Source organism: Lepus europaeus, chromosome 7 (genome assembly GCF_033115175.1).
Source record: "Lepus europaeus isolate LE1 chromosome 7, mLepTim1.pri, whole genome shotgun sequence".
Taxonomy (NCBI): Eukaryota; Metazoa; Chordata; class Mammalia; order Lagomorpha; family Leporidae; genus Lepus; species Lepus europaeus.
Genome location: NC_084833.1, coordinates 126,073,860 through 126,145,948, shown reverse-complemented (window position 1 = coordinate 126,145,948; position 72,089 = coordinate 126,073,860). Strand labels below are relative to the sequence as shown.

The 72,089-nt window shown below is 37.5% G+C and overlaps 1 pseudogene; it reads left to right on the top strand.

The window, feature by feature from the left end:
- Positions 1 to 25,881: 25,881 nt before the first annotated feature.
- On the top strand, positions 25,882 to 31,149 carry LOC133763997 (zinc finger protein 883-like; annotated as a pseudogene).
- The last annotated feature ends 40,940 nt before the right edge of the window (positions 31,150 to 72,089 follow it).

The following is a 72,089-nucleotide window of genomic DNA, read 5'->3' as shown; positions in this document are numbered from 1 at the left end:
TTTTTTTTTTTGCTTTGGCTGCTTTTATCTGTGGACTATGTCTGTGTTCATTACTGGAGTGTCTGCTTTCAGGAAATACCTATAGGTATGTGGTGGTTGTAACCAGGGAGTTCTGTTCATTGCTTCACAGTGAAGGGTGTGTCTGAGGTGACACACCCAATTTTGGCATCTTAAATCTCTTTTTCTTTTTTTATCAGAGGTTAGGTTTCTTCTTGTATGTTGGTATAGATTCATCTGAGCTCCTCTCCTCAAAAGAGACCAGTGCCTTGGTGCTAGCCCCAGTGGGTATGTTATTTGTTGGCACTGCCACAAGGACCACACAAAAGATCTATGCAGTTCTCAGTATAAGCTCTGATTCCCCAGCAATGACCCTCACCTGGTAACCAGGGAACCCTGATTGTGTGGAGCTTCCCACAATGACTGCCCAAATCCCCAGTGACACCCTGAGTCCTCCCACACAGCCTCAGTCTTTACAGAGCCCTGGCACACAAGCCTCACACAGTCTCAAGCACCACGCTCCCCTTCCTGATCTCCCCACCAGATTCAGGATTCTCTGCTTGGCTGCTTTCAAGATGCTGACACAAGTTAGCACATCAGTGATATGTGTCAAAATGGCATCTGTTCTATATCAATTTCTTACCTGATGCAGTTGCAGGGTGATATGGACAAAGAAAATGTGCCCCCTCTTTGTTTTTTCTCGTCTAGTTTGGCAGGTATACTATTCCCCAATTGGCTCCAAGTCAGATTCTCTCTATGCTCTTCCTGTAGCTTTTTCACCCATGGATTTGGCTTCTGCAGTCTGGTCTCACCACGCTCTCCTCTCTTATGTGGAGACTCTTGGCTTCTAGGGTCCTAAGTTGTGAATCCCCCCACATAGGTCCACTTTGTCCCTCCAATTTGTGTAGAGCTTCCTCTATTCTTTTCCCCAAAACTCTTGACTGAATCTGCTCTCTTTCCACTTTTTTTATTTTTCTTTTTTTTCTTTTTTTTCTTTTTTTCTTTTGAAAGGCAGAGTGGATAGTGAGAAAGAGAGACAGAGAGAAAGGTTTTCCTTTTTGCCATTGGTTCACCCTCCAATGGCTGCTGCAGCCGGCACATTGCGCTGATCCAAAGCCAGGAGCCAGGTGCTTCTCTTGGTCTCCCATGTGGGTGCAGGGCCCAGGGACTTGGACCATCCTCCATCTCTTTCCACTTTTTAAAAACTATCTTCTCCAAGAATAGAGCATCAAGCTCCCTCCTTACTCTGCAATCTTGCCCTGATCCCTATTGTTTTCTAATGGAGGAGAGCTTACACATATCTGTTGGCTTGTTCAACATCAAATGTTAATATACCTGATGAGTAGAGAATAATTGAATTCCATGCCAAGTTAAATCAGACGTTAATATGTATTTTCAGGTATAGGACTTCATCCTTTATTACTGTGTGAGTGGTAGGAACCCAAGTGCTCATGCACCACCCATTGCCTCACTCACACCTAAGCAGGATGCTTCCTTGAATATGTGGAATACAAATCGTGCAACTGGGCATGTTGGTATTAGATATGGTATGTCCCAAGCAGCAGACTAACCTGCATCACAACGTTTAACATTCCCAAGTCTGATGGTTTGCTATGAAATTTTGCCTGTGTCCTGTATCTCCAACAGGAAGTTCTCAGGCTTCTTCATAATATAACTTTTCAAAACATATTGGTGTTATATTCACTGAATGCCAAGGAGCATTTTAGAAAAGAACTATGTGAATATTTGGAAACTGGGAGGTGTATTTTGCAATAATTACTATAAAATACAGTATAATTAATGTGTATTCATTTTCTACACAGCTATGGAAAAATATGCTGGTTGCAAGAATATATTCTATAGAATTTTCAGTGTATAACATCAAAATATGTTCTAGTGAAACTAATAATATGAAGTGCAATGCAGTATATTTGTAGTAATAGAACAATAGTTAACATCACCAAGTGTTTTTCTATAGGGTAGATTTTAGGGACAGCATTTCTTTCTTTCTGTGGTATTTTGCAACTTGATTCAACAAGCATTCTTAAAATTAAATTACTTCTTTACAGTACATTTTAAAGAAAATAAGTAGCAAGTACATGTTTATTTTAACATAAGGATTACTTGTGCCTAATCACTGCCAATCAGTATGATTGTTGGTGTTCTTTCCAGGAGGTCTTCCTTGGCCCTTGTCATGTATAAGGCACTATTACTACTGAGGGAAGCTGACTGGTTTTGTTTCTACAGCTAATGAATTTGGTATTTTCTATTCACTTCTATCATGACATTGCTGTGAGTCTAGGAGCAAATCACACCAGTTCTCTCAGATTTCCATTTTTCTTCTCAATCAGGTACAGTCCTAACGCCCACTATACGTTTACAAGGCCAAAGAAAATGAACATACCACCAGTAAGTTATTTATTTATGTTTGTATTATATTGTGATATAGCAGCTTTATGACTATTTTATAAAAATGGTGAAATAAATATTTGATAACATAAAATTGTCATGATTATAAAGCATTAGAGATATCAAACCTGATATCAAATTTGTTTTCAGTATATGATGATGCTGTAACAGTGACGTGTTTATCACATTATTCAAATTGGAACATAGAATATCCTAAATTGTTGTAGAATATGAAGCCTTAATTTGTATTTATTGGTCTTAACAATGATATAGTAGAGATGGTTTAGTACTAACACAGAAATAATCACTGAACTAGGAAAAAATTGGGGCTAGTGCTGTGGTGCAGTGGGTTAAGGCCCTGGCCTGGAGCACCTGTAGCCCATGGGTGCCAGTTTGAGACCCAGCTGCTCCACTTCTGATCCAGCTCTCTCCTTTGGCCTGGGAAAGCAGTAGAGGATGGCCCAAGCTCATGGTCCCCGCCACCCACATGGAAGATCTGGAAGAAGCTCCTGGCTACTGGCTTCCGATCGGCACAGCTCCGGCCATTGCGACCAATTGGGGAGTGAACCAGAAGATGGCAGATCCTTCTCTCTCTCTCTCTCTCTCTCTGTGCCTCTCCTCTCTCTGTGTAACTCTGACTTTCAAATAAATAAATCTTTAAAAAAAATTTTTGGCTGGTGCTGCGGCTCAATAGGCTAATCCTCCGCCTTGTGGTGCCAGCATGCCGGGTTCTAGTCCCGGTCGGAGCGCCAGATTCTGTCCCGGTTGCCCCTCTTCCAGGACAGCTCTCTGCTGTGGCCAGGGAGTGCAGTGGAGGATGGCCCAAGTCCTTGGGCCCTGCACCCCATGGGAGACCAGGATAAGCACCTGGCTCCTGCCATCGGATCAGCGCAGTGCGCCGGCTGCAGCGCACCGGCCATGGCGGCCATTGGAGGGTGAACCAACAGCAAAAGGAAGATCTTTCTCTCTGTCTCTGTCTCTCTCTCTGACTGTCCACTCTGCCTGTCAAAAATTTTTTTAAAAACTAGGAAAATTTACCTAATGTTCAGAAAACAAATTACTGAATATGATGCTTTTTGTGGTTGAGTTGCTTGAATAGTGGGATTCATAATAGTCTCTTAGAGGCTGAATGGGATTCATAGACAAGAACAGGAATGCATAGGGAACAGAATCTGTAAAAGTTTCTGTTTTGTTAAGGGTTTATTTCTTTATTTTCAAGGCAGAGTTACAAAAATAAAAGAAGGGGAGAGAGAATGAATCTCAGAATATTCCATCTGCTGGTTCACTCCCCAAGAGTCATAATGGCCATGGTTGAGCAAGGTGAAAGCCAGGAGGCAAGATATTCATTTGGGTCTCCCACCCAAAGCCATGGCCCATCTCCCAATGTTTTCCCTGGCACATTATCAGAGCTTGGCTTCGAAGTGGAGTTGCTAGGAGTGGAAAGCACCATATGAGAGGCCAGCCTTGCAGGTAGTAGTGTAACCTGTAATTTCTCATTGCCAGCTCCCATAGCATGTCCTAAAAGAGCTCTCCAAACATTTCTCCTGGCCTGTCTACAGATTCATGTTGTGTTGCAGTCTTTCCAAAGTAATATCTTAAGGCAACTTATTCCATACTTAAATTATTACTTTATGCTACTGAAGGTACTCATCAATATTATAAAGTGTAGTCAAAGCCAAAGATTATTTTACAATTTTTCTGTAGTTGAAATTTTGTTTTGTTTTGTTTTGCTTTTATTTATTTGACAGATAGAGTTAGACTGTGAGAGAGACAGAGAAAGGTCTTCCTTCCGTTGGTTCACTCCCAATATGGCCACCATGGCCAGCACTGTGCCAATCCAAAGCCAGGATCCAGGTGCTTCCTCCTGTTTCTCAGGTGGGTGCAGGGGCCCAAGTACTTAGGCCATCCTCCACTGCCCTCCTGGACCACAGCAGAGAGCTGGAGTTGAAGAGGAACAACCAAGACTAGAACCTGGTGCCCATACGGGATGCTGGCACCGCAGGTGGAGGATTAACCAAGTGAGCCATGGCACCAGCCCCTGTACTTGAATTTTTTAGGCAATAAAGTAAATTATGTATTTGGCAGGTAGAAAGACACACAGAGAGTGAAGTAAGCTAAGAAAGACAATAGTGGGGACAGCACTGCCTATAATGTGGATACTCCATATTTAGGCTGGTTCAAGTTCTTTATGCTTCAATCCAATCCAGTTCCCTGCTAATGCACCTTGGGAAGTAGAAAAAGGTGACAAAATGTTTGGGACCCTGCCACCTACTTGGGAAGCCTGGATGAAGCTCCTGACTCCAGACTTCAGTCTGGCCCAGCCCTGAACTTTGCAACCATTTTAGGTTGATTCAGTAGATAGAAAATCTCTCTCTCTCTCTCTCTCTCTCTCTCTCTCTCTACCTCAACACTGTCTTACAAATAAATAAAATAAAATAAATCCCCCCCCCAAAAAAAACTGATTCACTCCTCATAAATACCCAAAATACTCAAGTGGGAACTAGGCAGAAGCCAAGACAGAAATATAGACTTGAATTCCAAAATGGGTGCAAAAGCAAAATTACTTGAGTCACCACTAATGCCTCACATCTGTATTAACAAGAACTTGGAATCAGAAATGAATGCTGAGAGTCAAACTAAGTAATCTGAAGTAGAATTAGAGGATTTAAACTTTTATCATAAACCTAAATGCCTGCCTTCCACTTTTTTCTCAACTACTGTATATGAACTTCACCTGAATATTATTTTCTATTTCTATCATGACACCATGGATGGTTTATTGTCATTTTCTTGTATAACTCTACTTTCTTCTCAGTATTACCCATCCAAATATTCCATACACTCTCCCATTCACAACATCCTGTAGTAGTTCTTTACAGATATGACCCTCTCACTTATGACATTCCTGCTTCCTTCCCAGACTAGCCTCTGCCACAGGTTTCAGAACATAGTTTCTATTCCTTGTTGAGTATTTATTTGTAGCTATCCAATTTGAATTTATGCTGAACACATCTAAAATGAAAGCCACATTATTTATTTCACCATTTACTAGTATAAGATATTACTATGAGCTAGCCTTGGTCAAATCATCAAAATGAGATTTTTTTTCTAAACTCCTCCCACGTTCTCATTTTCAAAGTCATCTGGTTTCAAATCCTGGTACTTTTGCTTTTTTGTTTTAAAACATTTTATATCTGAATATACTCTGTAAAAATGGAAGTAAACATATATATCGTTGTATTCTTAGAATTGTCTGTGAACTATATTAAATCTACTCTCTTGATATTTGTAAAATAGAATATAAATAATAACTATTGCTTTCAGTTTAAAAATTGAGAATTAATAATTTTGGCAAACATCTTGAAGAATGTATGAGCTCAGTGCTGAGCTTTTATCTCTCCTCAGATGGGGTGACAGGCTTAGGATTCAGTAGGGGAAAGCAGTCAATAGTTAGGACATGTGAGTGAACCAGACTCAAAATCAAGTACATAAATAAAGGAGACATAGATCATGAACATTTCCCTGGTTACTAAGATGGTGAGTCTTTGTCATTATCTTAAGTTGCCATTCCGAATACCCACACTTAGAGTCTCACTACTCTCCTTTTTTTCCATTTCCTGTGAAGTGTGTCCTGAGAGGCAGTAGATGCCTAAAATATTTGAATCCCTACCTCCCAAGTGGTTGTCCAAATTAAATTGTGGTACCCTGGTATATTGTTGGATGAAGTGATTTTGGGGGGAATGAATTGGAAAATGAAATACTCCCTCTCCCTCTTCTTTCTCTCTCCATTTGAATCAAAATGAAAACAAATCAATAAAATTTTAGCAAACATAACTCTGTCATCCCCTGAATTCCATGTAGAGTGTGTGTATGTTTATGTCATGAATCTGCTTCTAATTCCAGCTTCCTGCTAATACAGATGCTAGGAGACTGCAGGTGATAATTCAATGCTTGAGTCTCTGTCATCAACGTAAGATACCCAGCCTGGCACAGCTTTGGTTGTTTGTAGGCATTTGGGGAGTAAAGAAGATGATGGGATTTCTATGCCTTTGTGTCTATTTCTCTGTGTGTGTGTGTGTGTGTGTGTGTTTCAAATAAAAGTAAATCAATAAGGATACTTTTAGATATACCTCGTATATTTTGCATACACACATATGTATATATATATATGATTCTGTAGTTTGAAATAATATAAAATTGCATATTTCTACCCTCTCCCAATAAAATGGCTTGTCATGATTTCAAGCACTTTTAAATGTTGTATCATCATATTTCATTGGTTACAACAAAATTTACATCTATATTAGCATTAAAATAGATGTATGCATCCATAATTGCAAGATTATGGATGAGGACTCTGGTTAATAGTTTTTTTAAAATCAAGTATTATATGATAAAAGTATAACTACCATTTGACATTTTAAAGTGTGAATGTCTATGTCAGTAAGACTATACACATTCTTCTGCAATAATTAACACCACCATCTAATTTTTTTAATCTCCCCAGGAAAAACTTTGTGTGCCTCAAGAACTAAATCCCCATCTCTCTCCACCACAGACCATGACAGTCAATTCTCTACTTTATATATCTATCAATAGTCTCCTCTTATAACCTCATAGAAGTTGAATCACAAAGTAATTATCATTTTGTAATGGCTTATTTCATGTACCAGTATGCCTTTATGGTCAGTCCATATTGTACTATATTGTACCATATTATACTTCACTGTATGCTGAAATGGTTTGAATATCATTTATTGTGAATAAATGCAACTTGACACATGAAGTTGGCAATTTAATCTTACAATAGTGTTCAACGTTAGAACCTTTGCTAGATGAGTAAAGATTAAATGGGGCAATCCTGTTATGTCCTCAGAATTGCTTGGATATGAACAGTTTTAAAAGAAGATGGAGGCCATCGGAACATGTCCACATTCTATATCTCCTTTCTGATATTCTGCCCTGCCTCTGAACTTTCTGAGTGAGAAAGTGAACACCATCAGCAGGTCTTCAGTACTGTGGGCCATGTTATCTGCATCATTTTACATTTACACCAGAAATGCATGAGGATTTCATTTCTCTAATATTGTGGGCATTGTTTTATAATGGACATTGGATATAAGGTGGTATTTCACTATGATTGCTACTTGCATTTGCCTAATGATAAGTAATGTTGACAATCTTGTGTAGTAATTAGCCATTTGTAAATTTTCTTTGTAAGAATGTCTTTATTTCTCCATTTTGGAATATGGTTTATTTGTAGGATTTTCTTATATATCATATATTGCCAATAATACTCTCTATGCAATATAAATCTTTTTCATCATGTTGATTTCCTTTTTTTCTGTTTTTGTGAGTCTTTTGATATCCAAAATGTTTTAATTTCGTAGTTATTCTTAACACTATCTTCTGTTATGCATGCTATCTTAAATTCACAATCTATCTTTATAACACAAAATATAAATTGTTATTTAGAAACTGATACAGAAATTAAACTTAGGATGTCTGGTAACTGAGTATCCTTTGAGTATAATGACATTTTAATATTCCTAAAAGTGTTAAATGTTCATGGATAAGTTCCTAGGAACATACTATACTGAACTTGCCTTTAGACTCTACCTCAAAGGTGGGAACAGGAGAGAAGTTTGGATGACCACAACTCTATCTAAAATGCCATTGTTATGGTAAATTTTATCAAATATATTTTTAATTCCTCTTGATCTTTTTTCTCTCAAAGATTGTTTAGGAGAATAGTTATATCATTTTTAAATATTGAAAGCTCTTTTTAAAATTTTTATTTATTTATTTATTTATTGACAGGCAGGGTGGATAGTGAGAGAGAGAGACAGAGAGAAAGATCTTCCTTTTCTGTTGGTTCACCCCCCAGTGGCCACTGCAACCAGCGTGCTGTGGCCAGTGCACCTCACTGATCCAGGTACTTCTTCTGGTCTCCCATGTGGGTGCAGGGCCCAAGGGCTTGGGCCATCCTCCACTGCTCTCCCAGGCCACAGCAGAGAGCTGGTCTGGAAGAGGAGCAACTGGAACAGAATACGGTGCTCTGACCGTGACTAGAACTCAGGGTGCCAGGGCCGCAAGCAGAGGATTAGCCTAGTTAGCCATGGTGCCAGCTGAAAGGTCTTTTTTTAATTTAAAAAAATCTGTACTTAATTCCATGTGGTCATAGACTACGTTACAATTTTAATCTCTTTTAAAAATATTGTAGTTTTTATGCTATCTCTTGAAACATTATTCTTTTTCTATAGATTTATTTATTTTTTGAAAGAGTTTAGTAAAGGGAGGGATAGAGAGAGAGAATTATTCTAACCACCAATTTACTTCCCAGATGGCTTTAATGGCCAGGGTTTTGCCAAACGGAAGCCAGGAGCCAGAAGGTTTTTTTTTTTTCCGTTTGTCCAGGTCTCAAGCCCTTGGTCCATCTTGTTTTGTGTTTCTCAGGCCATTACCAGGGAGATAGATCAGTGTGGAACACCCAAAGCATATACCATTGTCTATAGGGAATGCTGGTGATGCAGGCAATTGATTTACCTGCTAAGCAAAATTTCCAGTCCCCTGATTTTAGTCTTGGATTATGGCTCAACAGGTGTTCTATCTTGGTTCTATAGCAATGTACACATATTACTTAGATTATTATGCTGTAATTTATGCTAACAATTGATTTTTATCAATTTGTTTCATCAGTTACTATAACATGAATATAAATAGTCTAATACTATTTGTAATTTCTTTTTTTTTCATGCACATTTTTAAAAACTTTTATTCAATAAATATAAATTTCAAAATTACAACTTTTGGATTATAGCAATTTTTCCCTATAACAGCCCTCCCACCCACAAACAATCCCATCTCCCGCTCCCTCTCCCATACCATTCACATCAAGATTCATTTTTAATTAGCTTTATATACAGAAGATCAACTTAGTATATACTAAGTAAAGATTTCAACAGACTGCACTCACACAGACACACAAAGTGTAAAGTACTGCTTGAATACTCATTTTACCATTAATTTGCATAGTACAACACATTAAGGACAGAGATCCTACATGGGGAGCAAGTGCACAGTGACTCCTGTTGTTGATTTAACAATTGACACTCTTATGTATGATGTCAGTAATCACTGGAGGCTCTTGTCATGAGCTGCCAAGGCTATGGAAGACTCTTGAGTTCACAAACTCCAATCTTATTTAGACAAGGCCATAACCAAAGTGGAAGTTCTCTCCTCTCTTCAGAGAAAGGTACCTCCTTCTTTGATGGCCCCTTCTTTCCACTGGGATTTCACTCACAGAGATCTTTCATTTAGGTCATTTTTTTCATAGTGTCTTGGCTTTCCATGCCTGAGAAACTCTCATGGGCTTTTTAGCCAGATTCAAATACCTTAAGGGCTGATTCTGAGGCCAGAGTGCTGTTTAGGGCATTTGCCATTCTATGAGTCTACTGTGTATCCTGCTTCCCATGTTGGATCATTCTCTCCTTTTTTTTAACTTTTATTTAATGAATATAAATTTCCAGTGTACAGCTTATGGATTACAATGGCTTCCCCCTCCCATAACTTCCCTCCCACCCGCAACCCTCCCCTCTCCCACTCCCTCTCCCCTTCCATTTGCATCAAGATTCATTTTCAATTCTCTTTATATACAGAAGATCAATTTAGTATAAAGATTTCAACTGTTTGCACCCACATAGAAACACAAAGTGAAACATACTGTTTGAGTACTAGTTATAGCATTAAATCACAATGTACAGCACATTAAGGACAGAGATCCCACATGAGGAGCAAGTGCACAGTGGCTCCTGTTGTTGACCCAACAAATTGACACTCTAGTTTATGGTGCCAGTAACCACCCTAGGCTGTCGTCATGAGTTGCCAAGGCTATGGAAGCCTTCCAAGTTTGCCGACTCTGATCATATTTACACAAGGTCATAAAAGACAGAGTGAGGATAGTAACCAATGATCCTAAGAGTGGCATTTACCAGGTTTGAACAATTATACAGCATTAAGTGGGGAAGAGGACCATCAGTACACACAGGTTGGGAGTAGAGCCATTGGTGGTAGAGTAGAGGTTATGATTACAAAGGAATGAGGCCCAAGTGCACTAGACAGGGCCTAGAACAAAGGACAGAGTCATTATTAGAGGAGCTACGAAAGGTGCTGTCTAAGCTACAATTAAGTTTTCTGATTGAGAGGCAAATAGAACCTGATAGAAGGGGCTTGATAATTATCTGGTGAGCTTTAGGCCTTGTAAATTCAGAGGCCCAGACCTATCTATCTCTTCACATGGGGTATATCCTAAGGGAGGTGTGAACCTCCTAGGGGAAGGCACTCTGTTGACTTTCATTACTTGGCTGGCCTGGGAGGAGAGCTGGCCAGGTAAAGGCAGGTGGCATCTCTAAAAAGAAATTTACAGTTCTGCCTGCAATGTTGCTGACCCTACTTGACCATCCCTTCAGCTGCAGTGGTCATTTTGGAAGCTGGGCTGAGTGAAGGGCTTTTCAGCTTAGAGCCAATAAGATCTGTGGCTCTGACCTGGGCATCCTTCGATTCCAGGGCAGGTCCATTTCCAGTGATCCAACTCTTGGCAGAGCTGCCAGGGCTCTTCACAAGCTGACTTCTGCTGAAGCCCAGGCTTACCTCATGGAAAGCCACTGCAGTGGACTGGCCTGTTGGGTCTCCTTGAGGGCAGATCACTGTACAGATCAGCCATTAATAGGCCTGCCACCCATTGCTTCTGATGCTTAGCTTTCTTTTCCTCCTGGTTTGTGTTAAAGCAGACCAGAGGATGCAAGTCAAGGGAGTGCCCGTGTCCCATCTCTAATCTTCGGTGGCCTGAACTACAAGTCTATAGTCACAGGCATGTTCTGTAGTAGTTTTTCTAAGGTAGACAATGCCCATGAGGAAAATTATATTCTCACTTTAAAACTTTCTTTCCCTTTGGTCTGAAAGGGAGGTTTTTTCTACTTACTGTATACTTCGCTGATGGCGAAGTGAATCTAGCTATGAGATTATTATCGGCGCCATGGCTCAACAGGCTAATCCTCCGCCTTGTGGCGCAGGCACACCGGGTTCTAGTCCCGGTCAGGGTGCCGGATTCTGTCCCGGTTGCCCCTCTTCCAGGCCAGCTCTCTTCTGTGGCCAGGGAGTGCAGTGGAGGATGGCCCAAATGCTTGGGTCCTGCACCCCATGGGAGACCAGGAGAAGCCCCTGGCTCCTGCCATCGGATCAGCGCAGTGCGCCGGCTGCAGCGCGCCGGGCGCGGCGGCCATTGGAGGGTGAACCAACGGCAAAAGAAGACCTTTCTCTCTGTCTCTCTCTCTCACTGTCCACTCTGCCTCTCAAAAAAAAAAAAAAAAAAAGAAAGAAATGTAATTTCTTTTTAAGCGCCTTGTTTAGTTCTGTGCACTTTGCTTATTGTCTTTTGAGACTGTTTTTTAGGTACATTAACACTGATTATACCATTCTGATGTATAATTTAAGCTGTACACCCAACTCTTTGTAGGTATTTTTATATCCTTTCACTTTAAGGCTGTTTTTTGTCTTAGTTTTTAAATATGGCGCTTTCAGATATCACACTGAAATCTCTTGTTTTGTGATCAAGTTTTAGATCTGCAGTCTTTATTTTTAGTTAGTTTACTTAGAAACAAACTATTGATATAGTTGAAATTATTTATGCCACTTGGTGACTTATTTTCTGTTTGTTTCATCAGATTTGTTCCTCTGTTTCTCATTTATTACTTTAGTTTTCACTCATGCAATATTATTGGTGATCATTAAGCTATTGTTTTATTTGTTCATTGGGATACAGGTAAAATGAACCTCCAACAATTGCAAACATTTCCAAATGTTTGTAAACATTTCCAAATGTTTTCAATGGCTGGGTGTAACCTGGGCCTGACTGGAGCTAAGAACTGGGAGCTCAATTCAAGCCTTTCTCATAGTTTTTTGAGTTTCTCATTGTTTCTTGAGTCATCATCACTGCCTACCAGGGTCCATCCATACAGAAAGTTTGTGTCAGGATTCAGACATGGGCATCAAATTTAGGTACAAAAATGTAGTACACAGGTATCTTAACTGATACCTTAAGTACTATGGTAAATGTGTATACTCATAAAATATTTTAAGTATTGCATAGTGGTTCTTCTATTGCCTGCTTAAATCAAAGTCATAGACTAAATGTGTAACAGCTTTATCCAATGAACTAAAATGCCTACCCTATTCATGTAATACTTTACACAATATCACATTATTTTCTGTCTTAGTATATTTTCTTTTTTGTTAAAATGGCACACAACAGGCTTTTTGGAAAGAAAGCATTTTTCAAAATTTAGCTATTTATATAGTTTTTATGATAGGAGAAGGAGAGAGAGGGAGAGGTAGAGGGAGAGGGAGAGGGAGAGAGAGATTTTACCTATTGTTTTTCTCACCACTTTGCTGTAAAATGCAGGACTGGGACTGGGCAAGGATAGTATCAAGAGACAGGGACTCTAGATCATGAATCTGGGTGACAGGAACTCTCTTTTTTTTTTAAAAAAAAGTTATGTTTCTATTTGACAAGCAGCATTAAAGACAGAGGGAGAGGCAGAGAGAGAGGTCTTCCATCTGCTGATTCAATCCCCAAATGGCTGCAATCGGTGGTGCTGACCCAATCTGATGCCAGGAGCCAGGAACTTCTTCTGGGTCTCCCACATGCAGGGACCCAAGCATTTAGGCCACTGTCTACTACTTTCCCAGGCCAGAAGTAGATTCCTGGATCACATGAACCTGACATGAACCTGCAACGCTATGGGTTTCTGGCAATGCAGGTGGAGACTGTCTACTACATCACACCACAGTTCCTTGACAGGAACTTAAGTACCTGTTCAATCATACAATGCCTTTCTGGTAGCATTAGCAGAAATATGAATTTCACAGTGAGCAGCCATGGCTCAAATCAGCACTCTGATGTAGGATGTAGCATTGCACTAGTGGAACACAAGGCTGCACCACAAGACCAAACTCAAGAAAATAAATTTATTTCTTATTATCTGGAGGCTAATAAATCAGAAGTCAAAGGAACTCATTGGGAAAGTGCTATCTTCTGATTCATAATGTGACAGGTCAAATCACTACAAACCATGTGTTAAAGAAATTGTGAATACTGTTATAATCATCAGAGTGATTTAGTTCACGGATGTTAATTGATGGGATTTAATTTCCTGAATCTGCATTGTTTGTAGTGATAAGTAACTGGCTGTTTATTGTAGATTCCACTGGTACTTTTTCTATTATTTGTTATGAGGTTTCATGCATACATGTGTTTTGTAGTAGTCTGCCAATAATTTTGGTGAATTTTCTACTGCAACTCAAATACCTAAGTTATTTGGCTTTCTCTCTGGCAGTACTGACTTTCCTTATTTCCTATTTTCTGTTAATCTGTATCCTGAAGTCTCCTCTATAACATTCCAGTTGATTAAATTTACAGATTTTACATCTGTGATCAGATTTATTGTAAAATATGCCCAGTGGCTGAGGTTATCCGCCATAAGCTATTTCAATCCACTTTCTACCTCTTAATTTGATTGCTCTACCATCCCCAAATATTAATGCTATAGCTTACTGTTCAAATTTCAGAATTTTCTTTTCTTTTAGGAGTTCAAATTTTCAAATGCCTTGCCATTGCCATGATTTTTTTGTAGGAAGTTTCTTTTTTTTCATTTATTAAACTTTTATTTAATGAATATAAATTTCCAAAGTACAGCTTATGGGTTACAATGGCTTCCCCCCTCCCATAACTTCCCACCCACAGACAACCTTCCCCTTTCCCGCTCCCTCTCCCCTTCCATTCACATCAAGATTCATTTTCAATTCTCTTTATATACAGAAGATCAGTTTAGTATATATTAGGTAAAGATTTCAACAGTTTGCCCCATATAGCAACAAAAAGTGAAAAAATTACCATTGAAGTACTAGTTATATCATTAAATAACAGTGTACAGCACATTAAAGACAGAGATCCTACATGATATATTTTTAAAATTAATGTTCTATGCCATTTCCAATTTAACACCAGGTTGTTTTTTTTTTCATTTCCAATCCTCTTTATATACAGAAGATTGATTCAGTATATATTTACTACACACCTCATCAGTTTGTATCCACACAAACACAAAGTGTAAAAATACTGTTTCAGTACTAGTTATAATATCACTTCACAATAGGCAACACATTAAGGACAGATCCCACATGGGGTGTAAGTACACAGTGACTCCTGTTGCTGACTTAACAATTTGACACTCCTGTTCATGGCGTCAGTAATCTCCCTAGGCTCTAGTCATGAGTTGTCAGGGCTATGGAAGCCTTTAGAGTTCGCTGACTTTGATCTTATTCCAATAGGGTCATAGTCCAAGTGGAAGTTTTCTCTTCCCTTCAGAGAAAGGTACCTCCTTCTTTGATGGCCCCGTTCTTTGCACTGGGATCTCACTCACAGAGATCTCTCATTTAGGTCTTTTTTTTCCATGGTATCTTGGCTTTCCATGCCTACAATACTCTCATGGGCTCTTCAGCCAGATCCGAATGCCTTAAGGGCTGATTCTGAGGCCAGAGTGTTGTTTAGGACCTCTGCCATGCTATGAGTCTGCTGTGTCTCCCACTTCCCATGTTGGATCCTTCTCTCCCTTTTTGATTCTATCAGTTAGTATTAGCAGACACTTGTCTTGTTTGTGTGATCCCTTTGACTCTTAGACCTATCAGAGCCATCAATTGTGAGCTGAAATTCATCACTTGGACTAGTGAGATGGCATTGGTACATGCCACCTTGATGGGAATGTGTTGGAATCCCCTGGCACATTTCTAACCCCACCATTTGCGGCAAGTCCGATTGAGCATGTCCCAAATTGTACATCTCCTCCCTCTCTTTTTCCACTCTTAAATTTAACAGGGATCACTTTTCAGTTAAAATTTAAACACCTAAGAATAATTGTGTGTTAATTACTGAGTTCAACCACTAGTAATAGAACAACAACAACAACAACAAATACTAAAAAGGATAAAGTATTACATTGTTCACCTAGAGTCAGGACAAGAGCTGATCAGGTCAATGTTTCTTATAGTGTCCATTTCACTTAACAGGTTTCCCCTTTGGTGCTCAGTTGTCACCGATCAGGGAAAACAAATGATATTTGTCTCTTTGGGACTGGCTTAATTCACTCAGCATGATGTTTTCCAGATTGCTCCATCTTGTTGCAAATGACCGGGTTTCGTTGTTTCTTACTGCTGTATAGTATTATATGGAGTACATGTCCCATAATTTCTTTATCCAGTCTACTGTTGATGGGCATTTGGGTTGGTTCCAGGTCTTAGCTATTGTGAATTGAGCTGCAATAAACATTAATGTGCACATGGCTTTTTTATTAGCCAAATTAATTTCCTTTGGGTAAATTCCAAGGAGTGGGATGGCTGGGTTGTATGGTAGGGTTAGGTTCAGGTTTCTGAGGAATCTCCAGACTGACTTCCATAGTGGCTTAACCAGTTTGCATTCCCACCAACAGTGGGTTAGTGTCCCTTTTTCCCCACATCCTCTCCAGCATCTCCTGTTGGTAGATTTCTGAATGTGAGCCATTCTCACCGGGGTGAGGTGAAACCTCATTGTGGTTTTGATTTGCATTTCTCTGATTGCTAGTGATTTTGAACATTTTTTCATGTGTCTGTTGGCCATTTGGATTTCCTCTTTCGAAAAATGTCTATTGAGGTCCTTGGCCCATCTCTTAAGTGGGTTATTTGTTCTGTTGTTGTGGATTTTCTTGATTTCTTTGTAGATTCTGGTTATCAACCCTTTATCTGTAGTATAGTTTGCAAATATTTTTCTCATTCTGTTGGTTGCCTCTTCACTTTCCTGACTGTTTCTTTTGAAGTACAGAAACTTCTCAATTTGGTCAATCCCAAATGTCAATTTTGGTTTTGACTGCCTATGCTGCTGGAGTATTTTCCAAGAAGTCTTTGCCTGTGCCTATATCTTGCAGGTTTTCTCCAAGGCTCTCTACCAATTTGATGGTTTCGGGTCATAGATTTAAGTCTTGAATCCATGTTGAGTGAATTTTTGTGTAAGGTGAAAGATATGGGTCTTGCTTCAAGCTTCTGCACGTAAATCCAATATTCCCAGCACCATTTATTGAATAGACTGTCCTTATTCCAGGGATTAGATTTGGATCTTTGATCGAATATGAGTTGGCTGTAGATGTTTGGATTGATTTCTGGTGTTTCTATTCTGTTCCATTGGTCTATCCATCTGTTTCTGTACCAGTACCATGCTGTTTTGATAACAACTGCCCTGTAGTATGTCCTGAAATCTGGTATTGTGATGCCTCCGGCTTTGTTTTTGTTGTACTAGATTGCTTTGGCTATTTGAGGTATTCTGTGTCTCCATATGAATTTCAGCATCATTTTTTCCAGATCTGAGAAGAATGCTTTTGGTATTTTGATTGGTATTGCATTGAATGTATAAATTGCGTTTGAGAGAATGGACATTTTGATGATATTGATCCTTCCAATCCATGAGCATGGAAGATTTCTCCATTTTTTGGTATCCTCTTCTATTTCTTTCTGTAAGGTTTTGTAGTTTTCATCGTAGAGATCTTTAATGTCATTGGTTAAGTTTATTCCAAGGTATTTGATTGTTTTTGTAGCTATTGTGAATGGGATTGAACTTAGAAGTTCTTCCTCAGCTGTGGCATTGCCTGTGTATACAAAGGCTGTTGATTTGTGTGCATTGATTTTATATCCTGCTACTTTGCCAAACTCTTCGATGAGTTCCAGTAGTCTCTTAGTAGAGTTCTTTGGGTCCCCTAAATAAAGAATCATATCATCAGCAAAGAGGGATAGTTTGAGTTCTTCCTTCCTGATTTATATCCCTTTAATTTCTTTTTCTTGCCTAATACTTCTGGCCAAAACTTCCAGAATTATATTGAATAGCAGTGGTGAGAGTGGGCATCCCTGTCTGGTACCAGATCTCAGCGGAAGTGCTTCCAACTTTTCCCCATTCAATTGGATTTGGCTGTGGGTTTTTCATAAATTGCTTTGATTGTATTGAGGAATGTTCCTTCCATACCCAGTTTGCTTAGAGTTTTCATCATGAAAGGGTGTTGTATTTTATCAAATGCTTTCTCTGCGTCTATTGAGAGAATCATATGGTTTTTTTTCTGCAGTCTGTTAATGTAGTGTATTACGTTGATTGTTTTGCGGACGTTGAACCATCCCTGCATACCAGGGATAAATCCCACTTGGTCTGGGTGGATGATCTTTCTAATGTGATGTTGCATTCTATTGGCCAGAATTTTATTGAGTATTTTTGCATCTATGTTCATCAGGGATATTGGTCTGTAATTCTCTTTCAATGTTGCATCTCTTTCTGGCTTAGGAATTAAGGTGATGCTGGCTTCATAGAAAGAATTTGGGAGGATTCCCTCTTTTTTGATTGTTTTGAATAGTTAGAGAAGAATTAGAGTTAGTTCTTCTCTAAATGTCTGGTAGAACTCAGCAGTGAATCCATCTGGCCCTGGGCTTTTCTTTGTTGGGAGGGCCTTTATTACTGTTTCAATTTCTGTGTCAGTTATGGGTATGTTGAGGTTTTCTATGTCTTCCTGGCTCAATTTAGGTAGGTTGTATGTGTCCAAGAATCTCTCCATTTCTGATAGATTTCCCTGTTTGCTGGCATACAAGTCCTTGTAGTAATTTCTGATGATTCTTTTTATTTCTGTGGTGTCTGTTGTTACGTTTCCCTTTTCATCTCTGATCCTATTGATTTGGGTCTTTTCTCTTCTTTTTTTAGTGAGTTGGGTCAATGGGGTGTCAATTTTGTTTATTTTTTCAAAAAACCAGCTCCTCGTTTGGCTGATTTTTTGTAATTTTTTTTGTTTCAATCCTGTTGATTTCTTCTCTGATTTTAATTATTTCTCTTCTCCTACTGTTTTGATTTGGTTTGCTGCAGATTTTCTGGATCCTTAGATGACTTGAAAGCTCATCTATTTGGTGCCTTTCCAATTTCTTGATGTAGGCACCAATTGATATAAACTTTCCTCTTAACACTGCTTTTGTTGTATCCCATAGGTTTTGGTATGTTGTGCTGTTATCCTCATTTACTTCCAGAAAATTTTTTATTTCTCTTTTAATTTCTTCTATGACCCATTGTTCATCGAGGAGCATGTTGTTCAATCTCCATGTGTTTGCACGTGCTCTAGGGATTCCCGAGTTGCTAATTTCCAATTTCATTCCACTGTGGTGCTAGAAGCTGCATGGTATGATTCTAATTCTTTTGAATTTGCTAAGACTCGCTTTATGGCCTAGTATGTGGTCAATCCTAGAGAGGGTTCCATGTACTGCTGAGAAGAATGTAAAGTCCTTAGATGTAGGATGAAATGTTCTGTAGATATCTGTTAGATCCATTTGGGCTATAGTGTCATTTAAATCTACTGTCTCCTTGTTGATCTTCTGTCCTGGTGATCTGTCTATCTCTGAGAGTGGAGTATTGAAGTCCCCCAGTACTATTGTATTGGTGTCTAAGTCTCCCTTTAAGTCCCTTAACAAGTCTTTTAAATAAGCTGGTGCCCTGTAATTAGGTGCATATACATTGATAATCATTATATCTTCCTGTTGAATGGATCCCTTAATCATTAAATAGTGCCCCTCTTTGTCTCTCCTAACAGTTTTTGTGGTAAAGTTTATGTTGTCCGATATTAAGATGGCTACGCCCACTCTTTTTTCATTTCTGTGGGCATGGTATATCTTTTTCCAGCCTTTCACTTTCAGCCTGTATGGATCATTGTTGGAAAGATGGGTTTCTTGTAAGCAGCAAATAGATGGGTTTTGTTCCTTAACCCAATCAGCCAATCGGTGTCTTTTAACTGGACAGTTCAGGCCATTAACATTCAATGTGACTATTGAGAAGGAGTAACTTTGCCCTGTCATTTGCCAAAGATATTTTCTAATATCTGGTTTGAGACTCCTGTGATCTTTTGCTGTGAGGTTTCCTTCCTTTACCTTCTTTCATATTGGTGACTGTGTTTCTGTGTTTCTGTAGTTAACACATCTTTAATCATCTTTTGCAGGGCTGGAGGAGTGGCGACAAATTCTTTCAATTTCTGTTTGCTGTGAAAGGTCTTTATTTCACCTTCATTCACAAATGAGAGCTTTGAAGGATATAATATTCTGGGCTGGCAGTTTTTCTCTCTTAGTACCTGGGCTACATCTCGCCATTCTCTCCTAGCTTGTAGGGTTTCTGATGAGAAGTCAGATGTGAGTCTAATTGGAGATCCTCTGAGAGTAATCTGGCATTTCTCTCTTGCACATTTTAGGATCTTTTCTTTATGTTTCACTGTGGTGAGTTTGATTACAACATGTCGTGGTGAGGATCTCTTTTGATCATGTTTATTAGGGGTTCTATGAGCTTTCTGTACTAGGATGTCTCTGTCCTTGTCCAAACCTGGGAAATTTTCTGCTAGTATCTCACTAAAAAGGCCTTCTAATCCTTTCTCCCTCTCCATGCCTTCAGCAACTCCTAGAACCCGAATGTTGGGTTTTTTAATAGTATCCTGTAGATTCCTGACAGTATTTTTTAGATTTCTGATTTCTTCTTCTTTTCTTTGATTTGACTGTTTCCTTTCCTGTTCTCTGTCTTCTAATTCTGATATTCTCTCTTCTGCTTCGCCCATTCTGTTTTTAAGGCTCTCTAATGTGTTTGTCATTTGATCTATTGAATTCTTCATTTCATTATGATTTCTGGTCACTATCTCAGTTTCTTGTTCTACTAGTTGTTTCATTTCATTTTGATTCCTCCTTAATATTTCATTTTCACGAGAGAGATTTTCTATCTTGTGCATTAAGGATTTCTGTAGTTCAAGAATTTGTTTTTGAGAACTTCTTAATGTTCTTATCAGTTTTTTGAGATCTGCTTCTTGCATTTCCTTTATCTCTTCATCTTCATAATCTTGGATTGGGATGTGTTGTTCATTTGGGGGCATCATAGTGTCTTCCTTGCTCTTGTTAGCTCGGTTTCTACATTTGTTGTTTGGCATGTTGGAGATAATTTATGGGTTTTTTTTTTTGGTTGTGGTGTTTTTTTTTCTCGTTATACTATGCCTCTAAGTGGGCTGTCTGCTTTGATGGATCCTTAGAGGCTGTAATGGGTGTGGCCAGAGAGCTCTGCTTGATTCTTCTGGTTTAAGGCTGTGCAAAATGTGACTCACCTTGCTCCTTGTTGGATCTCTCGATCTCTCTCTCTCTCTCTCTCTCTCTCTCTCTCTCTCTCTCTCTTTTTGACTAAGTTCGGAAGTAATTCCGAATGGCTGAGTAGAATTGAGGGTAGTTGAAATCTGGCCTCTGTGAGTGTTCATTTCATCTATCCCTGGGACCACACACAGTGTTTATGCAGCCCTCAATGTGTTCTCAAGTTTCACCATAGACCCAAAGTTACTGAGTTTGTGTACTCATTGCCGCTTTACATATGTAAAATGGTGCCTGCTCTTTGTTTTGCTCAAGTGGAGGGAGGGGCCTCTGCCTTTCCCCACTAATATCTCGCTTTTCTGAGGCTTTTGTCTTACCTCCTGTTCGTTCCCGCGCTGGGGAGATTCTGCGGCTCAGCTCCTGCAGTTGGGTTTCCACGCGGTGGGCTCCTTGTAGGTCCTCTGTGTCACATCCACTAGATCCAGAAGCGTTTCCTCTGCAGTTTTTTTCTTGAATCTTTTCCTGAGGCTACAGTAATTCCACTTTTATGAAACTTTATTTTCCAGACTATCGGCACACGTCCTCACTATCCGCCATCCTGGCTCCGCCCCCCATTGCCATGATTTTTTTTAAAAAAAGATAATAATTTATTTTTATCAAATCAAATTGAGATAAGGTATAGAAAACAATCTTCTTTGTGTAAGAGATATTACTTCTCACTGTTTTTTTCAACTTTTATTTAATAAATATAAATTTCCAAAGTGCAACCTTTGAATTTTAGCAGCTTTCCCCGCCATAACCTCCCTCCCACCCACAACCATCCTATCTCTTACTCCCTCTGCCATGCCATTCTTCATCAAGATTCATTTTCAATTATCTTCATATACAAAAGATTAACTTAGTGTATACTAAGATTTCAACAGGCTGCACCCACACAGACACATATAGAGTACTGTTTTGAGTAGCATTTTTACCATTAATTTGCATAGGACAACACATTAAGGACAGAGATCCTACATGGGGAGTAGATGCACAGTGACTCCCATTGTTGATTGAACAATTGACACTCTTATTTATGACGTCAGTAATCACCCAAGATGCTTGTTATGAGCTGCAAAGGCTATGAAAGCCTCTTGAGTTAGTCTTTTATAGGAAAACTATATCTTCTGCAGTTAATCTCTCTTTTCTACATTTATAGTTTGATATAGTTGTCAGTCTTTTTTACTATGCAAGTCAGGTCTTTCCTGCATAGGAATTCTGCCTATGCAATTTAGCTCAGTCCCTATTTTAGAATGTTTTGTAGGCTCTTTTGTTGGCAAATTGTAATATTATAACAATTGTTTATGCTTCTCTGGCGTCACCTTTGATTTCTGGCCTACCTTTGAAAATTATTATATCTCTTCATCAGGGGGTAAAGATATAGTACTATAATTATAGTTATTTTTTCAATTTCTCTAATATTCTGGTAATATGTTTTATTCTTATCCTCAACTCATTTTAGTACTTTCTTCAAATTGTAAATGACTTTAAAGTCTGAAAATATGAGAGAAAAATATTTGTAATCTATTTGCCATTCACAGTGTATGTATTTACCAAGATTGTTATGTGTTTTTGATTGAAATTTTTTGAAAGGCTTTCTTATTTTCTTTTGCTGTGTTATTTGGGTATCCACAAAGCTTTGATTATTCAGTACATGCTCAAATTCTTGACATAAATTTCAATTACAATGATATTACAAACATATTAAATAATTCAGAAAAGACGTCAAACTCATGTTACAATTCCCAAAATGAATCTTCTGAAATGAGTCAAATAATGCATTCCATAGGGCAGAGACTGATCCATCCAGCTTGAAATTTTAGTTGTTTGCCCTTAGTGAACATTTCCTTTTGTTATCTAGTTCTCCCAATCACAATTTATAGCAATACATATAGGATATTGATAGTCAGTGACCTCATTTAAATCTGTGTTTAGCATCTTTTTTGACATTTTGCCACTTAGACACAGGTAAGCATCCATAAATTTCTGCCTTTATTTTCCAGTTTACTCAGAGATTGAGCAGATACCACATGACAGAGGACTTGTCACCATAAATCACATTGTCAGAGTATACTCTCAGTGTTGCCTAAAGTTCTGAAGTAAATGGAAAGATTCATTTCCAATGAGACAGTCTATGTTTGGTGAGAACCATCTTGGGACAGTGCTGTGGCACGATGGGTTAAGGTGCTGCTTGTGTTGTTGGCATTCCATATCAGAATGCCAATTTGAAACCTGAAAGCTCTACTTCTAATCCAGTTTCCTCTAGATGCACTGAAGAAAGCAGTGGGAGTTATCTCAAATGATTGGACTCCTGCCATCTATGTGGTTGACCAACATGGATTTCCCAGCTCCTGGATTCAGCCTACCAGTCTTGCCTCTTCTGAACATTTGGGGATTGGAACAGCTGTTGGAAGAATTTTTCTCCCTCTGTCTTTCTCTCTCTATCTCTCTGGCTTTCAAATAAATAAATCTTAAATAAGGAGACAGAAAATTCTGGAGATTTGGAAAAAGGGTAACATTTCTTGAGAAAATATTAACTTTTCACTTTGCAGCTTGTGATTTGTAGCATTGCATTCTTAGAATAATTGGATTGCTATTTTTACTGGGTTTGGAAGACATTCAGTTTTAACATCCTTAAATATTGCATTGACCCCATTCCCAGTGTGGTTGCAATTATAGTTGTGTCATATCATTTGCTACCACCCCACAAATCTCCAATGCTTTCATTAGAGTGACTCATACTAATGGAATCCTATCCCCTAGTGTATCATTTCATACTAAACAAGATGAGAATGAAGTCTAATTCTACTTTTAACACATTTGACATTGGATTTAACTTTATATTATTCACATAAAATGGTCAAATGTTGTGACACAAAAAGGTCTCTGTGTTGTTCAATTTGCCAGTTTTGTCATCTCATCTTTATGTGACCTATACAACATAAAAATCACCAATTCAGTTTTGAACATGATAGACAATTCTCAAAAGGAGAAATAGAGAAGACCAGAAAATATGTGGAAAAATACTCATCACTAGCCATGAGGGAAATTAAAATCAAAATGACAATGAGATAGCAATTCAGCCATGTCAGAATGGATATCATGGAATAGACAAAGAGTAACAAATGTTGGAAAAGGGGAATACTTATACCTTGTTGAAGGGATTTTAAATTAGTTCAATCACTGTGGAAAATAGTATGTATACATGTTAATATAGACTTGCTATATGATCCAGGAATCCAACTACTAGGTATATGTCCAAAAGACATGACCACATTGTATCTAAGAGTTATCTTCACTACCAATCTTATACCAGTACTGTTTGCAATACCCAGGATATATAATGAAATGTGCCCGACATCAAATGAATCAATAAAATCTATGTAGTATATACATAAGTGGAATACTACTCTGCTCTGTAAAGAATGAAATTCTATAATTTATATAAAATGATGCAGCTGGAGGGCAAGTTGTTGAGTGAAATATGATGGACACAAAGAAAAATACTACATGTTCTCTCTTATATATGACATCTTAAAAAAATAATCAAAACAAAAATAAAAAAGGAAAAAAATCATAAGCTTATCAGTATTGCCACAAGTGGTGTTTTTTCACTTTGCTTTATATCTTCAAATGAGTGATGAAGTTGAATAATAATAGTTTGAATGATCTGTGATTGTTCTAAAGGTGCATGAGTGAAATTGATATATTTTCATTTGATTATTTTTTAGTATCTTTTTTTCATAGGCAGAGTGGACAGTCAGAGAGAGAAAGACAGAGAGAAAGGTCTTCCTTTTTGCCATTGGTTCACCCTCCAATGGCCACCGCGGCCAGCACACTGTGGCCGGCACATCATGCTGATCCAAAGCCAGGAGCCAGGTGCTTCTCCTGGTCTCCCATGCAGGTGCAGGCCCCAAGCACTTGGGCCATCCTCCAGTGCATTCCCGGGCCATAGCAGAGAGCTGGTCTGGAAGAGGGGCAACCAGGATAGAATCCGGTGCCCTGACCGGGACTAGAACCCGGTGTGCCGGTGCCACAAGGTGGAGGATTAACCTATTGAGTCACGGCGCCAGCTCTCATTTGATTATTAAATGTAGCTCTTGCCTATATTCCTGAAGAACTATGTTCCTTTTTCTTTGTTGATGAACTCTATTAAATAGAGAACTAAGCTCTTGACTGAAATGTAAATTGAAAACATGCTATCTCAAAAATTTCATAAAAAGTAAAAGGGAATAAAATGAGCAGACATAATAGAAATATCATTATATTCTTAAAATTGTGTGTATCCTCTATATTAAATATGATCTTTATATTATAATAAAGACCCAGAAAATATGAAATACAAGATAATTGTGTGTAGTAAAAAAATGCTAAAGAAAGACAAAATGCACTGTAGCATCCTGATTTGTCACAGCTTGGCATTTGTCTCATATAGATATTTTCTGCTCAGTTGGCTGCCTGTGACTGGCTGAGAATCAGATGCTTGTTATGTGAACATATTTTTACATGAGACTGTAGTTTGTTTCCCTACAAGGTAAGTTTGTAGTACTTAAAATTTTAGTAATTTAATGATTACTCCATGAAAAGTAAGGTAAAAGAAAACAGAAAATGTTAATGGACACATCCACAGAAAATAAAAGAACCATTTATTAGATATATACTTAATTCCAATACAAGCTATAGGGAATATCTAGTCATTAATGCAAATTCAGTTTTAACAATATTTATAAGTATTTTATTTTTCAAGGTGGAATAAGAAAATTGAATTTTACTAATATTACTTCATAAGATCTCAGAATGATCCAGTAATTAACTTTGTAAATGATTCAAAAGTTTTCTTATTACACAGGTCAATATTGAGTATTTCTCTCTTATCTACCATGTCCTTTCATTCATATGTTTATATTTATGTCTAGAGCTTTTACTATGAACTAATTTCAGAATCATTAGAAAAACAAAGATCAGTTATAGATCAATAAGGAAAATTCTGTTGATTTTTTTGAATTGTGAATTTAACTTAGGGAAAGATATTTTCATTTTGATTTTCCCTTCTGTTGCTATATAGATTACAAAGGAAGCTGAATCCATCTAGATGTGAATAGAACATACGCAGAAGAAAATAGTCTCAGCCTATTTAGTGACTAAGAGCTGAGGAGAAATGTTCTGTCATAGGTGTTTGTATCATTTGAAGATCTGGTTGTGGAATTTACCCAGGAGGAATGGCAGGTCATGGACAATGCACAGAAAACCCTGTACAGGGATGTGATGCTTGAGACCTACAGCAACCTGCTGTCTATGGGTAAGTGAATCTCTTTTAAGCCCAAGTGGAATACTTTTTTCATTCTGTTCATTTGAGAAATGAAGACCACTTTATAATGTTTATATTTGGCAGGTCTAGGACTTGAGGCGATAAGGAATGTTAGTATCTACCCTCCAGGAAACAATTCAAATTATCCCATTTGTGATACATCTCATGGGGCAATGTGTTTTTCCTTAAAAACTTCAAGTTAATGATTTGTCAAAGTCCCACATTATTTCCCACAAATAGGTGACTGCACTTCCAAGCCTAATGTGATTGTCAAGTTGGAACAAGGAACAGAACCATGGACTTTGGGAAAACAGCTAAGGCAATGTTTTTCGGGTAAGTCATCAAATACTTGGCAGTGAGGCTGGCAGAGAGCTCGATATATGTTGTCTGGGTTCTTAGCACATTTTTTTCAAATCTCTGCCCTGAGGAGAGCTAAAGTAATGCATCAGATATAACCATTCTAGTTTCCAAGAAATAATGTCATACTCATGTTCTCCTTGTTTTCCATTCTTAGAGATCATTTAAAAATAATTATTTATTTGAAAGGATAACAAGAGGGAGTGAGGGAGGGAAAGAGAGAGGGAGAGAGAGAGAAGAGACTTTTGATCTGCTGGTTCACTCTGCAGTTTGCTTCAATGAGTGACTTTAGGCAAAGCCAAACCAGTTTCCAGTATCTTCATCTGGAACTCCAACTTGGGTACAAGGATCCAAGAACCTAGGAGGTCCTCTGCTGCATTTCCAGGGCAACTGATTGGGACATGGATTAAAAGTGAAACAGCTGGGTTTTGAATCAGCACACATATGGAATTCTAGTGCTGCAGACAGTAGTTTTAACTCTCCTGGTGTGCCACAACACTAACCCCAATATTTTCTTAGATTTAAAAAAATGTGAACACTCTCAGTTTCCAATAAATTCATTTCTTAGGTTATATAAATCCCACACATACTAATTTATCCTTCTCTCTACGTTCATATCCTGGGTTCCTTCAGAAATGTATCAATTATTTTATTAAGTCTTTCATTGCTTACTAATTGGCTGGAACATAAGCACTGCTTTCTTTGGCTTGCTGAGTTCAATTCCTCACTCCTTTATTTGATTTGGCACCATCCATGCTATTGTATAAATATGAGGGCTAAACCAGTGAATAGGAGCTCTCTTGCTTCTCTCTCTCTCTCTTTCTTCATTGCCTCTTTAATTATCTTCTCTAAAATGACAAAGAAAATGTATAAGATGATAGTATTTGCAATTTTTAAAAAATAATCCAGTGAATGTGTTCTATTTGTCTCTGATTTTGTATCTCTGAAACAATGAAATAAATAAGAAAATTATAAAAGATGGTTCAAAGCAAGCCTGTTTGTGACATCAGAAATCATGGTGCTAAGCAGAAACTGTAATAGTAATATGGAAATATGTGGTCATCTGCTACATAAGTGATTCAGTTGATTTTGGTTTCTAAGCCCAAACAAACCCATGGAATAATGTTAAATTCCTTACATTTGTTGAGAGGGAGTTTGTACTTAGACATATATTTTTCTATATCTTTTTAAAAGATTTTAAGAATGACAGAGACAAGGAGAGACAGAAGGAAAAAACTCTTCCGTTTCCTGGTTTACTTCAACAAATGTCCACAATGCTCAGGATCATGCCAGGTGAAGCCAACAGCCTTGAACTCCATCTAGATTCCCACAGAAGTGGAAGGGACCCAAATAATGGGGCCATCTTCCACTGTTTTCTATTTTATGAGCCAGGAGCTGGAAGAACAGTTTTATTTTTAACTTTTATTTAATGAATATAAATTTCCAAAGTACAGCTTATGGATTACAATGGGGAAGAACAGTTTTAAACCAGTACTTCATTATGGGATGCCAGTGTTAAAGGCTATCAGTTTATATTATTTTGCCATGTAATCATCCACTATCTCTTTAAATATAATTAAAAAACATGAAAGAGATTATATATATATTATATATATTATATATAAAGAGATTATATATATATTATATAATATATATATATTTAAGACTTAGACATCTGTGAAAATAGAAGCCCACTAACCTTTCAATACAGAAATCAACAGCCTTCACTTTATATTTTCAACATTTGTATGCATACACCAAGAAGTGATAGGATAATATAAGGTCTGTTAATCTCAGAATGAGGTAGAAAACAATTTTCAAAAAGTGGTACACAACTTGAGTTGCAGAAGCATTTTCCCTAAACTTGGATGGAGCGCATCCCCCTGATGGTGCATTGGAATATTTCTCTCTTTTATGATACTGAAAATATCAAGATATTAGGTTTCCTTAGAAAGATGGAGAAAGCGGTAATAATAGAGGACAGGTAAAAGGATTTCTTTCACATGAATAATTCCACTGATGCCTATGAGCATTCTCCTGCGAAAACTGAACATGAAACAATAATAGAGATCATGCTTTTAACTAATGGATCTGATTGAGGGATAGTCATATTCTGCACTTGCAAATAAATGATCCAGAAAGTCATTTCCATCTTCAAAGCTGAAAGATCATCAGAGAAGCACAACACATGGCATTTTAATCAGAAAAAAAAGAAAACTGTGGAAAAAGAATAGGGAAAACAAATTACTGTTGAGAGCACTCAGTTTACTGCTGCCACCAGAAAGAGAACATTTTTGCTCATTGTCTTACTGCTTATTAAAATACTTGCATGTTATAATTTAATTGAAAGGCAGAGTGGCAGTAAGAGATAGAGAAATGACAGAGTTATATCTTTTGTACACAAATTAACTTCTCAAATGTCTTCAACAGTTAGATTTGGCCACCCTGAACAAAAAAAATCTGGAACTGTATACTAATCTTTCATGTTTGGATGATTGCCACATACCTCCATGAACCTGAACCATAATCTGGTGTCTCCTAGAATATAACAGCAGTTTGCTATATTGAAAGCAGAGTAGCGAGGAGGCAAACTGGCACTGTTACAGGATGCAGGCATGCTAAACAGTGGCTTGCCCAACTGTAACACATCCTCAGCTGCTCCATCCACTTAAATAAAAAATTCATGAAGTTAAAATGTTATTTAGCATTGCAAGAACTGTTTGTATAGTTGATTATATTAAGGGGAAATCATCTAATGGTCATAAATGTGTACATTTTACTGTTATATTAAAATTTTATTCATATAGGGTAGAACCAAACTTAACTGTCTTCTATGAGCATTCCCAAAAAACACTTACATGTGGTTCAGGAGTATGGTTGCTTTTTTTTTTCTCATTTCAGTTGTCCACAGAAAATATACACAGTTTGGAGCCACAAAGAAAAATCAAGAGATAAGCTTCAGGCAAGCTATAAACAGAAAAAGTAGTATATCAAATAATAAAAGAGCTGAATTTACAAAAAATTTAATCCATGGCCATATGTAAAACTGATTAAAAAAAGGTAAGTATTCCAGTAAAGAAACCTGAAAAATATAATTTATTTCAGAATGTACTTCTCCTTAGGAAGCCTCATGAAATATCAGCTGGGGAGAAACACACCGACCCTGAGGCACATGTGGACTCACTCCAATGCTGGGAAGATTTTAGTCAGCATAACAAGATTCACACAGTGCAGCATGTTGAATACAGGGGGAAAGAGAAATCTTTTCACAGGAAGAGGATATTATTTCAGTGTGAGAATCTTTGTATCAGAGATGCTTGCAACAAGTTAACTGTCATTGTTGGAAAAACAACTCAGGCTGAAAAAAAAACTTTGCTTAAAAATACATATTTCAGTAAGCATCAACCAACATACTCAGGAGAGAAGTTCCATAAATATTTGAACTATGAGGAATCTCTCAATAACAAATCAGATCTTACAGGAAATCAATTACTGCACAAAGCAATAAGTTATTATGGATGTATCCACTGTGGTAAATCTTTCAGTTGTAAATCTAGCCTTACCATCCATCACAGAATTCACATAGGAGAAAATCTCTATGGGTGCAATGAATGTAGAGAAATAATTGCCAAGGAGCTAGATCTCACTAGAATTCAGAGAATTCACACAGGACAGAAAATTTATGATTGCAGTGCATATGGAAGAACATATTGCTGGAAGTCCCACCTCAAAGTGCATCAGAGAATCAACACACAGAATAAATCTTATGAATGCAATGAGTATGGAAAAGCTTTTGACCCCAAGTCACACCTGATAATGCATCAGAGAATTCACACAGGGAAGAAGCCTTATGAATGTAATGAGTGTGGAAAAACTTTTGGCTATAAGTCACACCTCATAAAGCATCAGAGAATTCACACAGGGGAGAAGCCTTATGAATGTAATGAGTGTGGAAAAGCCTTTTGCTCAAAATCCAACCTCATAATGCATCAGAGAATTCACACAGGGGAGAAGCCTTATGAATGTAATGAGTGTGGAAAAGTTTATGGCCGTAAGTCACAACTCATAGTGCATCAGAGAATTCACACAGGGGAGAAGCCTTTTGAATGCAATGAGTGTAGAAAAGCCTTTGGATATAAATCATACCTCATAGTGCATCAGAGAATTCACACAGGGGAGAAACCTCATGAATGTAATGAGTGTGGAAAAACTTTTGGCCGGAAGTCACACCTTATAAAGCATCAGAGAATTCACACAGGGGAGAAGCCTTATCAATGTAATGAGTGTAGAAAAGCATTTTGCTCAAAATCCAACCTCTTAAAACATCAGAGAATTCACACAGGGGAGAAGCCTTTCAAATGTAATGAGTGTGGAAAAGCCTTTGGAGATAAATCACAACTCATAGTGCATCAGAGAATTCACACAGGGGAGAAACCTCATGAATGTAATGAGTGTGGAAAAGCATTTTGCTCAAAATCCAACCTCATAAAGCATCAGAGAATTCACACAGGGGAGAAACCTTATGAATGTAATGAGTGTGGAAAAGCTTATGGCCGTAAGTCACAACTCATAGTGCACCAGATAATTCACACAGAGGAGAAGCTTTATGAATGTAATGATTGTGGAAAAGCCTTTTGCATGAACTCTGATCTCACAAATCATCAGAATTCACACAGGGGAGAAGCCTTATGAATGCAATGAGTGTGGGAAAGCTTATGGCTATAAGTCATAACTCAGTGCAACAGATAATTCACACAAGATCGAAACCTCATGAATGTAGTGAGTGTGGAAAAGCCTTTACCCAAAGGTCAGCTCTCATGACACACCAGTAATTTACCCAAGGCAGAAACCTCATGTATGTTGTGAGTGTGGAAAAGCGTTTTTGTGGAGGTCAGCTCTCATTGCACATCAGCGAGTTCACATGGGGAAGAAACCTTAGGAATGCAGTGTGTGGAAAAGCTTTCAGTTCAAAGTCCAATCCCTTAAGCATCATAGAACTCACACAAGTGAGAAACCTTATGAGTATAATAAATGTGGAAAAACCTTTTTGCAAAGGTCAGCATTCATTACACAACAGAGAGTTAGCACTAATTAGACATCAGAAAATTCATACAGTGGAGAAACCATATGAATCTAGTGAGTGTGAAAGTGTATTTTCACATAACTCAAGCCTCATGAAGTATCAAAAATTAACACATGAAATAAATTTTTGAATGCAATATTTTGCCAAGTGTTATACTGTAATGGACGTCAAATCCACAGAAATGAAAAGAAAATATTCAATGCAATGACCGAAAAATTCTTCCTCAGCAATTGCTTTTCAGTGTATTTTAAGGAACTCAGAGATGCAAAAGCATATAAATAGAGAAAAATTCATTATCATAGACCAGATATCACCATATACCAGAGAACTGATAAGGAGGGAAAACCCTATGAAAGCATTAGCAAGACACATAGAAAATAATGTAAAAGTGTAATGAATGTGGGGAAACTCTTTATTGAATGTCACACCTCAGCAAGTACTAAGAAATTCACATTAGAGAGTAACATTGTATATCAGAATCATACTATTTTCTTAGAACCTAACTTCTCTTTGACATGCACACTGTACCTGGTCTCCCATTGTTGAGTGGAAAAATGTAAATGAGCTCTGATTTCACATTTTAATTTTGATAACAAATAAACATGCATTCTTTAACACTCTTGTGTTTGAAATACCATCTTTATCATTTACAATGTTATTAACTGATGTTGCCATTTTTCTGTCTAAGATTCTTCCCAAACACTATTCTACTACAGACTAGTAATGTAACCACAGGCATTTCTATTAGCTCATTTGATGACTACAAAACAAAACACTCACTTTGAGTGATGGATCTTTTGTCCAGATGGAGCAGTGACACTTGTGACATCTGTAGTCTTGACAAACACTTATTTTGACCTTCTAATTTTTCTCAGATTACTATATCTGTGTATCAGTTGCAGAGAAGACACTATCAGTGTTCGGGTGACATATGGTCCACAAAAGTCTCCCTGAGATTAGCCTGTGTTTATTTTTTTGAAAATTTTACAGCTAGCAATGTGTCATACATGGTTAAATCTGTTACCTGTGCTATGAGCATCCCATGTAAGCTCCTGTTCAATTCCTCACTGTTCTACTTCTGATCCAGATCCCTGATAATGCATTTGGGGAACCAAGAGCTGGTCCTATCACACACACTAGAGTCAAGGGTGGGGTACCAAACACTTGCCTTTGGCCTATCCCAATTCTATCCATTGTGATTATTTTGGGAGTGAACCAGAAAATAGAATCATTTTCTACTTTGTCTCTGTCTCTGCCTGCCTCTCTCTCTCTCTCTCTCTCTCTCTCTCTCTCTCTGTGCATGTGTGTGGGTGTGTAGGTCTATATATTTTTCAAAGAATCAAATATTTTTTTTAAAAATTTGTCTCTAAAGGCAAAGTGAGAGTGGAAAATAAATACTCATAGATATCATCCCTCCAGTATTTCACTCCCCAGATGGCTGCAAAAGCCAGATCTCCACCAGACCAAATCCAGGATCCCTGATTTCCATCTGTGTCTCTGACACAATTGTTATTAGAACAGTTATGTGATATCTTTCCCAGGTACATTTGTAGTGATTAGGCTCATGAAGCCCATTAGCACTCTGATATGGGATTCCAGTATGCATTCCATTAGGAGCTTTTTTTTCTGGTTATAATTCCTGCCACATCAGTATTTACTTTCACTTTTGTTCCTTGGACAATTTTCTTTCCACCTTATTGTAGTGATTTACTCTTTTTTGTAAGTAAATCCTGACTCGATTGGATTCATTTGGCATGCTGCTGACCTGTTTTATTTCGATGAATTCCTTGGAAATGATATACACAGTTGGTTAGTAGCACCATGAACAGAGGACTTCCATGATCGCTTGCATTGCAGCTCCACATTGCTCAAACTCCAGCCCTTCAATGCATCTCCCAGGATTTGCCAGCAAGAACTATCTAACACTGCTATAGAGTCATCTCATCCATCAGAAATCTAAGCCTTCCCCTCATAACCAAATTCCATAACAATTTGCAGAATTCATCATGTGTGTAATAGCCACAGATACACAAGATGCCATGATAGTACTGAGAATTTGAAAAAAAAAAGAGAGGGAACTGAAAAAGCATCCATACATTGATTGAGGATTCTTTTTATTACCATTGCCTTTCTTACAGCTAGACATTTCTATTTCTTCTAATTTCTACCTCCAATTTTTATTCTAATGGCCCATTGATCCATAATCCAGTGACATTATTCAGATTACTGGGAGAAGTCAAAACAATCTGAAATCTGCTGTGGACATTGGTGATGTCTTAAGTAAAATGTCAGACTTATTTTGTTTCTGCCATAATTATTAGTTGAATCCTAAACTCTGGCAGAGGGGAGGCAACATATGGAACTACTGCTAGGAGTAAATCACATGTAGATATGATGTGTTCCAGATGAAGGGAAGGAAAACACACCACGGAAAAATCATTAAGACCTTTTTACTCCTGCCACAAGGGTTCTTTTCATCTACCACCTCTGGTACCAGGCCTCATAGTTCCAACCATTGATTGTGCTGTGTTGTAGTAAGGCATTGTTTCGTGCATCCCATATGTGTGTGAGTTATTGCCCGTGCTTGAATCCCCAAACATGTAAGCATGGTGAGGATCACAAGCTCCTGAATCCATCACTTCCTCAAACATACTAGCACAACAGAGGGAGCCTGAAACCTGTCTCCTGCTCCTGAATATGCAGACACTCTAGGCTATTTGGATTCTGACCTCTTGCCTCATGGAACATGCTGGCATCTGGACTCCTATCACCATAACCATTCATGGGGGGAGGGCTCTGTATAGTGGCCCTGGATCAACAATGTCAGGGCACTGTTCCCCAGACATGTCTCAGTTTGTGTTTCATTATTTCTTTTGCCACTTAATTACTATAGCCCCTGCCCTGTTCCTACCACACCTCTTGTCTCAGCCCTATGCTGTTGCTCTGAGGCACAAGGCTTGAGGGATGTGCACATGAAAGTACCTTTGTGGACAATTGCTTACCAACATTTGAACAAACATGGGTAGTGACTAGTCACTGTCTCTCACCTTGGGTATTGTATGAGGTACATCCTTTCAAGAGAGTTGTTTAACAGCACACCCCTGGGGCATGTTAATGGCTACAGGAAGTTGGGAAGCAGCTGTAATGACTGCTAAGATTCCCACTGAGTTCATGCATAATTAACACCTGGAGCATTCCATTATTTCCCACCACTGGGATAAGTCAGCCCTGGAAACCTTTGGATACCAGTTTGTGCCTCAACCCTGCAACTCCCAATCACAAAAATAGATAATTTTGTATATGAAAATTGTCAGATTATTGGTGGGGGTTAATGTCTTCAAATTGGTCTCCAACACAATGCTAGAACCAAGACTCTGCAAATTCATTTGAGAGAGTTATAGGATCATCTACCCTGCATGACTATTCCTGGTCCCATAATGGAAATTCCTTTCAGCAGAGGAATCATTTCCCATTGAATCTTTCTCAGCAAAAGTTCCAAATATCAAAGAGAATCAACAAATGACAGAGGAGGGTAGTGTGCATTTGGGCATAGCTGTCCTTGCTCACAAGAGAGTGATGCCACTACATAACTTTTAGTTGCATCTCAGTTTATGAGGATGAAAACTTCATAAATAAGAGAACAGGGTGTATTTTGGAGTATTGGATGATATGACACACTCTTCATGGTGTTGAAATAATGCATCAGGCTTCACACATCTTATCCTATGTTTCTTGTATGAATTTTGATGCAGAAACTGTATTCCTTGGCAGCCCAGCTAGAGCAGGAAGCACCAATGGAGATGGGTATTTAAGTCTACAAGGATGTGCATGAGAGAAACACCACATTGCATTCCAATGACCTCCAGTTAGATGCATAGATAATGTGCATCAATCCCTATTAGATCAACATCTTTTTATAATGTAATTTCATTTTTAATCATACCCTAATGTTTCCCTATTCTCTTGTGATTTTTGCATAATCCATTTAACATTTAAGAACATGATGCAGTCAAACAAGAGTGTCAAATTGTTAAATCAACAATAGGAGTCACGGTGTACTTATGTGTACTTATGTCTCATGTGGGATCTGTCCTTAATGTGTTGTCCAATGTGAAGTAATGCTATAACTAGTACTGAAACAGTATTTTTACGCTTTGTGTTTCTGTGTGGGTGCAAACTTGGCATATACTGAATTGATCTTCTGTATATAAAGATAATTGAAAATGAAAAAAACTTGGTTTTAAATTGGAAATTGCATAGAAAATTAATTTTTAAAAAATATGTAGGATCTCTATCCTTAATGTGCTGTACATTGTGATTTAATGCTATAACTAGTACTCCAACAGTATTTTTCACTTTGTGTTACTATGTGGGGCAAACATTTTCCCAGGACATTATCCAACCTAACCAGATATCATCTGAATGTTAGAGATCCAGTAACCTTGATATTTATGCTCTTGCAAAGCAGTAACTTTATGCGAAGGTCTATAATCGAAACTCCAATTGAAAATGAATGACCATTTACATTTTTAGTCTTAACTAGAGTTGAAAAAACTTAACTACAAGACCAACCAAAACACAATGCAAATATACATTAACTAGTATATTAGTAACAGATGATGCTGATGTGGATATCTTGTGTATTATTCTATAAATGTTATAAATAATATGTCAGTTAGTGTTGCCTTAACAGCTAGAGTGTTATTTGATAGAATGAGTACTTAGGCAATGTATAATGCACAGAACATTTTGCTACTATGAAAACAAGTACAGTATAGGTAGAAGAAAACCAATCAGACTCTACATTACAAAAAACCTATGTGAAGACCCATCATCATTTGTGAATATAAAACATTAATATAAAATGTTAACAGAATATATTAAAGTTATTAGTGCACATAACATGTTTTATATTTTACTTAACAAAACAATAAATTACACAATCATTAAGAGCTGTAGCTTCATTACTAAAAAACTACATATTCTGTCATAAAGTTTTATCATCAGACTTACCAGCCCCAACTGTTAAACAATTGAACAAACCCATAAGCAGTTTTATTAAAAAAGGATACTGTACATACTTATCAATTCTAGTAAGTTAATAGTCACCAAACATGTCAATAACATACAGAAATAAGCATCATGAAGAGCAGGAAATATCATATATCCCTTATTCATATGAATAATTTTTCACTCTTGAGCAATACTGCTAATATCACAATGTGATACCAAAATACCAAAGATATTCTTCTCAGATCTGGAAAAAATGATGCTGAAATTCATATAGAGACACAAAAGACCTCAAATAGCTAAAGCAATATTGTACAACACAAAGTGAGATGCATCGCAATACCAGATTTTAGGACATACACAGGGCAGTTGTAATCAAAACAGCATGGTACTGGTACAGAAACAGAAGAATACACCAATGGGACAGAATAGAAACACCAGAAATCAACCCAAACATCTACAGCCAACTTATATTTGATCAAGGATCTAAAACCAATTCCTGGAGCAAGGATAAAACTTTTCAACAAATGGTGATGAGAAAACTGGATTTACACATGCAAAAAAAAATGAAGCAAGACCCCTACATTATGCCTTACAGAAAAATCCACTCAACATGGATTAAAGATCTAAATCTATGACCTGAAACCATCAAATTATTATAGAAAATTGGAGAAACCCTGCAAGATATAGGTACAGGCAAAGACTTCTTGGAAAAGACCCCAGGAGCACAGACAGTCAATACAAAATTAACATTTGGGATTGCATCAAATCGAGAAGTTTCTGTACTTCAAAAGAAACAGTCAGGAAAGTGAAGAGGCAACCAACAGAATGGGAAAAAAATATTTGCAAACTATACTACAGATAAAGGGTTGATAACCAGAATCTACAAAGAAATCAAGAAACTCCACAACAACAGAACAAACAACCCACTTAAGAGATGGACCAAGGACCTCAATAGACTTTTTTCGAAAGAGGAAATCCAAATGGCCAACAGACACATGAAAAAATGTTCAAGATCACTAGCAATCAGAGAAATGCAAATCAAAACCACAATGAGGTTCCATCTCACCCCAGTGAGAATGGCTCACATTCAGAAATCTACCAACAGGAGATGCTGGAGAGGATGTGGGGGAAAAGGGACACTAACCCACTGTTGGTGGGAATGCAAACTGGTTAAGCCACTATGGAAGTCAGTCTGGAGAGTCCTCAGAAACCTGAACATAACCCTACCATACAACCCAGCCATCCCACTCCTTGGAATTTACCCAAAGGAAATTAATTTGGCTAATAAAAAAGCCATATGCACATTAATGTTTATTGCAGCTCAATTCACAATAGCTAAGACCTGGAACCAACCCAAATGCCCATCAACAGTAGACTGGATAAAGAAATTATGGGATATGTACTCCATAGAATACTATACAGCAGTAAGGAACAATGAAACCCAGTCATTTGCAACAAGATGGAGGAATCTGGAAAACATCATGCTGAGTGAATTAAGCCAGTCCCAAATAGACAAATACCATTTGGTTTCCCTGATTGGCGACAACTGAGCACCAAAGGGGAAACCTGTTGAAGTGAAATGGACACTATAAGAAACAATGACCTGGTCAGCTCTTGTCCTGACTCTACATGTACAATGTAATACTTTATCCTTTTTTAGTTTTTGTTGTTGTTGTTGTTGTTGTTCTAGTACTAGTGGTTGAACTCTGTAATAAACACACAATTATTCTTAGGTGTTTAAATTTTAACTGAAAAGTGATCCCTGTTAAATTTAAGAGTGGAAAAAGAGAGGGGGGAGATGTACAATTTGGGAGATGCACAATCGGACTTGCCCCAAATGATGGAGTTAGAAATGTGCCAGGGGATTCCAATGCAATCCCATCAAGGTGGCATGTACCAATGCCATCTCACTAGTCCAAGTGATCAATTTCTGTTCACAATTGATGGCTCTGATAGGTCTAAGAATCAAAGGGATCACACAAACAAGACAAGTGTCTGCTAATACTAACTGATAGAATCAAAAAGGGAGAGAAGGATCCAACGTGGGAAGTGGGAGACACAGCAGACTCCTAGAATGGCAGATGTCCGAAACAGCACTCTGGCCTCAGAATCAGCCGTTAAGGCATTCGGATCTGGCTGAAGAGCCCATGAGAGTATTGTAGGCATGGAAAGCCAAGATTCCATGGAAAAGAAAAAAAAAAAGAAGAAGACCTAAATGAAAGATCTCTGTGAGTGAGATCCCAGTGGAAAGAATGGGGCCATCGAAGAAGGAGGTACCTTTCTCTGAAGGGAGGAGAGAATTTCCACTTTGACTATGACCCTATTGGGATAAGATCAAAGTCAGCGAACTCTAAAGGCTTCCATAGCCCTGACAACTCATGACTAGAGCCTAGGGAGATTACTGACGCCATGAACAGGAGTGTCAAATTGTTAAGTCAGCAACAGGAGTCACTGTGTACTTACATCCCACGTGGGATCTGTCCTTAATGTGTTGTCTAATGTGCAGTGATGGTATAACTAGTACTGAAACAGTATTTTTAGACTTTGTGTTTCTGCGTGGGTACAAATTAATGAGATCTTTACTAATTATATACTGAATCGATCTTCTGTATATAAAGATAATTGGAAATGAAAAAAGAAAAAACCTGGTGTTAAATGGGAAATGGCATAGAAAATTAATTAATTTTTAAAGATAATATTATGTAGGATCTCCATCTTTAATATGCTGTACACTCTTATTTAATGCTATAACTAGTACTCCAACAGTATTTCTTTTCACTTTGTATTACCATTTTGGGAGAACTGTTGAAATCGTTACCTAATATATACTAAACTGATCTTCTGTATATAAAGAGAATTGAAAATGAATCATGATGTGATTGGAAGGGGAGAGGGAGCAGGAAAGTTGAGGGTTGTGGGTGGGAGGGAAGTTTTGGGAGGGGGAAGCCATTGTAACCCATAAGCTGTACTTTGGAAATTTCTATTCATTAAATAAATGTTTAATAAAAAAAGATACAAGCACTGGTAAAGACTTCTTGGAAAGACCCCAGAGGTACAGGCAATCAAAACAAAATTAACTATTGGGATTGTATCAAGTTGAGAAATTTCTGTACTGCTAAAGAAATGGTCAGGATAAAGAGGAAACCGACAGAATGGGAAAAAATATTTTCTAACTATGCTACAGATAAAGGATTTATAACCAGAATCTATAAAGAGATCAAGAAATTCCACAACAACAAAACCAACAACCCACTCAAGAGATGGGCAAGGCCTTCAAAAGACATTTTTCAAAAGAGAAAATCTAAATGGCCAAGAGACACATGAAAAAATGTTCAAGATTACTACCAATCGGGGAAATACAAATCAAAACCACAATGAGGTTTTACCTCACCCCAGTTAGAATGGCTCACATTCAGAAATCTACCAACAACAGATGCTGGTGAGAATGTGGGGAAAAAGGGACACTAACCCACTGTTGGTGGGAATGCAAACTAGTTAAGCCACTATGGAAGTCTGTCTGGAGATTCCTCAGAATCCTGAATACAACCCTACCATACAACCCAGCCATTCCACTCCTTGGAATTTACCCAAAGGAAATCAAATTGGAAAATAAAAAAGCCGTCTGCACATTAATGTTTATTGCAGCTCAATTCACAATAGCTAAGACCTGGAATCAACCCAAATGCCCATCAACAGTAGACTGGATAAAGAAATTATGGGATATATACTCTATAAGATACTATACAGCAGTCAAAAAAAATGAAATCCTGTCATTTGCAACAAGATGGAGGAATCTGGAAAACATCATGCTGAGTGAAATAAGCCAGTCCCAAAGTGACAAATATCATATGTTCTCCCTGATTGGTGACAACTGACCGAGCACCAAAAAGGAAACCTGTGGAAGTGAAATGGAGACTATGAGAAACAGTGACTTGATCAGCCCTTGCCCTGACTGTTGATGAACAACTTAATACTTTAGCCCTTTTAATATTTTTTTGGTTGTTCTACTTAATACTATTGGTTGAATTCTGTAATTAATACACAGTTATTCTTAAGTGTTGAAACCTAACTGAAAAGTGATCCTTGTTAAATATAAAATTGCAAATAAGAGAAGGAGGAGATGTACAATTTGGGACATACTCAATCAGACTTGCACCAAATGGTGGAGTTAGAAACGTGCCAGGGGATTCCAATACAATCCCATCAAGGTGACATGTACCAATGCCATCTCACTAGTCCAAGTGATCAATTTCTGTTCACAATTGATGGCTCTGATAGGTCTAAGAATCAAAGGGATCACACAAACAAGACAAGTGTCTACTAATACTAATTGATAGAATCAAAAAGGGAGAGAAAGATCCAACATGGGAAGTGGGATACACAGCAGACTCATCGAATGGCAGACGTCTGAAACAGCACTCTGGCCTCAGAGTCAGCCCTTAAGGCATTCGGATCTGGCTGAAGAGCCCATGAGAGTATTGTAGGCATGGAAAGCCAAGATACCATGGAAAAGAAAAAGTAAAAAGAAGAAGACCTAAATGAAAGATCTCTGTGAGTGAGATCCCAGTGGAAAGAACAGGTCATCAAAGAAGGAGATACCTTTCTCTGAAGGGAGGAGAGAACTTCCACTTTGACTATGACCTTGTCTAAATATGATCCGAAGTGGCGAACTCAAAAAGCTTCCATAGCCTTGGCAACTCATGACAAGAGCCTCGGGTGATTACTGACACCATAAACAAGAGTGTCAAATTGTTAAGTCACCAACAGGAGTCACTGTACACTTACTCCTCATGGAGGAGCTCTGTCCTTAATGTGTTGTACAATGTGAATTAATGCTATAACTAGTACTCAAACAGTATTTTTCACTTTGTGTTTCTGTGTGGATGCAAACTGTTGAAATCTTTACTTAATATATTCTAAATTGATCTTCTGTATATAAAGATAATTGAAAATGAATCTTGATCTGAATGGAATGGGAGAGGCAGTGGGAGATGGGAGGGTTGTGAGTGGGAGAGAATTTATGGGGGAAAAGGCACTGTAATCCATAAACTGTAATTTGGAAATTTATATTTGTTAAACAAAAATTTTAAAAATACTATTTGCATTCATCCTGAGTGAAAAGTGTAATGACATTTTACAGTAGAATCTTAATATATTATAAACAATCTATTGCAAAAAGTGTAAAGTGTTTTACAGAATCTTCTACAAAATGTTGTGAATAAACTACCCCCACTAAAATTCTCTCTCTGTATCTGCTTAGCCAACTCGATGTCTATTTGACATAATGGTGACATTTATGAGAGACTAGCATATGTAGATGAGGTCAGAGACTCAAAAATATCTTATGAATGTTTTTTATTAAAAAATACCTAGTGGTAAAATGTAAGTCATGCAAGGCCACTCTGTGAAGCAAAGTTGGCCAGAAGACTGATAAAGAGCCTGTTGTGGACAAGTACTTTATCAAGGATTCAGATTTAAGATTTGAGATAGATTTTAGGGCTAATCTTTCAATCAGGCATTAATCAACCACTTGGATGTCCACACACATATCTGAATGCCTGGTTTCATCCCATTCCACTTCTTATTCCTCCTTCTTGCTAATGCACACCCTGAGATTAGGGGTGCATCATGTGATGGCTCAAGTATTTACATCTCTGTCGTTCACTAGGTAAGACAAGGTTGACTTAGCATCTTAGTTTAAAATTGGCCCAGTGCTAGCAGTTCTGAGCATATGCGACTAGAACAAGTGGTGGTGAGATCTCTCTCTCTCTCTCATCAATGCGACCCTTTACCTCTTTCTCTGATTTCAAATTTAAAAAAGAAATATTGGTAATTTTGACAATTTTCCCTTCTCTTGTATAAGGGACTGTATATTTTTGTGAATGGTTATCTACTGTGAAGATTCAATATGAAAAACATTGTGGTTGTGGTCTTGTTTGGCTCCTCAAAAATTGAGCCTTCACACTGAGTAAAGATGACAATGAAAATTTCAATAAATTTTATTTAATAGAAAAAGAGTTCTTCCACCTGCTGGATTCACTCCTCTACTGCTGCAATGTCTGTATCAGTCCCACTGAAGCCAAGCATCTAGAATTTCTCCATCATCCACTAATCTGTCTGATGTTTTAAAAGGGAGCTGGTTTGGAAGTTGAGCATCTGTCTCTTGGACTGGTACTCATATGGGGCGTCAGAAGAACAGATGATTCTTAAAATTTCTAGAAGGCATTGGACCTTCTGATAAATGTTTTCTTAAGTTGTTATCTAATGGTTGAAACGGTTTGCTAAGTATTCATGTGATATTGCTATTGTCAGCAAGCGATCTAGGACTTGCTCCCTCATTTCTCTATTCTAAGCCCAACTTGTTCTTTCATTTCTCTATTCTCTTCAAGGTAGGAAACTAATTCTATTATGAAGGAATCTGTAGGATGCACAATATAATCTTTAGACCTAATAAAAGAGATGGCTAACATTTTTCTGCAATAGCATAGCCAAAATAAGAACTTAAATAATAATCTCATAGCTAGATTCACTTCGCCATCAGCCAAGTATACAGTAAGTAGAAAAAACCTCCCTTTCAGACCAAAGGGAAAGAAAGTTTTAAAGTGAGAATATAATTTTCCTCATGGGCATTGTCTACCTTAGAAAAACTACTACAGAACATGCCTGTGACTATAGACTTGTAGTTCAGGCCACCGAAGATTAGAGATGGGACAAGGGCACTCCCTTGACTTGCATCCTCTCGTCTGCTTTAACACAAACCAGGAGGAAAAGAAAGCTAGGCATCAGAAGCAATGGGTGGCAGGCCTATTAATGGCTGATCTGTACAGTGATCTGCCCTCAAGGAGACCCAACAGGCCAGTCCACTGCAGTGGCTTTCCATGAGGTAAGCCTGGGCTTCAGCAGAAGTCAGCTTGTGAAGAGCCCTGGCAGCTCTGCCAAGAGTTGGATCACTGGAAATGGACCTCCCCTGGAGTTGAAGGATGCCCAGGTCAGAACCACAGATCTTATTGGCTCTAAGCTGAAAAGCCCTTCACTCAGCCCAACTTCCAAAGTGACCACTGCAGCTGAGGGGATGGTCAAGTAGGGTCAGCAACATTGCAGGCAGAACTGTAAATTTCTTGTTAGAGATGCCCCCTGCCTTGACCTGGCCAGCTCTCCTTCCAGGCCAGCCAAGTAATGAAAGTCAACAGAGTGCCTTCCCCTAGGAGGTTCACACCTCCCTTAGGATATACCCCATGTGAAGAGATAGATAGGTCTGGGCCTCTGAATTTACAAGGCCTAAAGCCCACCAGATTATTATCAAGCCCCTTCTATCAGGTTCTATTTGCCTCTCAATCAGAAAACTTAATTGTAGCTTAGACAGCACCTTTCGTAGCTCCTCTAATAATGACTCTGTCCTTTGTTCTAGACCCTGTCTAGCGCACTTGGGCCTCATTCCTTTGTAATCATAACCTCTACTCTACCTCCAATGGCTCGACTCCCAACCTGTGTGTACTGATAGTCCTCTTCCCCACTTAATGCTGTATAATTGTTCAAACCTGGTAAATGCCACTCTTAGGATCATTGGTTACTATCCTCACTCTGTCTTTTATGACTTTGTCTAAATATGATCAGAGTCTGGAAACTTGGAAGGCTTCCATAGCCTTGGCAACTCATGACGACAGCCTAGGATGGTTACTGGCGCCATAAACTAGAGTGTCAATTTGTTGGGTCAACAACAGGAGGCACTGTGCACTTGCCCCTCATGTGGGATCTCTGTCCTTAATGTGCTGTACATTGTGATTTAATGCTATAACTAGTACTCAAACAGTATGTTTCACTTTGTGTTTCTATGTGGGTGCAAACAGTTGAAATCTTTATACTAAATTGATCTTCTGTATATAAAGAGAATTGAAAATGAATCTTGATGCAAATGGAAGGGGAGAGGGAGCGGGAGAGGGGAGGGTTGTGGGTGGGAGGGAAGTTATGGGAGGGGGAAGCCATTGTAATCCATAAGCTGTACACTGGAAATTTATATTCATTAAATAAAAGTTAAAAAAAAACTGAAAAAAAAAAGAAAAGAAAAAAAAAGAAGAAGAAGAGGCAGCAGTTTTACTTGCTGCATCATAAGGGAAGGCTGAAAGTGTAAAAATACACTACTTTTAGGATAGATTTGGTAATATTTGATTTTACTGGATATGAGGAGACTTTCAGAAAGTAGGGCATAGTGTCACTGAGGAGCTAACAAAATATTCTCTACTGAGATTAAGAAGGAAGAGCTAAAAAATAATTCTTTACAGACCAGATTCTAACTAACTTTCCCAGTTTTAAACTGTTACTTGAGAAGATCACCATGAAATTTCTGGGTTCAGTAATAATATGAAGGTATGGGTGTCAGTGTATATATATATATATATATATATATATATATATATATATATATCATGTTAATACGATAGGTCCAGTGGTTATGTAGCTTAAGAAGGTTCAGCAATAGATACATGAGAAAGTAATTTCTTTCTTTAACTCACTTTTCTTAGTACTTTCCTGCTTTCCATAGAGAATTTCCAAGACTGAAATACAAAGACTGACAGAAATTTATTTCTATGGTTCTCGAGTCTAAGAAATCTAGGGTCAAGAGGCCAATGCTGTAGCTCTTGCCTGAAGCTCTGGCATTCCATATGGGTGCTGGCTCAAGACCCAGCTGCTCCACTTCTGACCGAGCTCTCTTCTATGGCCCAGGAAAGTAGTAGGAGATGATCTAAGTCCTTGGGCCCCTGCACCCACGTGGGAGACTCAGAAGAAGCTCCTGGCTCCTTGCTTCAGATCAACGCAGCTCAAGCTGTTGTGGCCAATTGGGGAATGAACCATTGAATGGAAGATCGCTATCTATCTATCTATCTATCTATCATCTATCTATCTATCATCTATCTCTGTAACTCTGCCTTAAAAATAAATAAATAATTTTTTTAAAAAAATCTAGGGTCAAGGTACTGCCTGATTTGATTCCTGATAAGGGATTCCTCACTTGCAAGTGCCCACCTAATTCCTGTGTCCTCACTTAGACTTTCTTGAGTGCCTGCAGGTAGGGAGTGGGGCCTACTTCTTATGTAATCAAAATATAAGACCCCTTTCCTACTGATGCAATCTGAAAATGATTTACCATTCCAAGTGCTGCCAAATTATGTGTTGAAGTTTCAATTTTATTTTTTCAAAGTTAAAAATGTTGAGTCCACATAAAATGGCAGATGTCCTAAACAGCACTCTGGCCTCAGAATCAGCCCTTAAGGCATTCGGATCTGGCTAAATAGCCCATGAGAGCATTTCAGGCATGGAAAGCCAAGACACTCTGGCAAAAAAATACCTAAATGAAAGATCTCTGTTGGTGAGATCCCATCAGAAAGAACAGACCATCAAAGAAGGAGGTTCATTTCTCTGCAGGGAGGAGATAACTTCCATTTTGAATATTGCCTTGTTTAAATAAGATTGGAGTTGGCAAAATGAAAAGGCATACATAGCCTTGGCAGCTCATAACAAGAGCCTCAGGTGATTACTGATGTCATAAATAATAGTGTCAATTGTTAAATCAACAATGGGAGTCACTGTGCATCTACTTCCCATGTAGGATCTCTATCCTTAATGTGTTGTACTATGCAAATTAATGGTAAAACTACTACTCAAACATTACTCTATACTTTGTGTGTCTGTGTGGGTGCAGTCTGTTGAAATCTTTACTTAGTATATACTAAGTCGATCTTCTGTATATGAAGATAATTGAAAATTAATCTTGATGAAGAATGGGATGGGAGAGGGAGTGGGACATGGGATGGTTGTGGATGGGAGGGAGGTTGTGGGGTGGAAAGTTGCTATAATTCAAAAGTTGCACTTTGCGAATTTATATTTATTAAATAAAATTTAAAAAAATGTTGAGTCCATAGCATCCTAGGTCTTACTTCCCATAATTTATGTCCTTATTTCATGCAAACTATATTCTTTTCATTTTGATAGTCTGCAAACCCTTTACTTTTCATAATTAACTCTAAATGTAAAATCTAATCTCATTAGATTAGTATAGCAAAATTATTCTCTCACTGTAAGCATGTGAAAATGGACAGATTATGTACTCTCAAATTACAATGGTGGAGCAGGCAAAGGATAAACATTCCCATTACAAATTCAAAAATAGGAAAGGGTAATAATTCCCAATGAATCTCAAAATATAGCAAACCAAATTCCATCAAATCTTAAGCTGGAAAATAATCCTCCATTATATTCTACTTTATGGAACCACTGAGATGACAGTATTATTGTTATGAATATATGGTGAACCTTGGCTCCCAAATGTTCTGTGTGGCTTCACTCCAAACAGCTATTGTATTTACCCACTCAACTATCAATATTTGTCCTGCTCTTAAGACTTTTTTCAGAAATGATATGACCATTGAATGTCATATGGTGGCTATCAAAAATCTCTAATCACCTTTATGGTCTTTCAACCTTGTTTTTGGAGAAGTGGACATATTCAAACTCCAGTGAATCCATGTTTCCTTTCTGTAAGTTTGAATAAGCTTAGATCTTTCTTGATTTCCTCTTGTCTCTGTCCACAAACTCTAAAGGTGATGATTTTTCTATTTATGCCATATCATACTTTTATAAGTAATGATCCAACCACAGAATTTATGCTATTTTATGAGCATGCATTCTCATGTTTTAAATACAGGCAAGGTGAAAATTACCCAAAGCTTTCTGTTCTTGATTTCATATAAATTCCTCCTTCAATATATTGCTCTTTTTGTATGATCCCATAACCAAACGAATATTTCAATACACTTTTAGAAATCTGTAAATTTGGACTGGTGTTATGGAACAGTGAGTTGAAACACCAGTTGCAATGCCATCCGCCCATATTGAAACAATGATTCAAATCCCTGCTGTTTTGCTTCAGATCCATCTCCAATGTAAATTGGGAAAGCAAAAGAAAATTGTTCAAGTCCTTGGGCCTCTGCTGCTTGCATGGGAGACTAAGACTAAGATGTAGTTGCAGTGAACAAACGGAATATTTTTTCACTCTTTGTCACTGTTGTCACACTACCTTTCAAATAAATGTTTAACAAAAAAAGTCTTCTTAGTTATCTGTATAATTTTATTGCTCAAAATTTTTATCTTTCACAAAAGAATAGAACCAAAATCTTTATAATAATAATACCCTTTCCCAGGGTCCTGAATCGTATTCTTCATTTTCTTCTGACAAGCCAAAATCAACCTTTATGCCCATATTTATCTGTTGGTATGTTAAAGCCATTTCAGCCTGTGATCCCTTATCTAGTTCTAAATGCACTTTCACATGTGTAAGCATTTGTTCCAAAATACCTGAATTTTGATGCCACCATCAATAGTAATCTTCTTGGAGTTCCATAGCAAAATTCTATAGCCCATGTTTGTTAAACAAGGTAAAATTATTCCTCACAGTTCTGAAAGCTTGAGGGTTCACTATCAAGGTGTTGGCTTAATTGGTTTTTAGAGAGGGCTCACTATTTTTAAATTGATCCTGTTTCATCATATCTTTAGATGTTTTCTTCTTTTGAGTGGACATGTAGTGGGATGGAAACTTCAATCCATTCTTCAATCTTTAAAAAAATCTAATGCATTAAAATTTTTTTAATTTAATTTTATTTATTTTTTAATTAAACTTTTATTTAATTAATATAAATTTCCAAAGTACAGCTTATGGGTTACAATGGCTTCCCCCTCCCAAAATTTCCCTCCCACCCTCAACCCTCCCCTTTCCCGCTCCCTCTCCACTTCCAATCACATCATGATTCATTTTCAATTCTCTTTATATACAGAAGATCAGTTTAGTATATATTAGGTAACGATTTCAACGGTTTGCCCCCATATAGTAATACAAAGTGAAAAGAAATACTGTTGGAGTACTAGTTATAGCATTAAATAAGAGTGTACAGTACATTAAAGACAGAGATCTTACATAATATATTTTTTTAAAAAAAATAATTTTCTATGCCACTTCCAATTTAACACCAGGTTTTTCCTTTTTTCATTTCCAATTATCTTTATATACAGAAGATCGATTCAGTATATAATTAGTAAAGATCTCATCAGTTTGTACCTACGCAGAAACACAAAGTGTAAAAATACTAGTTATAGCATCACTGCACATTAGACAACACATTAGGGACAGATCCCACATGGGATGTAACTACACAGTGACTCCTGTTGCTGACTTAATAATTTGAACCTCCTGTTCATGGTGTCAGTAATCTCCCTAGGCTCTAGTCATGAGTTGCCAGGGCTATGGAAGCCTTTATAGTTCGCTGATATTGATCTTATTCTGATAGGGTCATAGTCAAAGTGGAAGTTCTCTCCTCCCTTCAGAGAAAGGTACCTCCTTCTTTGATGGCCCTGTTCTTTCCACTGGGATCTCACTCCCAGAGATCTTTCGTTTAGGTCTTCTTCTTTTTTTCTTTTCCGTGGTGTCTTGGCTTTCCATGCCTACAATACTCTCATAGGCTCTTCAGCCAGATCCAAATGCCTTAAGGGCTGATTCTGAGGCCAGAGTGTTGTTTAGGACGTCTGCCATTCTAGGAGTCTGCTGCGTATCCCACTTCCCATGTTGGATCTTTCTCTCCCTTTTTGATTCTATCAATTAGTATTAGCAGACACTAGTCTTGTTTGTGAGATCCCTTTGACTCTTAGACCTATCAGAGCCATCGAATGTGAACTGAAATTGATCACTTGGACTAGTGAGATGGCATTGGTACATGCCACCTTGATGGGATTGTATTGGAATCCCCTGGCACATTTCTAACTCCATCATTTGCGGCAAGTCTGATTGTGCATGTCCCAAATTGTACATCTCCTCCCTCTCTTTTTCCACTCTTAAATTTGACAGGGATCACCTTTCACTTAAAATTTAAACACCTAAGAGTAATTGTGTGTTAATTACAGAGTTAAATTACAGAGAAAAAATCTAATGCATTAAAATTTAATAATCCATCTGGACTAAAACTACACCAAATGGGTTTTGGGAACTTCAGCTACAATCAAACTACTACAGACACGAATATCACATTTGCTGCCTCTGCATTGCCCAAAGCCACTGAAAATAAGAGAACTACATGGACCAGCACTATAGTATAGATGATATGCTTCTGCCTGTGGCAAGAGTATCCTATATGGGTGCAGTCTGAACACTGGCTGCCCCACTTTTCATCCAGCTTTCAGGCAATGATTGGAAAAGCAGTGGAAGATGGCCCAAGCTCTTAGGTCCCTGTATACAATGGGAGACTGGGAAGAAGTTCTCTTCAGAATGTCCCAGCTCCTGGCCGGCGCCGTGGCTTAACAGGCTAATCCTCCACCTTTCGGCGCCAGTACACCGGGTTCTAGTCCAGGTTGGGGCACCAGATTCGATCCCGGTTGCCCCTCTTCCAGGCCAGCTCTCTGCTATGGCCCGGGAAGGCAGTGGAGGATGGCCCAAGTCCTTGGGCCCTGCACCCGCATGGGAGACCAGAAGAAGCACCTGGCTCCTGGCTTCAGATAAGCGAGAAGTGCTGGCTGCAGCAGCCATTGGAGGGTGAACCAATGGCAAAAAAAGGAAGACCTTTCTCTCTGTCTCTCTCTCTCACTATCCACTCTGCCTGTAAAAAAAAAAAGAATGTCTCAGCTCCAGTCATAGCAGTCATTTGTGGAGGGAATCAGCATGGGGGATTTTTCAAATGAGGAGACAGGAATTGGGAGAATCCATGCTAATAGAATACCACTGGATAGCTATGTGCTTCTACTTTTATTTAGAGGGTACCAGCAAGTTCAAAAGCCAGCAGGCATGTAGCCAAGATTATACATCAACTTAAGGATTTGGGAAAGGAATTTGGTCTGGTGGTCTAATAAAGGGATTAGAGCTCAGTTGCATATCTTTAGGAACAGGTCCATTCAGATGCTTGTGTTAATTTAGAAATTTCAGGAAACACTCCAGGTACCAATTAATGTCCATTAGCCCCCTGCTGCTCCCACTGTCACATATCTTTGGGGCAGGTGTTCCCATTACTAGTCTGTTTTGACTTGAGCAAAAACTGTGGCCATGCCTCTAATTTCAGGGGTGTGTGACCCTATGAGAGGCATTTATGATCATTGCTACATCCCCCACTTTCTAATTTTAAGCATAGATTTTAAGTTTTGGGATACTAGATCAGATATTCATGAGATGTAACATGGATGAGACATATAGAGGATGAGGATCATAATAACAGGTAGCACGAAGGGCAACAACCAGTGCAGCCAGGATCCCAATTGCTACCATGTAGATTAACATTTAAATTAGAAAGTTTGTCTTTGATGTTATCAATTTCCTTTTGAATTAAATTAGAATTCGTTGTGATGTTCAAAGAGCAAAATCCTGGGAACTGTTGAGAGCCAATGTGATGTTTTAGTAGTAAATAATCAATAGCAGAACAATTTTGTAAAATACCTTCCTGTACTTGACTTCATTCTGAATTCATATTAGATAAGGCAGTCGCACTGGCATTGGTGGATTTTTATAAAACACAGGCAAGCTCCTGTAGGAAGACAAGTGAGAACAAATCCAAAAACAGAACAAGACAGGATTATCTATAGATATCTTGACCTCAGGAGTAACAGTCATTAATAATAAGAGCCAACAGGGAAGGGAAATATAATGATTAACAATATCAAAGCATATTTGTATATAATTTGAGCAATAGTACACTGTGATTTAATGCTATAACTGGTACTCCAACAGTATTTTTCACTTTGTGCTGCTATGTGAGGGCAAACTGTTGAAATCTTCACTTTATATATACTAAACTGATTTTCTGTATATAAAGAGAATTGAAAATGAATCTTGATGTGAATGGAACGGGAGAGAGAGCGGGAAAGGGGAGGGTTGCGGGTGGGAGGGAAGTTATGGGGGGGAAGCCATTGTAATCCATAAGCTGTACTTTGGAAATTTATATTCATTACATAAAAGATTAAAAAATAATTTGAGCAATAATAGTGGTAAGTAAAGTCTCAGGAGTCTCTATAATCTGCCCTTTTTTAGAAATTTTTTCTTTAATAATAAATATAAATTACATAAGTACAGGTTTGGGAAGATAGCAGTTCTTCCCCCCATATGCTCCCTCCCACCCCCAATCCTGTCCCACTTCCTACTCTGTCTCCAATCCCATTCTTCATAGTTTCATTTTTAATTATATTTATATATAGAAGGTCAACCTATACTAAGTAAACATTTCAGCAGTTTGTACCCACACAGACACACAAAGTATAAACTACGGTTTGAAGACAATTTTTATCATTAATTCTCATAGTACAACTTTAAGGACAGAAGTACTACATGGGAAGAAAGTGCACAGTGACTCCTGTTGTTGATTTAACAATTGACACTCTTATTTATGATGTCAGTGATCACCCAAGTCTCATGCCCTGAGCTACCCAGGCTATGGAAGACTTTTGAATCCACAAACTCTGTCTTTATATAGGACCATAAGCAAAGTAAAGAGTTCAAACAATGGTATTAAGTAGAAAAAGAAAATACTAAAAAAATAAAATAATAAGCTGTTCCTCGACAGTCAGGACAAGGGCTGATCCAGCTATTGCTTTTCATAGTGTCAGTTTCACCCTACAGGTTTCCTTTTAGGTACTCTGTTAGTTGTCACAGATCAGGGAGAACATATGATATTTTTTCCTTTTGGGACTAGCTTATGTCACTTAGTATGATGATTCCCAGATTCAAACATTTTGTAGCAAATGTCCTTAATTCATTTTCTACAGCTGTGTAGTATTCCATAGAGTACATATCCCATAATTTCTTTATTCTTCTGTTGATGGGCATGTAGATTCCATGTCTTAGCTATTGTGAATTGAGCTGTAATAAACATGCAGGTGCAGATAGCTCTTTTATTTGCTGCTTTAATTTCCCTTGGTAAATTATGAGGAGTGAGATGGCTAGGTCATGTGTTAGGACTACAAATTTCTGAGTTATCTCCAAACTGTCTTCCATCGTAACTTTACCATTTTGCATTCCCACAAACAGTGGGTTAGGGTCCTTTTTCCCGTATCCTTGCCAGCATTTCTTGTTTCTACATATCTGTATGAAAGCCATTCTAAAGTGGTGATTTGAAGCCTCATTGTGGTTTTGATTTGCATTTCCCTGATGGCTAATGATCTTGAACATGTTTTTATGTGTCGGTTAGTCATTTGGGTTTCCTCTTTTGAAAAATGGCTAAGTCCTTGGTCCATCTCTTAAGTGTGCTGTTTGCTTTGTTGTTTTGGAGTTTCTTGATCTTTTTGTAGATTCTGGTTATTAATCCTTTATCAGTTTTATAGTTTGCAAATATTTTCTCCCATTCTCTTGGTTGCCTCTTCACTTTCCTGACTGTTTCTTTTGCTGCACAGAAACTTCTCAATTTGATGTAATCCCAGTTGTTAATTTAGGCTTTGGCTGCCTAGAAAAAAATCCTCAATAAAATCCTAGCAAATCAAATTAAACAAACCATCAGATAGATCATACACCCAGTCCGAATGGGATTTACCGCTGGTATGCAGGCATGGTTCAACATTTGCAAATCAATCAATGTGATATACCAAATTAACAAACTACTGAACAAAACCATATGATTATCTCAATAGATGTAGAGAAAGCACTTGATAAAATAAAACACCCTTTCATGATCAAAACTCTAAGCAAATTGGGTATAGAAGGAACATTCCTCAACACAATGAAGGCAAGTTATGACAGACCTATAACTAGCATCATATTGAATGGGGAAGCTATCCCACTGAGATACAGTACCAGACAGAGGTGCCCACTCTCATTCAAGATAGAGCTAGAAGTTTTAGCCAGAGCCATTAGGCAAGTAAAAATTATCAAAGGGATTCAAATTTGGAAGGAAGAAGTCAGAATATTCCAAATTGCAGGTGACATGATTCTTTATATAAGGGATTCAACAAAAGACTCCCTTAATAGATTATTGGAACTTATAGAATAGTTTAGTAAAGTAGCAGGATATAAAGGCAACATACAAAAATCATCCAACATTTGTGTACACTGACAATGTTACAAAAAAGTCAAATATCTTTGAATAAACTTAACCAAGGATGTCAAATATTTTTATGGTGAGAATTATAAAACATTAAAGAAAAAAAGTAGAAGAAGAAACAAAAAATAGAAAAATCTTCCATGTTCATGGATTGAAAGAATCAATATCATCAAAATGTTCAGACTTTGAAGGATGGTGAAACAGTGGCACTGATTCTTTGTCTTCTTCTTTAACCATAAAGCAGGAATTAGATCATGTAACTGCTTGTGGCAACTCATGGTGTCTCTAGGTCAGGCACAGTGGGGTGGAACCTATACAGGACCTGTAAGGGGATAAAATAGGAATAAACCCTGTTCCCCATATTATGAGTGATTTAGGGCTTTTTCAATTAAGATAGAGTGTTCCTTGTAATAACTAATAGCTGTGGTATTCACAAGCTGGACAGATAGGCTTTTGGGCTGGGGTTTCATAATCTAGAGAGGTAGAATTGAATTTTGAAAATAGGTTAAATGTTCGAGGGGATTCCAATACAATCCCATCAAGGTGGCATGTACCAATGCCATCTGACTAGTCCAGGTGATCAATTTCAGTTCACAATTGATGAATGTGATAGATCTAAGAGTCAAAGGGATCACACAAACAAGACTAGTGTCTGCTAATACTAACTGATAGAATCAAATAGGGAGAGAATGATCCAAGATGGGAAGCGGGATACACAGCAGACTCATAGAATAGCAGATGTCCTAAACAGCACTCTGGCCTCAGAATCAGCCCTTAAGGCATTTGGATCTGGCTGAAGAGCCCATGAGAGTATTGTAGGCATGGAAAGCCAAGATACCATGGAAAAGAAAAAAAAAGAAGAAGACCTAAACGAAAGATCTCTGTGAGTGAGATCCCAGTGGAAAGAACAGGGCCATCAAAGGAGGAGGTACCTTTCTCTGAAGGGAGGAGAGAACTTCCACTTTGACTATGACCCTATTGGAATAAGATCAAAGTCAGCGAACTCTAAAGGCTTCCATAGCCTTGGCAACTCATGACTAGAGCCTAGGGAGATTACTGACGCCATGAACAGGAGTGTCAAATTGTTAAGTCAGCAACAGGAGTCACTGTGTACTTACATCCCATGTGGGATCTGTCCTTAATGTGTTGTCTAATGTGCAGTGATGCTATAACTAGTACTGAAACAGTATTTTTACACTTTGTGTTGCTGCGTGGGTACAAACTGATGAGATCTTTACTAATTATATATTGAATCGATCTTCTGTATATAAAGATAATTGGAAACGGAAAAAAAAGAAACCTGGTGTTAAATTGGAAATGGCATAGAAAATTAATTAATTTTTTAAAAATATCATGTAGGATCTCTGTCTTTAATGTGATGTACACTGTTATTTAATGCTATAACTAGTATTCCAACAGTGTTTTTTCACTTCGTGCTGCTATGTGGGGGCAAACTGTTGAAATCTTTACTTTATATATTCTGAACTGATCTTCTGTATATAAAGAGAATTGAAAATGAATCTTGATTTGAATGGAAGGGGAGAGGGAGCAGGAAAGGTGAGGGTTGCAGGTGGGAGGGAAGTTATGGGGGGAAGCCAATGCAATTCATAAGCTGTACTTTGGAAATTTATATTCATTAAATTATAGTTTTTAATAAAAAAGAGTAAAAAAAGAATGGCCATTGTCTGATTAATCTCCCTGAGGATATTTCTCCCTTTTATTTGTTTATGAAGAAGGGCTTTAAGTATATGATAGGACTGTTTAACAATGGCTTGACCTGTAGGAATATGGGGAATGTCATGAGTAAGTTAAATATCCCATAATTGACAAAAATGATTGAATATTGGATAGTTACATGCCATGTCTTTAGTCAGTTTTGGTGACAAAGAGATACACATAAAGAGTTTGAGAGAATTACATCTTGTTCAATATTTTTCAAATAGTTTGAAAAGTATGGGATTTACTTCCTCTGAATATTTTCTAGAATTCAGTAGTAAAAACCTCAGGTCCTAGTCATTTCCAGGAAGAAAGATGTTGGATTTATGCTTCAATTTCATTGCTTTTTATGAGTCTGTTTAGATTGCCTATACTTTTCTGTCTTAATATTTGTAGGTTATATGGTGTTTCCAGGAATTTATCCATTTCTTAATGGTTTTCCAGTTTATTAGCATATAGTTCTAAGTAAGTGTTTCTTATGATCCTTTGTGTTTCTGTGCTTTCAGTTGTAATGTCTTCTTTTTCAACTCAAATATAACTTATCTCAGTTTTGCCTCATGTTTTCTTTGTTAGTCTGGCTAGAGGTTTACCTATTTTGTTTAACTTTTCATTGAAGTTTTGATGGAAGAAAAATGGAAGGACTTTTTCCTAGAGTATAGTTACAGAGAAGTTTTCAGTGGAAAATCTACAGAAAGGAGAGGAACACTGTGGAGCTATGTGGATAGTACAAATTTGCAGCAATGAGTTGAGACACCACTGCTGGCTCTTGCATCCTGTGGAAAGGGGATATACCATCTAGTTAGAGCAAGTTGAGAGGTGCATGAGGCAGACGGTGTCACTTGTGATACTATCTGAGTAACAACTGACAGACTGACTTTGAGTTCAACCTGGAAGACAAACAGGAGTCCGGATGCCCAGATAACTGTAAGAAGGGAGAGCACAAAGCTCTTTTTCCATTACCCAGGGGGAAGCATAGAGAAGAAAATATAAAAAAATAAAGAAATTCAAACATGGCATCGATGAAAAATTCTGTCAAGAGCTAGAGGTATAGAAGAGAAATCAAACTGAATTATTAGAAAAGACTTAATATATCAAATAGAAAATAGAGTAGGAAGCTTTACCAGAACATTAGGTGTGGGAAAAGAATGAATATTCAAGTTAGAAGACAAATCTTTGGAAATATATCTGCCAGATGAAAAGAGAAGGCAAAATTAGAAACAGTGAAATATCATTTGGGATTTATGGGATATTATCAAATGATGAAATATGTGTGCCTAGGAGTACTTGAAGGTGTGGAAAGATAGAATGGAATAGATTGCCTAGTCAGTATAATAATAACAGATCATTTCCTTAATTGGAAAAAGGGACAACCAAGTAGAGGAAGCACATACAAATTCTTATAGATATGATCAGAAACGTTCCTCACAATGATCCAGTATAGTCAAAGTTTCAAGTAAAAAAATATGTAGATTCTTAAATGCACATGAGAGAAATATTACATTACCTACAGAATATCTCCAATCACACTAATAACTGATTTCTCATCAGAAATTATAAAGGCTGAGAGAAATGGAGAGATATAGTCAAAGAAAAAAAAAGCACTACTGTCAACCCAGGGTGCTTTACCAAAAACCTCTCATTTATAAATGAAGGTGAATTTCTTGAGTACCAAAAAATTGAATAGTAAATTAACAATCTAGTTAAGAAACGGACAAAGGTCATGAACAGACTTTTTTCCAGAATTTGAATTCAAATGGCCAGCAGACAATTGAAAACGCTATCAGGATGGATATCTATCATTGAAATGCCAATCAAAATAACAATGAGTTTTCATTTCACCCCAGTTACAATGGTTCCCAGACAATAATCAACAAAAAACAAACGGTGACAAGGATGTAGTGAAAAACCTACCTCAATCTACTGTTTGCAGTAATACAACTTGTTGGCCACTTTGCAAGATAGGATGGAAATAATTCACATATCTGAATTTACTTTGAATGTTTTCTAGAATTCAGTAGTAAAAAACATCAGGTCCCAATCATTTCCAGGAAGAAATCCAATTCCTAGGAATTTATTCAAAGGAAATAACACATTAAAGTGTTATCTGTACCTCCATGTCCACTGCAGCTTAATTCACAAAACCTAAGATTTGGAATAAAACCAGACTCCAAAAACAGATAACTGGATACAAAATTATTGTATATATATATATATATATATATATATATATATATATATATATAAGCTTTTATTTAATCAATATAATTTCCAAAGTACAGCTTATGGATTACAATAGCTACCCACCCCCGTAACTTCCCTCCCACCCACAACCCTCCCCTTTCCTGCTCTCTCTCCCATTCCATTCACATCAGGATTCATTTTCAATTCTCTTTATATACAGAAAATCAGTTTAGTATATATAAAGTAAAGATTTCAACGGTTTGCCCTCACATAGCAACACAAAGTGAAAAATACTGTTGGAGTACCAGTTATAGCATTAAATCACAGTGTACTATTGCCTGTTTCCTTTCCTGTTCTCTGTCTTCTAAGTCTGATATTCTCTCTTCTGCTTTGCCCATTCTGTTTTTAAGGCTCTCTAATGTGTTTGTCATTTGATCTATTGAGTTCTTCATTTCATTGTGGTTTTTTGTCACTATCAGAGTTTCATGTTCTACTAGTTGTTTCATTTCATTTTGATTCCTCCTTAATATTTCATTTTCACGAGAGAGATTTTCTATCTTGTGCATTAAGGATTTCTGTAGTTCAAGAATTTGTTTTTGAAAACTTCTTAATGTTCTTATCAATTTTTTGAGGTCTGCTTCTTGCATTGCTTCGATCTCATCATCTTCATAATCTTGACTTGGGGTGTCTTTTTCATTTGGGGGCGTCATGGTATCTTCCTTGTTCTTGTTACGTCGGTTTTTGCGTTTGTTGTTTGGCATGTTGGAGATATTTGGTTTCTTCACTGTGGTGTTTTTTCTTGTTACACTATGGCTCTATATTAGGTGGACTGTCTGCTTTCGGTGGAGCCTTAGAGGCTTCAGATAAGTGTGGCCTGAGAGCTGTGTTTGGTTCCTCAGGGTTGAGGGTGTGTCAAAGATGACACTCCCATGTTAGGTGTGGTAAATCTCTCTTTCTTTCTTTTTTTTTTTTTGATTCAAAAGGGAAGTAATTCCGCACAGCGGAACATAATTGGAGGTAGTTAGCAGGCCAATGATATACCCACAGGAGCCAGAGATCAGAAGCTCTTTCCCAAGGACCACACAGGGAATCTCTGCTGCCCTCAGTGTGGGCTCCAATTCTCCTGCAGTCTCCCACTGGGTTGCCAAGTTAGATGCTAATCTCCTGTTATTTCACCCCTCCCCCCAGAGTCATGTGTTTCTGCTAGGCTCAGGGCTGGTGCAGACCTGAGGTCGCCCTGCTTATGACGTATGTCCAAAATGGCGCCTGCTCTTTGTCTTGCTCACCTTTGAGGGGTGAGCGGAGAGAGAGAAACTCGTGTCCGTATCGGTCACTTTTTTTTTTCTCCTCTCTCTCTCTTCTAGTTAGCCTGGTGAGCTTTTCCCCACGGAGTTTCAAGCCTCGTTCCCTCTAGTCTCCTCTTTCTGCTTGCCCGCTGGTGTCTCAGGCTATTGAGGTTCGGCTCACCTCGCGTTCCAGCGCTGGTGTGTTGAGTCTGCTGCTGGTGTCCCGAACTTGGGCTTCCACGCTCTCCACGCAGGTCCACTGTGAATCACTAGTTCTAGAAGAGTTTCCGCTGCTGTTTCTTCCCCTACTCTTCCTTGACCCTGCAGTATCTCCACTGTTATTAACCTGTGTGTCTTGCTGAACTATCTATGTGCTCCCTTCCTATTCCGCCATCATACCACTCTCCGGAGACAGTAGATTTAAATGACACTATAGCCCAAATGGATCTAACAGATATCTACAGAACATTTCATCCTACATCTAAGGACTTTACATTCTTCTCAGCAGTACATGGAACCTTCTCTAGGATTGACCACATACTAGGACATAAAGCAAGTCTCAGCAAATTCAAAAGAATTAGAATCATACCATGCAGCTTCTCAGACCACAATGGAATGAAATTGGAAATTAGCAACTTGGGAATCCCTAGAGCATGTGCAAACACATGGAGATTGAACAACATGCTCCTGAATGAACAATGGGTCATAGAAGAAATTAAAAGAGAAATCAAAAATTTTCTAGAAGTAAATGAGGATAAAAGCACAACATACCTAAACCTATGGGATACAACAAAAGCAGTGTTAAGAGGAAAGTTTATATCAATAGGTGCCTACATCAAGAAATTGGAAAGGCACCAAATAGATGAGCTTTCAAGTCAATCCAAGGATCCAGAAAATCAGCAGCAAACCAAACCCAAACCCAGTAGGAATAGAGAAATAAATAAAATCAGAGAAGATATCAACAGGATTGCATCCAAAAAAAATTACAAAAAAACAGCCAAACGAGGAGCTGGTTTTTTGAAAAAATAAACAAAATTGACACCCCATTGGCCCAACTAACTAAAAAAAGACGAGAAAAGACCCAAATCAATAGGATCAGAGATGAACATGGAAACATAACAACAGACACCACAGAAATAAAAGGAATCATCAGAAATTACTATCAGGACTTGTATCCCAGCAAACAGGGAAATCTATCAGAAATGGACAGATTCTTGGACACATACAACCTACCTAAATTGAGCCAGGAAGACATAGAAAACCTAAACAGACCCATAACTGAGACAGAAATTGAAACAGTAATAAAGGCCCTCCCAGCAAAGAAAAGCCCAGGACCAGATGGATTCACTGCTGAGTTCTACCAGACATTTAGAGAAGAACTAACTCCAATTCTTCTCAAACTATTCAGAACAATCAAAAAAGAGGGAATCCTCCCAAATTCTTTCTATGAAGCCAGCATCACCTTAATTCCTAAGCCGGAAAAAGATACAGCACTGAAAGAGAATTACAGACCAATATCCCTAATGAACATAGATGCAAAAATCCTCAATAAAATTCTGGCCAATAGAAAGCAACAACACATCAGAAAGATCATCCACCCAGACCAAGTGGGATTTATCCCTGGTATGCAAGGATGGTTCAAAGTTCACCAATAAACATAATACACCACATTAACAGACGGCAGAAGAAAAACCATATGATTCTCTCAATAGACGCAGAGAAACCATTTGAGAAATTACAATACCCTTTCATGATGAAAACACTAATCAAACTGGATATGGAAGGAACATTCCTCAATACAATCAAAGCAATATATGAAAAACCCACGGCCATCATCCTATTAAATGAGGAAAAGTTGGATGCATTTCCGCTGAGATCTCATACCAGACAGGGATGCCCACTCTCACCACTGCTATTCAATATATTTCTGGAAGTTTTAGCCAGGGCTATTAGGCAAGAAAAAGAAATTAAAGAGATACAAATTGGGAAAGAAGAACTCAAACTATCCCTCTTTGCAGACAATATGATTCTTTATTTAGGGGACCCAAAGAACTCTCCTAAGAGACTATTGGAACTCATCGAAGAGTTTGGCAAAGTAGCAGGATATAAAATCAATGCACAAAAATCAACAGCCTTTGTATACACAGGCAATGCCACGGCTGAGGAAGATCTTCTAAGATCAATCCCATTCACAATAGCTACAAAAAAAATCAAATACCTTGGAATAAACTTAACCAAGGACGTTAAAGATCTCTATGATGAAAACTACAAAACCTTAAAGGAAGAAATAGAGGAGGATATCAAAAAATGGAGAAATATTCCATGCTCATTGATTGGAAGAATCAACATCATCAAAATGTCTATTCTCCCAAAAGCAATATATACATTAAATGCAATACCAATCAAGATACCAAAGATATTCTTCTCAGATCTGGAAAAATGATGCTGAAATTCATATGGAGACACAGATGACCTCGGAGAGCCAAAGCAATCTTGTACAACCAAAACAAAGCCGGAGGGCATTTCAATACCAGATTTCAGGACATACTACAGGGCAGTTGTTATCAAAGCAGCATGGTACTGGTGCAGAAACAGATGGATAGACCAATGGAACAGAATAGAAACACCAGAAATCAATCCAAACATCTACAGCCAACTTATATTTGATCAAAGATCCAAATCCAATCCCTGGAATAAGGACAACCTATTCAATAAATGGTGCAGGGAAAATTGGATTTCCATGTGCAGAAGCTTGAAGCAAGACCCATGCCTTTCACCTTACACAAATATCCACTCAAAATGGATTAAAGGCTTAAATCTATGACCGGAAACCATCAAATTATTAGAGAGCATTGGAGAAACCCTGCAAGATATAGGCACAGGCAAGGACTTCTTGGAAAAGACCCCAGAAGCACAGGCAGTCAAAACCAAAATTAACATTTGGGATTGCATCAAATTGAGAAGTTTCTGTACTTCAAAAGAAACAGTCAGGAAAGTGAAGAGGCAACCGACAGAATGGGAAAAAATATTTGCAAACTATACTACAGATAAAGGGTTGATAACCAGAATCTACAAAGAAATCAAGAAATTCCACAACAATAAACAAACAACCCACTTAAGAGATGGGCCAAGGACCTCAATAGACATTTTTTGAAAGAGGAAATCCAAATGGCCAACAGACACATGAAAAAATGTTCAAGATCACTAGCAATCAGAGAAATGCAAATCAAAACCACCATGAGGTTTCACCTCACCCCGGTGAGAATGGCTCACATTCAGAAATCTACCAACAGGAGATGCTGGAGAGGATGTGGGGGAAAAGGGACACTAACCCACTGTTGGTGGGAATGCAAACTGGTTAAGCCACTATGGAAGTCAGTCTGGAGAGTCCTCAGAAACCTGAACATAACCCTACCATACAACCCAGCCATCCCACTCCTTGGAATTTACCCAAAGGAAATTAATTTGGCTAATAAAAAAGCCATCTGCACATTAATGTTTATTGCAGCTCAATTCACAAGAGCTGAGACCTGGAACCAACCCAAATGCCCATCAACAGTAGACTGGATAAAGAAATCATGGGACATGTACTGCATAGAATACTGTACAGCAGTAAGAAACAATGAAAACCGGTCATTTGTAACAAAATGAGAGAATCTGGAAAACATCATGCTGAGTGAATTAAGCCAGTCTCAAAGAGACAAATATCATTTGTTTTCCCTGATCGGTGACAACTAAGCACCAATGGGCAAACCTGTTGAATTGAAATGGACACTATAAGAAACATTGACCTGATCAGCTCTTGTCCTGACTCTTGATGTACAATGTAATACTTTATCCTTTTTAGTATTTGTTGTTGTTGTTGTTGTTGTTGTTCTAGTACTAGTGGTTGAACTCAGTAATTAACACACAATTATTCTTAGGTGTTTAAATTTTAACTGAAAAGTGATGCCTGTTAAGATGGGAAAAAGAGACAGAGGAGATATGCAATTAGGGACATGCTCAATCGGACTTGCCCCAAATGGTGGAGTTAGAAATGTGCCAGGGGATTCCAATACAATCCCATCAGGGTGGCATGTACCATTGCCATCTCACTAGTCCAAGTGATCAATTTCATTTCACAGTTGATGACTCTGATAGGTCTGAGAGTAAAGGGGATCACACAAGCAAAACTAGTGTCTGCTAATACTGACTTATAGAATCAAGAAGGGAGAGAGCGATCCAACATGGGAGGCAGGATGCACAGTGGACTCCTGGAATGGCAGATGTCCTAAACAACACTATGGCCTCAGAGTCAGCCCTTAAGGCATTTGGATCTGTCTGAAGAGCCCATCAGAGTATTGTAGGCATGGAAAGCCAAGACACCATGGAAAAGAAAAAAAAAAGATGAAGACCTGGATGGGGGATCTCTGCTGGTGAGATCCCAGTGGAGAGAGCGGGGCCGTCAAGGTTGGAGGTGCCTTTCTCTGAAGGGAGGAGAGAACTTCCACTTTGACTATGACCCTATCGGAATAGGATCAAAGTCGGCGAACTCTGGGGGCTTCCATGGCCTTTGCAACTCATGACTAGAGCCTAGGGAGATTACTGACGCCATAAACAAGAGTGTCAAATTGTTGGGTCAGCAGCAGGAGTCGCTGTGTCCTTACATCTCATGTGGGATCTGTCCTTATTGTGTTGTCTAATGTACAGTGATGCTATAACTAGTACTGAAACAGTATTTTTAGACTTTGTGTTTCTGTGTGGGTGCAAACTAATGAAATCTTTGCTAATTATATACGGAATCGATCTTCTTTATATAAAGATAATTGGAAATGAAAAAAAAAAACCTGGTGTTAAATTGGAAATGGCATAGAAAATTAATTAATTTTTTAAAAATATTCTGGAGGATCTCTGTCTTTAATGTGCTGTGCACTGTTATTTAATGCTATAACTAGTACTCCAACAGTATTTTTTTCACTTTGTGGTGCTATATGGGGGCAAACTGTTGAAATCTTTTCTTAATATATATTAAGCTGATCTTCTGTATATAAATAGAATTGAAAATGAATCTTGATGTGAACGGAAGGGGAGAGGGTGTGGGAAAGGGGAGGGTTGTGGGTGGGAGGGAAATTATGGGAGGAGGGAAGCCATTGTAATCCATAAGCTGTACTTTGTAAATTTATGTTCATTAAATAAAAGTTTAATAAAAAATAAAAATAAATAAAAATAAGAACATGTTTTTCTATTAAAAATAAATATGGAGTGGGCCTTTGGCACAGTAGTTAAAATGCTGCTTCAGACCCTTATATTGCATTTCAGAGTGCCTGGTCTTGATTCCTAGTTCAATTCCTAATTCCAGCTTCGTGATAATACATTCCTTGTGAGGCGACATGTGGTGGTCCAAGTAGTTGAGTCACTGGCACTCATGAGAGATACTTGGCTCCTAGTTTGGCCCAGTCCAGTTTTCTGTGTTGAGAAACACCAGATGGGACACATGCTATCTATTTTCTTCTCTGTCTTTCAAAAATTTAAAAATAAATAAAATAATAAAATGAATTAACTGTGACACCAATAAACAATCCAAGGAAAACTCTATTATAGTTAAAAATAGAAAATAAAAGAAAATAAGAGAAATTAAATAAAAAATCTGTTATTGAAACCAGAAGAATAAATATACTCTCTCATGTTCAGGAGATGATACAGAACAAGAGAAACAAAGTATAAATAAAATTAACCAAGGTGAAATAAAATTACTAAGTTGTCAATGCAAATATATTGGTAGATACTGGATTACATGACTCTAAGTTTTCCAAAGAAAATCATGCAATGATGTGGAAATAACTCAAGAATAGCTTCAAGATTTATCTTTTCTGTTTTATGCATTCTCCTAAGCCTCAACATTAGAATTTTCATAATGAAATAATGGTTTTATAAACAAAATATAAAAGGACAACATGAAGTCAAATGACTCAGTAGAAAGAAAACAAAGTTACTAAAAGCGTGGAAAAGGCAATTCTCACAAGAAGACATAGAAATGCTCAACAGGTATATGAAAACATGCTTAACATCAAATGGAATTCAAATCACAAGCAGATTCTCAAACCTGATAAAATGGCTATTTTCAAAAGAAAAAAAGATAATGTTTATTAAGATATGGAGAAAAAGGAAAAGTTAAAAAGTAAAATAAAAAAATGTAGATAAATAGGTCTGTTGTGAGAAACAGTATGGAAGACTCAAAAACACTAAAAATAGAACCACCAATAATTTTGACAAATATTAATGAATATCAACTGACACACATTTCAAAAGTGAAAATATCAATCGTGTAGCAGCAATTCACTCCGATCTTAAAGATAGGTTATGGCTTAGGGACAAGGTTTTCACAACACAGAATTAAAACAAACAGTGTCAGACTGGGACACAACAAGTCATCATTTAACAGATGAGTTGGCATAAAATGCATCAGATGCTCCCAGGATGTAAGTAATATAGATTTGACAATTGTATTTGTTATTTAGTGTCCAATTCTCACTCAGGTGTGTACTCAGTATGCCAGATTTAATAATACATAAATAATAGAAATGGTTTTAAGTGTTATATAACATAATATAACCTGATATACATTCAACTAAAGCAGGTGTATATTGTAAATATATATAAATATATTGTAATTTTTATTACCACCACAACAAAAAAGGAAATATTAATTGTAATAAAAGGCAAAGATGCCTGAAATAAATACTAGGTTTTTTAGAAGCCCATCAGGAGATAGGTTTTATATGAAGTTGGCTTTCAGTACTTTCACAGGCTGTTACTATTGTGTAAGAATGTTGGTACACTCTGGCCTCAGAATCAGCCCTTAAGGCATTCGGATCTGGCTGAAGAGCCCATGAAAGTATTGTAGGCATGGAAAGCCAAGATACCATGGAAAAGAACTAGTATTCCAACAGTTGTGGGTGGGAGGGAAATTATGGGAGGGGGGAAGCCATTGTAACCCATAAGCTGTACTTTGGAAATTTATATTCATTAAATAAAAGTTTAATAAATGAAAATAAATAAATAAATAAATAAATAAATAAATAAATAAATCTTTTAAAAATAAAAAAGAATGTTGGTACAATAAGCACTATGATTCCCTAAAAAATCCTAGGTTAAAAAGATGAAATTGCATAATGTAGATGATTTAATGAGTTTGTGTTTTCACTCATTATCAGTTCATGCTAATTTTGCAAGTTCATCAAAGATAAGAACTTTTTTTCTATTAGGTCTTTTGCTGAATGGGGTAGTTGTGGAACTAACATGAAATGTGAGTGTTTTTTTGCTCACAGCTTAAGAGTAACTTTGGCATGATCTCTAAACCATGAGTTATTAGGAAGGTGCTTGTATATGAGTGTAGTCCATCAGCTGCCCAAGATCCTTTCTAACAACCTAGCCTGACCTCCACACACCACTGTGCAAGAATAATTACCATTGTTGGGAAAGAAGCCCGAGAAAAGGATTTCAGCATTCATCTTGGAGTTGCCAACATCTTTATCTGTGCAAGAGGACTCCAAAAGGTTTATGAAAAATGGGATTGAAAGATAAAACGAATTTTCCATAAACTTTTGAAAGTTCCACTCGTGTAGCAAAATATCAGGTTGAATATTTGAATATGTACTATGTTGTCATATTATATTCCAATTATTATATTTCAATGTTTTCATATTATATTCCAATAATCTTGAAAAACTACCCTATGTGAAAATATAATTTAAACATAACTTCAGAATCTAAGCTATACCTTATATCTTTGGGATTGGGAAAGTTATAGAACAGAAATAAATTTTAAAACACTCATAATTGTGACTAGCTAAATTTCCTATTTTGAAAGTTAAAAGACAGATGACAGCCCGACAAGGTAATATGTAAGGACCAAGATGACATCCAGTACCAAATTATAGAGTCTTTCTGACCCCTAAGTCCTTGACCAAAAACCTTGATCATAATAAAATGCTTTGGTGTTTGCCTGCCTAGTTGCTAACAGTGTTATTGGCGACGGAAAATGGAGTCAGACTCCCAGAAAGAGCTATACTGAAAGGTCAAGGTCTGCAAACTGAGACCCTGCTTCTGACAGAATCAGAAAACTAGGGGGGATTTAAGGACAACTCTAGGAAGAAAAAAGGAACCGAGGACTCAGTAAACAACAGCTCCTCACCTGCGTGAACCTTCCTGCCTTCAGCGGGGATTCTCCCCACCACACGATCTGGAAAGCCAAGAGACACCGCACACAGTGCCTCCTAGAGAAAGCTCCAGGGCTGACAGGTCTCTGAGAGGAAGCACAGGAATTGAGTCCCAGATGCCGGTCCAGGCCCCACACTGAGGACCAGAGCGGGAGAAGGAAATGAGGAGTTAACAGTAAGAAAGGACCCAGACACAACATCTGGGAGCTCTGGGAGTCCTGTGAGGCTTTTCCATCAACTTCTGTCAACTTCTCCTTCTCCCTCTGCTCACTCCCTGTCCCCCAGACTCACCATTGCCAGGTGTCCTGCAGCGAAGATCAGAAAACAGCAGACACTGGTTTCCTCCGGAGTTTCCAGCTACACATACTCCTCCATGGACCTCTCTTCTCAGAGGAGACTGGAAGATAACTCTGGCGCCAACATCCTGCCTGATTGTGTATTGTTATGCAAACTTCCCTGATTGGACAGTTTGGAAAGCGGTGAGCACACACAATGTCATAAAGAACGCAGCCAATCAGCTTCCTCTGTAGGACAGACACTTACAAAGAGGGCAGAGTTGAGTCCTGCGTTCAGTTTTGAAGCTGTGTCCTCCATGGCGCCACCCTCCCAGCTGAGGGAGGGATTTTCACCTGCTGGTCCTGCCACCTGTTGGGCTCCCTTCTTCCTCCTGGGTCTGTGCTCCTATGAGGATCCTTCCTGGAGGTTGCAGCAGTCTACTTCAGGTCAGTTACAATTTAGTGACTGATTCTTGACTTCTGAGCCTTTTTTATTCATGATATATTGACACGGTTTTCTTTTGAGTCACCTGTTTTTATTTTGATTTGAAAAATATTTAATAATGTCAAATATCTTAGTCCTTTTTTTCGTTTCTCTTGCAGGTTTTCTTTCTAGTCTGCCTATTCCCTTTAATATTGTTTTCTATTAGTTTCTCATTTCACTTAGTAATCTAGTTGCTTCAACATATTTTTCTATTATTTATATATTGATCTTTCTAGTACTCTCCTCATCAGTTATATTTGTTTTTAGATTTCATGGATTATCTCTGCATATAAACATCATCCAATATATTCACATTTTGTTACTTAGAAATTGGTCTCCGTGCCTTAGAGTTTCTCATACTCTTTTCTCTCTCTTACTCCTGCACTGGAAATTTGAAGCACAATAGTGTCAGTATTGAGGTCTAGGTTTACTCCCAGTATGGTTGGGGGACATCCAATGATCACGTATTTGTTGTATTGTTTTTGTACATTGCTTTAAATCTTCATCAGAGTAAGGAAGTCACTGGATTTATTTTTTTAATGTTCTGCTAGCAGGTTTTTTTTTACTAGATGCTGAACCAAATTAAATGTTTTACTAGTCTAAATGATCAAGTGATATTCTTCTTGTAATTTTTTCCTACCTGGATGACTTGTCTGAGAACCTTAACCATCAGTACATTTTTAAAATTATCTCCTTCTTCCTATTGATATGTTTTCTTATGTAATTTGATTGATTACATTAATATTTTACTTAGGATACCTATAGCTTGGCTTATGAAATGGATGCTTTTAAATAACTTGATTTTTATTTCTTGTCCTGGTACCCTTACATCAACATCAATGTAATACTGGTTTCCCAAAATATTCTTTGTGTTTTCTACTTTGTGTGGGTATGGGAAATGTAGATTTATTTTTCTTTCTTAAAAGTTTGGAGTATTCTGTAAGTCTGGACCTGAAATTTTGATTCTGTGGTTTTGTTTCTTGCTTGGTTCTTTGGAATTTTCAAAATGTGATTCAACTTTCTGGGTTTATATAGGGGTTTTCCTGTTTTGTGTTGTGCTTGTATTTTGTAAATTTGATATTCATAATATGGTGGATTTTGATCTTTGTAGTCAAATTTTTACTTTTAAGAATTTCAAATATATCTGCTAGTATCTCTATGAAACAATGATTCTGTTTTACTTACTGAAACTAGTCATTTGTGTTATTTTCTCTTTGTTTCCTTAATTTCCTTCACTAATGATTTATTAAATTTGTTAACATCTTTGTAAAAAAAATCATCGGATCCTGCTTTACTTGTCATACTTTTTAATGGCATTTCATCAATGTCTGTTGTTAAGTTTAAAAGTTAAGTTTAGAATGGATATTCTGTATATGAATTAACAGGAAAATAACATTTCTAATTCTAAACCGTATCACCAAGCTATAATAATTAGAACTAAGTGATATTTGTTAAAATTTTTTCTCAAATATTCTATCTTGATTATATCTGATTTTAAAATAACCTGCAAAGCAGTGAGTATGGAACATTGTTCAATACATGTTTCTAGAAAACCTGAACAGCTATCTGTAAATGGTATTTGGAGATAGTTCTATCATACTATTTACACAAGTATTACCAATCCTGAATTTTTGTCTGATTTAATAAACCTAAGAACAATTAGACAATTTAAATAGAAAGTGTTCAGGCTGGGACCAGGAATCAAGATTTTTAAGCTTTCCAAGTGATACAAATTAGCATCCTGAGACCCTCATCCTTAGTTGTCTCCAACCCATTTCTGACAAGTGGTATGAATGGTATTCAGAGGGGCTGAGATTCCTGCCTTGATACTGGATAGGATACTGATAGGATAGAAAAGGAAGCAGGCCCTGTAGTCAAAACCCCAACAGTAGACACATTCAAACACTGAAGATGGACATATATACCAAACATTTCCTGGAGTCAAGATTCTTGATATCACTTACTTATTAATTCTACTTGAGATCTACATTATAAGTAAATAGTTTAAATTTATTATAACACCTTAGTGCAGATATTCATTACACATTTATTTGTAATAGCAAAAAACTGAAAACAACTTGGGTAAAAGGCTAAGTATACTGTGGTGTATTCAGGGGATAGAAATACAGGAAGTTTTTGAAATATCTAATAAATTTACAAATATTTGTAAAATTTTAACATACTATAAGGAATCTACACATTTTCCTACTAGGATAATTATAAAAAAGTCAGCCTATACAATGTTCACACACACATTTTCTTCATAAAGTAGATACATATTCTCTACATATGAGTATAAATATATATGTAGTATAAACTTCATGCAATTTAAATAATTTAATAATGAATAAAGTAAATGGAATTAATTACATGATGAGTTTTGGGAAAAAAGGCAAAAATTAACAACTGACTAGGAAGACTGTTGGGTCTCACCTCAGCTTTTGTGCATGCTCTTACCTCCTCACCCAGCCTCTCTTCTGTTACATTTTGCCAATCACAATTCCCTCAGGGAAGTCTTCCCTTGATCAGACTCTTTCAGTTCACTTGCCCTGTACGTTCACATTATCACATGTTTCCTCTCTTCTAACTTAGAAGAATAGCAGCTTTCTCTCAAGACACAATGAACTAGAATCCAGAATTAACATTCCTGTGGGTATTGTGCATTGTATTCCTGAATTGAATTGGACTGCCAAAAGCAAACATACATACATTCTATCACTTTAATCTCATGCAAATCTGGGATAGATTTCAACACTGCTTCCTTGGTCCTTGCTGAAATCTTTTCAGAATGAAATTTGGAATTGCATTTCTTGTAACAAATAAAAATGTAGCAGCATCCTTAAATACAGTTTAAAGGCCACTTGAATAATTTCTACAAGAATACAGGGTATAAAGTGTATAAAAGCTTTAGTTGGTTTTAAGGACTGATGGACATTTTATTTTGTGATAATAAATGTATAATTCTCCCTTTTCAGTGATAGATGCCAAGGTGCTCACAAATATGAACATCAGTCAATAAATATACTGAACTTTATGAAATATAAGATTGATTCTCCTTTTCTTTAGCCCCGGGTTTCTACTTCAACTACTATTTTATTTCACCATAACATGTTCTGTGTTGTCTCTGATTATTCTGATTTGTTTTCAATGGTTTGTGTGCCAATGATTATGTATTTCATTGTAAAGAAATTGAAACTGGTTGAATAATAATTTATAAAGATACATATAAATATCTTTGAAGTAATAATATACACAAAAAGTATAATCTAAGAAAAGAAAGGGGTGGGAAGCACCATTTAGAGTGCTGTTTGTGTGTGGGTCTGTGTGTGTGTGTATTTAACTAATGGCTCCTATATTGGAAATAGAATAATATCTAAAGTTTGGAAAGGACATTTCACTAAAGAACATCTTGAAATAAACAGAAAATGTATAAAAAAGTTCTAACTTCATTAATCACAATAATATTAATATTAAATTCCCAAGAAGATAACATTATATATAAACTAGAAAATACAAAATGCAACATAAAGAAAATACTATTTATTGTAATATTATAGAGCTAAGAGCCTTCTCAGTACCTTTCTCCGAAGGGAGGAGAGAGCTTCCACTTTGACTATGACCCTATCGGAATAAAATCAAAGTCAGTGAACTCCAAAGGCTTCCATAGCCCTGGCAACTCATGACTAGAGCCTAGGGAGATTACTGACGCCATGAACAGGAGTGTCAAATTGTTAAGTCAGCAACAGGAGTCACTGTGTACTTACATCCCATGTGGGATCTGTCCTTAATGTGTTGTCTAATGTGAAGTGATGCTATAACTAGTACTGAAACAGTATTTTTATATTTTGTGTTTCTGTGTGGGTACAAACTGATGAGGTCTTTACTAATTACATACTGAATTGATCTTCTGTATTTAAAGATAATTGGAAATGGAAAAAAACAACCTGGTGTTAAATTGGAAATGGCATAGAAAATTAATTAATTTTAAAAAAATATTCTGTAGGATCTCTGTCTTTAATGTACTGTACACTCTTATTTAATGCTATAACTAGTACTCCAACGGTAGTTTTTTCACTTTGTGGTGCTATATGGGGCAAACTGTTGAAATCCTTACCTAATATATACTAAACTGATCTTCTGTATATAAAGAGAATTGAAAATGAATCTTGATGTGAATGGAAGGGGAGAGGGAGCAAGAAAGGGGAGGGTTGCGGGCAGGAGGGAAGTTATGGGAGGGGGAAGCCATTGTAACCCATAAGCTGTACTTTGGAAATTTATATTCATTAAATAAAAGTTTAATAAAAATTTGAAGAAATAATTTCAGGATACTTATTAAAAGCAAACATATCCATACTTAGTGCCCAACAGTTCCTCCTCAAGCTATCTATCCTTGGTCATTCATAGATATATTTTCCAAAACAATGTGATAGAGGAGCAGTATTTTAAACCATCCAGAATTGCATGCCTCACAGTACCCATGAAGCG